Source organism: Lagopus muta, chromosome 32 (genome assembly GCF_023343835.1).
Source record: "Lagopus muta isolate bLagMut1 chromosome 32, bLagMut1 primary, whole genome shotgun sequence".
Taxonomy (NCBI): domain Eukaryota; kingdom Metazoa; phylum Chordata; class Aves; order Galliformes; family Phasianidae; genus Lagopus; species Lagopus muta.
Genome location: NC_064464.1, coordinates 1 through 65,228, shown reverse-complemented (window position 1 = coordinate 65,228; position 65,228 = coordinate 1). Strand labels below are relative to the sequence as shown.

The following is a 65,228-nucleotide window of genomic DNA, read 5'->3' as shown; positions in this document are numbered from 1 at the left end:
GTTCCAGCCCGTTCATGCCTCTCATTGGCCAGCTGCAGCTCCGTCCCGCCCCCGGACTCTCATCGGTCAGGGCCAGTTCCGGCCCGTTCGTGCCTCTCATTGGTCAGCGGCAGTTCCGCCGGCTCCGATTGGCTGAGGCGCAGCACGCGGGAACGGCCGTTGGCAGCCGGCTCTCCCCTCAGACGGTGCTGGTCACACAGCCGCTGTGCGCCGGAACTCCGGGCAGCACCGAGACGGAGCCGCGGCACGAAGGGAGCAGTGCTGAGGACAGCGGTGCCGATGGACGGAGAGCGGCACCGGGACAGAGAAGGAAGCGTGCGCGGCCATCAGCCACCTCCGTGTGGGGTGAGGGGCTGGGAGCGGGGCTGGGATGTGGGGATGTGGATGGAGACAGGATGGGGTGTGGGGAAGTGGGATATATATGGGACGGGCTGAGGATATGGGGTGGATGTGGGATCGGTATGGGGCTCCCGGGAGCTGTGGGAGAGATAGAGGGGGCTGATGGGGCAATAGAGGGGGCGAGGAAGCTGTGGGGAGCTGGGGAGGGCTGCGGGGGGCTGCAGAAGGCTGTTGGGGTGCAGGGAGGCACAGGGGGCTGGAGTGGGCTGTGGCAGGGGATTGGGGTATATGGGGTGCAGGGGTGGGTCTGGGGGATTTGGGGCAATAGAGGGCGGTGAGGGGGTTCTGTGGGGACACGGTGCTATAGGGAAACATTCCTGTCCTTGTGGCCCCAGTTCCCAGCTCCCCAGACTGAGATGTACGGCTGCAGCTCAGCACACGGCTTCTTTGGGGCGGCTCTTGGGGGGGTTTGTGGAAGGGCTCCAGGGGCTGGGGAGAGCTGTGGGGAGGGATGTAGGGGGCTGGGGGAGGATATAGGAGAACGTGGTTGTACAGATGTCTGTAAAAACAAAAGGAAAAAAGATAACGAGAAAAAGCCAAGTAAAAAGTGAAGAATAAGAGCTAAGAGAAGAATGGCTGGCAAGAAATACGGAGAGAGCAACGCACAGCATTGCAAAGGAAAGCCAGGCGAGAGTAGCAGCAAAAGGCAGGAGAATCCAGACGAATTCCGTGAAGAGCAAGAGAGGAAAGTTGGGCATAAGGCAAGGGGGAAGGGGAGGGGAAAGGGAGAAAAGAGGGGGGAGGGGAGGGCAGGGGAAGGACAAGAGGAAGGAGAAAATGGAAGGGAGGGGAGGGGAGGGGAGAGGGGGTGGGGTGAGGAGGCTTGAAGGGGAAATGTGGCTGAAGAAGCTTTAGTGTGAGATGCAGCAGGGATTTCCCAGTACGAAAGCCCTGATGGCTGTGTGCCCTTGCGAGCGGTCCCAGCGGCGCGTTGCACATGGCCTGCAGAGAGCATTTGGGAAGCTGCCCAGTGCCAGGCTCCAGGTCGCCCTGGCCGCTCTGCAGCCTTGTCGATCACGGCCCGAGTCTCCCATCGCTTTACCTGAGCCTTCCCCAGTCCGTAGGGGAAAAGGAGATCTCGACGTGCCATGGGAACGTGGCTCCCCTGTTCTTGATTCTAGATGAGGGCGCTGATGCTCCTTATCCAGAGGATTGGGTGGATGCTGCTTTTGTGCCTCGGGAAACCAGAGGTAAGTTGTGAGGGTCCTTGAAGGCAGGAAGAATTGGCGCTGTCGTAGTTTATGCAGGCACTTAAGAGCCTGCAAAGGTCTTTCAAGTCTCTTTGTGCCTTGAAGGCCCTGTTCTGTACACAGAGCAGTCCTGAGTGTTTCTTTCTGTGGGGAACTGTCCCATTTCAGTTGGAAAGCAGCCCTTGCCACTCTTTGGTTTGCCGTTTGGGCCATGTCTTTCCCCGACCTGCCGCCAGTCCTCGCAGGTCACTGCAGAAAGAGCAGGCGCCAAGGTGCAGCAGAAGCTGTCCTCACCTGTGTCTGATCACAGCTGTGCCTGCAGGTCCTCTCGGTGAAGCACCGAAGCAGAGTCCTGTTGCTGAGCCTGGGCTGGATGCCAGAGGTGAGTCGCCAGCCTTCATCTCATGCTCTCTGCTCGTATGTGGCTGCGGCTGCTGGGTTGTGCTGGGATGGTGATGGGATGTGCTGGGATGTGGCTGGGATGGGGCTTGGAGGTGCATGGATGGGGCTGGGACGTGATGTGATGTGGGTGTGATGTACTGGGATGGTGGTTGGATGGTATGGAATGGCGCTGGGATGGGGCTGGGATGTGGTGGGACGTACTGGGATGTTCTGGGATGGGGCTGGAGTTTGCTGGGATATGCTGGGATGGGGCTGGGATGTGCTGGGATGTGCTGGCATGGCGTGAGATGGTGTGGGATGGGGCTGGGACGTGATGTGGCTGTGATGTGCTGGGATGGTGCTGCGATGGTGCTGGGATTGTGAGGAATAGTTTGGGATGTCTGGGTTGTGCTGGGATGGTGCTCAGATGTGCTGGGATGAGCTGGGATGATGCTGGTTTGGTGCTGGGATTTGGTGGGATGTGCTGGGACGGTGCTTGGACTTGTTGGGATGTTGTGGGGTGGGGCTGGAATGTGCTGGGATGTCCTGGAATGGTGTGGGAATGTGCTGGGATGGGGCTGGGATGGTGTTGAATTGTGTGGGACGTGCTGGATTGTGCTGGGAAGGGGCTGGGATGGGCTGGGGTGTTGTGGGTTGGTGCTGGAATGTGCTGTGAAGTGGTGGGATGTTCTGGGATGCAGCAGCTGGGATAAGATGTGATGGGATGGTTCTGGGATGGGTAGGGATGTGCTGTGATGAGGCTGGGATGTGCTGGGATGGTTTTAGGATGGGCAGGGATGTGCTGCAATATACTGGGATGAGGCTAGGATGGGGCTGGGATTTGCTGGGACGTGCTGGGATGGTATGGAATTGTGTGGGACGTGCTGGGTTGTGCTGGGATGGGACTGGGACGGGCTGGGATGTCCTTGCATGGTGCTAGGATGTGCTGGGATGGTGAGGAGGGTGTGTGAAGGGGCTAGGAGGTGCTAGAATGGTGCTGGGATGGTGCTGGGATGGTGTGGAATAGTATGGGATGTCTGGGTTGTGCTGGGATGGTGCTCAGATGGGCTGGGATGTGCTGCGATGTGATGTCATGGAACTGGGATGTTCTGGCATGTGCTTGGATGGTGTGGGAATGTCTTGGGATGTGCTGGGATGGTGTGGGATTGTGATGGGATGGTGGTGGGATGTACTGGGACGTACTGGGATGGGGCTCAGATGTGCTGGGATGCACTGGGATGTTCTGTGATGGCGTGAGATGGTGTGGGATGGGGCTGGGACGTGATGTGCTCGGATGTGCTCGCATGTGCTAGGATGGGGCTGGGACGGTGCTGGGATGTACTGGGATGGTGCTGGGATGCACTGGGATGGTGCTGGGATGCACTGGGATGGTGCTGGGTTGTGCAGGGATGACGTGGGATGATGCTGGGATGTGGTGGGATGTGCTGGAATGAGCTGGGAAGGTGTCGGAAGGTTCTGGGTTGTGCTGGGATGGTGTGGGAAGGTGATGGGATGGGGCTGGGATGTGCTGGCATGGTACTGCAATGAGGCTGGGATGTGCTGGGTTGTTCTGGGATGGTGTGGGATGGTGTGTGATGGGGCTGGGAGGTGCTGGGAAAGTGAGGAATAGTATGGGATGTCTGGGTTGTGCTGGGATGTGCTGGGATCATCCTTGGACATGCTGGGATGTGGTGGGCTGGTGCTGGTGTGTGCTGAGATGGTGCTGGGATGTTCTGTCATGGTGTGGGATGTGCTGGAATGGTGCTTAGATGGTGCTGGGATGTTCTGTCGTGGTGTGGGATGTGCTGGAATGGTGCTGAGATGGTGCTGGGATGTTCTGTGATGGTGTGGGATGTGCTGGAATGGTGCTGAGATGGTGCTGGGATGCTCTGTCATGGTGTGGGATGTGCTGGAATGGTGCTGAGATGGTGCTGGGATGCTCTGTCATGGTGTGGGATGTGCTGGAATGGTGCTGAGATGGTGGTGGGATGCTGAGCGCCAGCCAGCTGCCCACCTGGCAGCTCTGCAACTTGCATAACTCTGCTCCGCAGCTGCGTAGATGGCAGCGTGTGATGGAAAGTTGTCCTCAGCCTTTGGGTGCAGAAGTGCCTGCAGGGAAGGCCGGGCCAAAATCCTTGGCTGCCTGCCGTGCTGGAGCCCCACAGGCGTCCCAGGGGTGGCTGTTGTCTGTATTGACTTCACCCAAAGTCCATTCAGTTCAGTCCTTTGTTTGTCTGCAATGTATTTTCGTGCTTTGTGTTCAGGTCCTGAGAGACGGAGAGAGGCATGGAGAATTGGAGAATATCCGCAGAGGCTCTGCCATGTCCTGAAGGAAATGGTGGAGGAGAAGGCAGCACACGGTGGGTGTCTTTGTGTCTGTTCACTGAAGGACTGGGGAAGCTGAGTTTCTAGATGGATACATGGGTGGGATACAGGTGCTGGGATGGGGCTGGGATGTGCTGGGATGTGCCTGGATGTGCAGGGAAGGTATGGAATAGTGCACGATGTGCTGGGATGGGGCTCAGATGTGCTAGGATTGGCCTGGGATGTTGCTGGGATGGGATGGGATGGGGCTGGGATGGTGTGGGATGTCCTGGGATGTACTGGGATGGGGCTGGGACATACTGGGATGTGCTGGCATGGAACTGGGATGTTCTGGCATGTGCTTGGATGGTGTGGGAATGTCTTGGGATGTGGTGGGATGGTGTGGGATTGTGATGGGATGGTGGTGGGATGTGCTGGGGCGTACTGGGATGGTCTGGGATGGGGCGTACTGGGATGGTCTGGGATGGGGCTTGGATGTGCTGGGTGTGCTGGGGTGGGGCTGGAATGTGCTGGGATGGTCTGGGATGTTCTGTGATGGCATGAGATGGTGTGGGATGGGGCTGGGACATGATGTGATGTGGCAGTGATGTGCTGGGATGGGGCTGGGACGTACTGGGATGGTGCTGGGATGTGCTTCAATGGTGCTGGAATGTACTGGGATGGTGCTGGGTTGTGCAGGGCTGGTGTGGGATGATGCTGGGATATGGTGGGATGTGCTGGAATGAGCTAGGAAGGTGTCAGAAGGTTCTGCGATGGTGCTGTTATGGGGCTGGGATGTGGTGGGCTGGTGCTGGGTTGTGCTGCGAAGTGTTGGGATGTTGTGGGATGCAGCGGCTGGGATGAGATGTGCTGGGATGTGCTGGGATCATCCTTGGACATGCTGGGGAGTTGTGGGATGGTGCTGATGTGTGCTGGGATGTGCTGGGATGTTCTGTGATGGTGTGGGATGGTGTGTGATGGGGCTGGGCGGTGCTGGGATCGTGAGGAATAGTATGGGATGTCTGGGTTGTGCTGGGATTTGCTGTGATGTGCTGGGATGTTGCTGGGATGTTCTGGGATGTGCTGGGATGGTGTGGGAATGCGCAAGGATGGGGCTGGAATGGTTCTGGGATGGTGCTGCCGTGTGCTGGGATCATGTGGGAATGTGTTGCGATGGGGCTGGGATGTGCTGCAGTGGTGCTGGGATGTGCTGGGATGTGATGGTATGTTCTGTAATGGTGTGGGATGTGCTGGGATGTGCTTGAATGGTGCTGGGTTGTGCTGTGACGGGTCTGGGATGAGCTGGGATGTTCTGGGATGGTTCTGGGAAGGTTTGGGATGGTTCTGGGATATGTTGGGATGCAGTGGGCTGGTGCTGGGATGTGCTGGGACGTGCTGGGTTGATATGGAATTGTGTGGAACGTGCTGGGTTGTGCTGGGATGGGGCTGGGACAGGCTGGCATGTTGTGGGATGGTGCTGCAATGTACTGGGATGGTGTGGGATGGGGCTGGGATGGTGCTGGTTTGTGGTGTGACGGTGTGGAGGATGTGTGATGGTGCTGGAATGGTGCTGGGATCGTGCTGGGATCGTGTGGAATAGTATGGGTTGTGCTGGGACAGTGCTGGCATGTGCTGGGATGGGGCTGGGATGTTCTGGAGTGGTGCTGGGTTGTGCAGGGATGACGTGAGATGAGCTGAGATGTGGTGGGATGTGCTGTAATGGTGCTCGGATGTGCTGGGAAGGTACTGCAATGAGGCTGTGATGTGCTGGGATGTTCTGGGATGGTGCTGGGAAGGTGTGTGATGGGGCTGGGAGGTGCTGGGGAAGTGAGGAATAGTATGGGATGTCTGGGTTGTGCTGGGATGAGCTGGGATCATCCTTGGACATGCTGGGATGTGGTGGGCTGGTGCTGGTGTGTGCTGAGATGGTGCTGGGATGTTCTGTGATGGTGTGGGATGTGCTGGAATGGTGCTTAGATGGTGCTGGGATGTTCTGTGATGGTGTGGGATGTGCTGGAATGGTGCTGAGATGGTGCTGGGATGCTCTGTCATGGTGTGGGATGTGCTTGAATGGTGCTGAGATGGTGGTGGGATGTTCTGTCATGGTGTGGGATGTGCTGGAATGGTGCTGAGATGGTGCTGGGATGTTCTGTCATGTTGTGGGATGTGCTGGAATGGTGCTGAGATGGTGCTGGGATGTTCTGTGATGGTGTGGGATGTGCTGGAATGGTGCTGAGATGGTGCTGGGATGTTCTGTGATGGTGTGGGATGTGCTGGAATGGTGCTGAGATGGTGCTGGGATGCTGAGCGCCAGCCAGCTGCCCACCTGGCAGCTCTGCAACTTGCATAACTCTGCTCCGCAGCTGCGTAGATGGCAGTGTGTGATGGAAAGTTGTCCTCAGCCTTTGGGTGCAGTAGTGCCTGCAGGGAAGGCCGGGCCAAAATCCTTGGCTGCCTGCGTTGCTGGAGCCCCACAGGCGTCCCAGGGGTGGCTGTTGTCTGTATTGACTTCACCCAAAGTCCATTCAGTTCAGTCCTTTGTTTGTCTGCAATGTATTTTCGTGCTTTGTGTTCAGGTCCTGAGAGACGGAGAGAGGCATGGAGAATTGGAGAATATCCGCAGAGGCTCTGCCATGTCCTGAAGGAAATGGTGGAGGAGAGGGCAGCGCACGGTGGGTGTCTTTGTGTCTGTTCACTGAAGGACTGGGGAAGCTGAGTTTCTGGATGGATACATGGGTGGGATACAGGTGCTGGGATGGGGCTGGGATGTGTTGGGATGTGCCTGGATGTGCAGGGAAGGTATGGAATAGTGCACGATGTGCTGGGATGGGACTCGGATGTGCTGGGATGTGCTAGGATTGGCCTGGGATGGGATGGGATGTTGCTGGGATGGGATGGGGCTGGGATGGTGTGGGATGAGCTGGGATGTACTGGGATGTGCTGGCATGGAACTGGGATGTTCTGGCATGTGCTTGGATGGCGTGGGAATGTCTTGGGATGTGCTGGGATGGTGTGGGATTGTGATGGGATGGTAGTGGGATGTGCTGGGGCGTACTGGGATAGTATGGGATTGTGATGGGATGGTAGTGGGATGTGCTGGGGCGTACTGGGATGGTCTGGGATGGGGTTTGGATGTGCTGGGATGGGGCTGGAATGTGCTGGGACGTGCTGGGATGGTATGGATTTGTGTGGGACGTGCTGGGTTGTGCTGGGATGGTCTGGGATGTTCTGTGATGGCGTGAGATGGTGTGGGATGGGGCTGGGATGTGATGTGATGTGGCTGGGATGAGCTAGGATGGGGCTGGGATGTTGCTGGGATGCACTGGGATGGTACTGGGATGGACCTGGGCTGTGCTGGGATGTGCTTCAGTGATGCTGGAATGTACTGGGATGATCCTGGGTTGTGCAGGGATGACGTGGGATGATGCTGGGATGTGGTGGGATGTGCTGGAATGAGCTGGGAAGGTGTTGGAAGGTTCTGGGTTGTGCTGGGATGGTGTGGGAAGGTGATGGGATGGGGCTGGGATGGTACTGCAATGAGGCTGGGATGTGCTGGGGTGTTCTGGGGTGTTCTGGGATGGTGCTGGGAAGGTGTGGGATGGTTCTGGGATTTGCTGTGAAGCGGTGGGCTGGTGCTGGGATGTCCTGTGATGGTGCTGGGATGGAGCTGGGATGTGGTAGGATGTTGTGGGATGCAGCGGCTGGGTTGAAATGTGCTGGGATGTGCTGGGATCGTCCTTGGGCATGCTGGGGAATTGTGGGATGGTGCTGGGATGTTCTGTGATGGTGTGGGATGGTGTGTGATGGGGCTGGGCGGTGCTGGGATCGTGAGGAATAGTATGGGATGTCTGGGTTGTGCTGGGATGGCGTGGGATGCAGCTGGGGTGGTGCTGGGTTGTGCAGGGATTGTGTGGGATGATGCTGGGATTTGCTGTGATGTGCTGGGACTGTGCTTGGACTTGCTGGGATGTTGTGGAGTGGTGCTGGGATGTGCTGGCATGTGATGGTATGTTCTGTAATGGTGTGGGATGTGCTGGGATGTGATGGTATGTTCTGTAATGGTCTGGGATGTGCTGGGATGAACTGGGATGGTGTGGGATTGTGCTGGTATGGGGCTGGGATGTGCTTGGATCGGGCTGGAATGTGCTGGGATGTTCTGGGATGGACCTAGGATGGACCTGGGCTATGCTGGGATGTGCTTGAATGTTGCTGGGATGTTGTGGGATGGTACTGGGATGTGCTGTGATGGTGCTGACATGTGCTGGGATGGTTCTGGGAATGTGTGGGATGGTTCTGGGGTATGGTGGGATGTTGTGGAATGAAGCTGGGGTGTCCTTGGATGGTGCTGGTATGGGGCTGGGATGTGCTGGGTTGTGCTGGGATGTTCTGTGATGGTGTGGGATGTGCTGGAATGGTGCTGAGATGGTGCTGGGATGTTCTGTGATGGTGTGGGATGTGCTGGAATGGTGCTGAGATGGTGCTGGGATGTTCTGTGATGGTGTGGGATGTGCTGGAATGGTGCTGAGATGGTGCTGGGATGTTCTGTCATGTTGTGGGATGTGCTGGAATGGTGCTGAGATGGTGCTGGGATGTTCTGTCATGTTGTGGGATGTGCTGGAATGGTGCTGAGATGGTGCTGGGATGTTCTGTCATGTTGTGGGATGTGCTGGAATGGTGCTGAGATGGTGCTGGGATGCTGAGCGCCAGCCAGCTGCCCACCTGGCAGCTCTGCAACTTGCATAACTCTGCTCCGCAGCTGCGTAGAGGGCAGCGTGTGATGGAAAGTTGTCCTCAGCCTTTGGGTGCAGAAGTGCCTGCAGGGAAGGCCGGGCCAAAATCCTTGGCTGCCTGCCGTGCTGGAGCCCCACAGGCGTCCCAGGGGTGGCTGTTGTCTGTATTGACTTCACCCAAAATCCATTCAGTTCAGTCCTTTGTTTGTCTGCAATGTATTTTCGTGCTTTGTGTTCAGGTCCTGAGAGACGGAGAGAGGCATGGAGAATTGGAGAATATCCGCAGAGGCTCTGCCATGTCCTGAAGGAAATGGTGGAGGAGAAGGCAGCACACGGTGGGTGTCTTTGTGTCTGTTCACTGAAGGACTGGGGAAGCTGAGTTTCTAGATGGATACATGGATGGGATGATGGGTCTGGGTTGTGCTGGGATGCCGCTGGGATGAGCTGGGTTGTACTGAGACGTGATGGGATGTGCTGGGTTGTACTTAGATGGGGCTGGGATGGTGCTGCGATGTGCAGGGATGGTGTGGGATGCAGCTGGGATGGTGCTGGGATGTGCTGTGATGGTGGTGTGGAGGGTGTGTGTTGGGGCTGGGAGGTGCTGGAATGGTGCTGGGGTCGTGTGGAATAGTATTGGATGTCTGGGTTGTTCTGGGATGGGGATGGAATGTGCTGGGATGGTGCTGGTATGTTCTGGAGTGGTGCTGGGTTGTGCTGGGATGGTGTGGGATGATGCTGGGATGTGCTGGAATGAGCTGGGAAGGCGTCGGAAGGTTCTGGGTTGCGCTGGGAAGGTGATGGGATGTGCTGGGACGTGCTGGGTTATGCTGGGATGGTGCTGGGATGTACTGGAATGGTGTGGGATGTGCTGGGATCGTACTGCGATGAGGCTGGGATGTGCTGGGATGGTGCTGGTAAGGTGTGGGATGGTTCTGGGATTTGCTGTGAAGCGGTGGGCTGGTGCTGGGATGTCCTGCGATGGGGCTGGGATGTGGTGGGCTGGTGCTGGGTTGTGCTGCGAAGTGTTGGGATGTTGTGGGATGCAGCGGCTGGGATGAGATGTGCTGGGATGTGCTGGGATCATCCTTGGACATGCTGGGGAGTTGTGGGATGGTGCTGATGTGTGCTGGGATGTGCTGGGATGTTCTGTGATGGTGTGGGATGGTGTGTGATGGGGCTGGGCGGTGCTGGGATCGTGAGGAATAGTATGGGATGTCTGGGTTGTGCTGGGATTTGCTGTGATGTGCTGGGATGTTGCTGGGATGTTCTGGGATGTGCTGGGATGGTGTGGGAATGTGCAAGGATGGGGCTGGAATGGTGCTGGGATGGTGCTGCCGTGTGCTGGGATCATGTGGGAATGTGTTGCGATGGGGCTGGGATGTGCTGCAGTGGTGCTGGGATGTGCTGGGATGTGATGGTATGTTCTGTAATGGTGTGGGATGTGCTGGGATGTGCTTGAATGGTGCTGGGTTGTGCTGTGACGGGTCTGGGATGAGCTGGGATGTTCTGGGATGGTTCTGGGAAGGTTTGGGATGGTTCTGGGATATGTTGGGATGCAGTGGGCTGGTGCTGGGATGTGCTGGGACGTGCTGGGTTGATATGGAATTGTGTGGAACGTGCTGGGTTGTGCTGGGATGGGGCTGGGACAGGCTGGCATGTTGTGGGATGGTGCTGCAATGTACTGGGATGGTGTGGGATGGGGCTGGGATGGTGCTGGTTTGTGGTGTGACGGTGTGGAGGATGTGTGATGGTGCTGGAATGGTGCTGGGATCGTGCTGGGATCGTGTGGAATAGTATGGGTTGTGCTGGGACAGTGCTGGCATGTGCTGGGATGGGGCTGGGATGTTCTGGAGTGGTGCTGGGTTGTGCAGGGATGACGTGAGATGAGCTGAGATGTGGTGGGATGTGCTGTAATGGTGCTCGGATGTGCTGGGAAGGTACTGCAATGAGGCTGTGATGTGCTGGGATGTTCTGGGATGGTGCTGGGAAGGTGTGTGATGGGGCTGGGAGGTGCTGGGGAAGTGAGGAATAGTATGGGATGTCTGGGTTGTGCTGGGATGAGCTGGGATCATCCTTGGACATGCTGGGATGTGGTGGGCTGGTGCTGGTGTGTGCTGAGATGGTGCTGGGATGTTCTGTGATGGTGTGGGATGTGCTGGAATGGTGCTTAGATGGTGCTGGGATGTTCTGTGATGGTGTGGGATGTGCTGGAATGGTGCTGAGATGGTGCTGGGATGCTCTGTCATGGTGTGGGATGTGCTTGAATGGTGCTGAGATGGTGGTGGGATGTTCTGTCATGGTGTGGGATGTGCTGGAATGGTGCTGAGATGGTGCTGGGATGTTCTGTCATGTTGTGGGATGTGCTGGAATGGTGCTGAGATGGTGCTGGGATGTTCTGTGATGGTGTGGGATGTGCTGGAATGGTGCTGAGATGGTGCTGGGATGTTCTGTGATGGTGTGGGATGTGCTGGAATGGTGCTGAGATGGTGCTGGGATGCTGAGCGCCAGCCAGCTGCCCACCTGGCAGCTCTGCAACTTGCATAACTCTGCTCCGCAGCTGCGTAGATGGCAGTGTGTGATGGAAAGTTGTCCTCAGCCTTTGGGTGCAGTAGTGCCTGCAGGGAAGGCCGGGCCAAAATCCTTGGCTGCCTGCGTTGCTGGAGCCCCACAGGCGTCCCAGGGGTGGCTGTTGTCTGTATTGACTTCACCCAAAGTCCATTCAGTTCAGTCCTTTGTTTGTCTGCAATGTATTTTCGTGCTTTGTGTTCAGGTCCTGAGAGACGGAGAGAGGCATGGAGAATTGGAGAATATCCGCAGAGGCTCTGCCATGTCCTGAAGGAAATGGTGGAGGAGAGGGCAGCGCACGGTGGGTGTCTTTGTGTCTGTTCACTGAAGGACTGGGGAAGCTGAGTTTCTGGATGGATACATGGGTGGGATACAGGTGCTGGGATGGGGCTGGGATGTGTTGGGATGTGCCTGGATGTGCAGGGAAGGTATGGAATAGTGCACGATGTGCTGGGATGGGACTCGGATGTGCTGGGATGTGCTAGGATTGGCCTGGGATGGGATGGGATGTTGCTGGGATGGGATGGGGCTGGGATGGTGTGGGATGAGCTGGGATGTACTGGGATGTGCTGGCATGGAACTGGGATGTTCTGGCATGTGCTTGGATGGCGTGGGAATGTCTTGGGATGTGCTGGGACGGTGTGGGATTGTGATGGGATGGTAGTGGGATGTGCTGGGGCGTACTGGGATAGTATGGGATTGTGATGGGATGGTAGTGGGATGTGCTGGGGCGTACTGGGATGGTCTGGGATGGGGTTTGGATGTGCTGGGATGGGGCTGGAATGTGCTGGGACGTGCTGGGATGGTATGGATTTGTGTGGGACGTGCTGGGTTGTGCTGGGATGGTCTGGGATGTTCTGTGATGGCGTGAGATGGTGTGGGATGGGGCTGGGATGTGATGTGATGTGGCTGGGATGAGCTAGGATGGGGCTGGGATGTTGCTGGGATGCACTGGGATGGTACTGGGATGGACCTGGGCTGTGCTGGGATGTGCTTCAGTGATGCTGGAATGTACTGGGATGATCCTGGGTTGTGCAGGGATGACGTGGGATGATGCTGGGATGTGGTGGGATGTGCTGGAATGAGCTGGGAAGGTGTTGGAAGGTTCTGGGTTGTGCTGGGATGGTGTGGGAAGGTGATGGGATGGGGCTGGGATGGTACTGCAATGAGGCTGGGATGTGCTGGGGTGTTCTGGGGTGTTCTGGGATGGTGCTGGGAAGGTGTGGGATGGTTCTGGGATTTGCTGTGAAGCGGTGGGCTGGTGCTGGGATGTCCTGTGATGGTGCTGGGATGGAGCTGGGATGTGGTAGGATGTTGTGGGATGCAGCGGCTGGGTTGAAATGTGCTGGGATGTGCTGGGATCGTCCTTGGGCATGCTGGGGAATTGTGGGATGGTGCTGGGATGTTCTGTGATGGTGTGGGATGGTGTGTGATGGGGCTGGGCGGTGCTGGGATCGTGAGGAATAGTATGGGATGTCTGGGTTGTGCTGGGATGGCGTGGGATGCAGCTGGGGTGGTGCTGGGTTGTGCAGGGATTGTGTGGGATGATGCTGGGATTTGCTGTGATGTGCTGGGACTGTGCTTGGACTTGCTGGGATGTTGTGGAGTGGTGCTGGGATGTGCTGGCATGTGATGGTATGTTCTGTAATGGTGTGGGATGTGCTGGGATGTGATGGTATGTTCTGTAATGGTCTGGGATGTGCTGGGATGAACTGGGATGGTGTGGGATTGTGCTGGTATGGGGCTGGGATGTGCTTGGATCGGGCTGGAATGTGCTGGGATGTTCTGGGATGGACCTAGGATGGACCTGGGCTATGCTGGGATGTGCTTGAATGTTGCTGGGATGTTGTGGGATGGTACTGGGATGTGCTGTGATGGTGCTGACATGTGCTGGGATGGTTCTGGGAATGTGTGGGATGGTTCTGGGGTATGGTGGGATGTTGTGGAATGAAGCTGGGGTGTCCTTGGATGGTGCTGGTATGGGGCTGGGATGTGCTGGGTTGTGCTGGGATGTTCTGTGATGGTGTGGGATGTGCTGGAATGGTGCTGAGATGGTGCTGGGATGTTCTGTGATGGTGTGGGATGTGCTGGAATGGTGCTGAGATGGTGCTGGGATGTTCTGTGATGGTGTGGGATGTGCTGGAATGGTGCTGAGATGGTGCTGGGATGTTCTGTCATGGTGTGGGATGTGCTGGAATGGTGCTGAGATGGTGCTGGGATGTTCAGTGATTGTGTGGGATGTGCTGGAATGGTGCTGAGATGGTGCTGGGATGTTCTGTCATGTTGTGGGATGTGCTGGAATGGTGCTGAGATGGTGCTGGAATGGTGCTGAGATGGTGCTGGGATGTTCTGTCATGGTGTGGGATGTGCTGGAATGGTGCTGAGATGGTGCTGGGATGCTGAGCGCCAGCCAGCTGCCCACCTGGCAGCTCTGCAACTTGCATAACTCTGCTCCGCAGCTGCGTAGAGGGCAGCGTGTGATGGAAAGTTGTCCTCAGCCTTTGGGTGCAGAAGTGCCTGCAGGGAAGGCCGGGCCAAAATCCTTGGCTGCCTGCCGTGCTGGAGCCCCACAGGCGTCCCAGGGGTGGCTGTTGTCTGTATTGACTTCACCCAAAATCCATTCAGTTCAGTCCTTTGTTTGTCTGCAATGTATTTTCGTGCTTTGTGTTCAGGTCCTGAGAGACGGAGAGAGGCATGGAGAATTGGAGAATATCCGCAGAGGCTCTGCCATGTCCTGAAGGAAATGGTGGAGGAGAAGGCAGCACACGGTGGGTGTCTTTGTGTCTGTTCACTGAAGGACTGGGGAAGCTGAGTTTCTAGATGGATACATGGATGGGATGATGGGTCTGGGTTGTGCTGGGATGCCGCTGGGATGAGCTGGGTTGTACTGAGACGTGATGGGATGTGCTGGGTTGTACTTAGATGGGGCTGGGATGGTGCTGCGATGTGCAGGGATGGTGTGGGATGCAGCTGGGATGGTGCTGGGATGTGCTGTGATGGTGGTGTGGAGGGTGTGTGTTGGGGCTGGGAGGTGCTGGAATGGTGCTGGGGTCGTGTGGAATAGTATTGGATGTCTGGGTTGTTCTGGGATGGGGATGGAATGTGCTGGGATGGTGCTGGTATGTTCTGGAGTGGTGCTGGGTTGTGCTGGGATGGTGTGGGATGATGCTGGGATGTGCTGGAATGAGCTGGGAAGGCGTCGGAAGGTTCTGGGTTGCGCTGGGAAGGTGATGGGATGTGCTGGGACGTGCTGGGTTATGCTGGGATGGTGCTGGGATGTACTGGAATGGTGTGGGATGTGCTGGGATCGTACTGCGATGAGGCTGGGATGTGCTGGGATGGTGCTGGTAAGGTGTGGGATGGTTCTGGGATTTGCTGTGAAGCGGTGGGCTGGTGCTGGGATGTCCTGCGATGGGGCTGGGATGTGGTGGGCTGGTGCTGGGTTGTGCTGCGAAGTGTTGGGATGTTGTGGGATGCAGCGGCTGGGATGAGATGTGCTGGGATGTGCTGGGATCATCCTTGGACATGCTGGGGAGTTGTGGGATGGTGCTGATGTGTGCTGGGATGTGCTGGGATGTTCTGTGATGGTGTGGGATGGTGTGTGATGGGGCTGGGCGGTGCTGGGATCGTGAGGAATAGTATGGGATGTCTGGGTTGTGCTGGGATTTGCTGTGATGTGCTGGGATGTTGCTGGGATGTTCTGGGATGTGCTGGGATGGTGTGGGAATGTGCAAGGATGGGGCTGGAATGGTGCTGGGATGGTGCTGCCGTGTGCTGGGATCATGTGGGAATGTGTTGCGATGGGGCTGGGATGTGCTGCAGTGGTGCTGGGATGTGATGGTATGTTCTGTAATGGTGTGGGATGTGCTGGGATGTGCTTGAATGGTGCTGGGTTGTGCTGTGACGGGTCTGGGATGAGCTGGGATGTTCTGGGATGGTTCTGGGAAGGTTTGGGATGGTTCTGGGATATGTTGGTGTATAACCAAGATGTTATAATTGCAATATAATCAAAAGAGTAAGGCAAAGTGTATAACCAAGATGTTATAATTGCAATATAATCAAAAGAGTAAGGCACAGCAAACAGGGATCACAAAAGAGAATAAGTAGAAGAGCTTACCCTTGGGTTGAGCTCACTAGAAGATATCAAAGAGGAGGATCTCCAGAAGAGATCCTTCCCCTCTGGTAGTCAGCTCTTAAATAGGTCCAGGAGGGGTGGAGCCTGGCTCCACCCCTTCCGGCAGCACAGGTGAATTGCCTTCACCTGTGCTCCTCTGGCTGACTCATGGCTCACCTCAGGTGATCAATCAGAGGTTCAGGCCGTGACTCAGCAGTTCCCATACACTCCACCCCTTCACGGTGTGAACCAATGATCAGGTTAACAAAAGGGTAAGCTTTCCCTAATACAGAGATCCGGTATATCGCGACGCTTATACAATTTTATCGCGACGTATGTTGGTACAGTTCAAGACAAGTGATGATTAGTGGATGTCCGTACTCTTCTATGGGCCAGTGCTCGATGATGTGCCTGGAGGTATGAAGTCCTGAGGTGCAAGTCCATTCTATGTTCCATCAGTCCCATGCAGACCATCACCGGGTGTTGTACGTGATCTGACAGTAACACTGGAATGCTTGATGGCATTTTGTTCCTTCCGGTGGTCCTGAAGGCTCACAGACTCACGGGGAGTAATACAGATGTTTTACAGGTACCAGGAGGGGAAGGTCTGCTCTCCAGGGCAAGATACAGGCCGTATTTCTGTCTTGGGTCAACACTTCCGCTTGTACTGGGGCACGTCCTGGCCGCCTGTACCACACCTTTTTGCCGGATATCTGCGGCTGCATAACGATATCAGGCACCAAAGGAGGTGTCCTGATCTGCCATAGGGACATGATGGGGGTCCCTTTAGCAATAAAGATCGGAGTGTTGACCATAATATCAGTAGGCCATGTACCTATTACTGGAGGGACTACTGAGCCTCCCACCTCCAATAGTCTCCCCCAAGGTGCAAGTAGGCCACACCACTTGGGTCCTACCTGCACCTTCCAGGGCCATTTTATTTTATGGGTACCTGGCTCTAAGTTTTCAGGGGCAGGGAGCAGAAGATTATTTTCATTACCAATTTGGGGTCTTACCTGATGATCAGTGCCCGTAATTTGGATCCTAAGCGGGGTGGCCCATGTCGTCTGCAACATTCTCAGGGCACTGGGTCTGCCATCTCGAGGTCTTTCATTCAGGTCCCGCAGGGTTTCATACAGTCTTTTTGTCCACCCCTGCAAGGACTGGGAGTCTGTCTTCAGGGCAGCCTTAAGAATACCATTATAACGTTCGATGAGGCCTGCCCCTGTTGGATTATATGGCAGGTGGAATCGCCATTCGATGTTATTTTCTTCTGCCCAGCGCTGTATCGTTGCACCAGTAAAATGAGTCCCTTGGTCGCTCTCAATGACTTGAGGTGTCCCGTAGGCAGACATCAGTTTAGTGAGTGCCTTGATGGTATATGCCTGGTTTGCTTTCGGTACTGGATAGGCCTGCAGTAGCCCACTTGCAGTGTCAACACAGGTCAGGGCATATCTTGCCCCTTCGGAACGAGGAAGGGGCCCGATGTAATCGACCTGCCATCGCTGGAGAGGATTGTGTCCCCTAGCAAGATGGGCTGTTGTTTCGGGCAACGATCTCGGTCTCATCTTGGAGCAAGCGTCGCAATCCTGGCATGCCTGGACGATATCAGATAGTTGTATGGGCAGTCCCCATGCTTTAGCAGCTGCCCACATTGTCTTTTGTCCAGCATGCCGTAGCTTCTGATGTAGCCAGCGGGCGATGTTCTCAGATGGTGAATTCTCAATCCATCGAACTCAGGCCAATGTGTCGGCTTCATCGTTTCCCGGTGACTGTAGGGGCTGATGACCAGAAACATGGTAGACACGTACAGTCCTGTGTTTGACCGTATTCCATATATCTAACCACATGTCTTTGCCCCAGATCGGTCGGGCGTGGATAGTCCATTCCTGGGTGGCCCACTGTGCAATCCAGAGAGTGAGCCCCCGGTACACAGCCCAACTATCTGTGCAGATGTTCAGGATACCATCACCGGGTTCCTTGGTTATAACCATCCACACAGCTCGCAGTTCTGCCCATTGGCTGCTCTGACCATCCCCCTCATCGAACCAGATTGTCTCGGTGGAAGGATGGTATGCTATTGCTCTCCACTTGCTCGGGTTGCCCTTGCTGGACCCATCTGTGTACCAGGCATCTTCAGGGATAGGATATTTTCCCTCGTGAACGGGACTCTTCTCTGGTGGAGCGACCAGTATTTCTTTTGGTGCATCACTGTGATATGTAACTGGGCCTAGGATCTTCTGAAGTTCTTCTTTCAAGGGGGATGAAGACAGACTGCTCCTTTGGCTGAGATAGGCGACCCATCGTGCCACTGTTTGTGCTTGGGCCACCCCTGTCTTAGGAAGGTGGGTCAGATCCTTCACCCACCCCTGAATTGGCAGAGTGGTCTTGACTATAACTGCAGCTGTCTGAGTTATTGGCTCTACTGCCTGTAATGCCGAATAGGCAGCCAATAACTGTTTTTCAATCATACTGTATCTTTCTTCTGCTCCGTGCCAAACCTGAGACCAGAAACCAATGGGGGTCCGAACAGAACTCTGGCGCTGCCACAGGCCCCAACCGAAGCCGTCTTGAGTAACATGAACGTCCAACTCGGCTGGGAGGGTAGGATCGAATATACCCAATGCCTGAGCTTGTTTAACTGCCAGTTTTGCTTGTTGGAAAGCATCCTGTTCGGTTTTCCCCCAGTCCCATAGCTGCCCCTTTTTTGTGAGTCTGTATAGTGGCCTTAGCAGCTGCGCTAGGTGAGGTATAAAGGAACGCCAATAACCCAATATACCTAGAAACTCTTGCAGCTGCTTTGATGTTGTAGGGACTGGGAATGCCTGAACCTTATCTATAACAGCACTGGGTAGCACTTTGGTCTTTCCTGACCAAACCACCCCCAGGAATTTTACGGACAGGCCTGGACCTTGCACCTTTTGGGGATGTATAGCCCATCCCCTTTGTTGCAAATAGGCAGTTAATGAATCAGCTGCCTGTCCTACTACCTCCAGTGAGTCGGATGTCAACAGGAGATCATCAATATAATGATATAGGTTAACATCATCAGGTTTTCTCCAGTCAGCCAGGTCACGCGCCACTAGATTGTGACAATACGTTGGTGAATGCACGTACCCCTGTGGCAGGACCTGAAAGGTCCACTGCCTGCCTCCCCACGTAAACGCAAACTGATCTTGCGATTCCTCAGCAATTGGGATACTGAAGAATGCATTTGCTTGATCTAGGACACAATGGTAGGTTTTTATCTCCCTACTCAATGTGTCCATTAGGGAAGCAATATTGGGTACGGCCGCATGAATAGGCGGCGTGACCTTATTTAATTCTCTGTAATCTACTGTCATCCTCCATGTGCCATCCGACTTTCGCACCGGCCATATGGGGGAGTTATACGGGCTGTGTGCAGGTCTTATAATGCCCACTTTTTCTAATTCCTGCACCGTTCTCGATATTTCATCTTGCCCACCCGGGAGTCTATACTGTCTAACGTTAGTAATCCGGCGCGGTTTCGGCAGGCAAACAGGCTCATGTTTCGCATGGCCTCTTAATATTGCCTGCACCGCCCGGATACTGATACATCTTTGTCGAAGTCTGAACTCTCCCACAGTTGTTTGGAGAGCCAGACCCCATAGAATGTCTATGCCCAGGATGTATTCTTGGACTGGGGCAATAGACACCTTGTACTCCCGGGGTGGGAGACGCCCAACCCCCAATTTTAACCATGTTTGGGTGACAGGAATAGTCTGTCCCCCAAAACCACCAATCATCACTCTGTCGCCATGAAATTTTTCCGGATCTCCATAGATAATTGATGTTTCTGCTCCAGTATCTACTAGTGCCATCACTCTCTGAATATTTTTTCGGGACCAATAAATCGTTAATTCTACATAGGGCCTCCGGTCCCGTCTGGAGGCCCTACGGGGACTAACACCCCTTGTCACTGCATGAATTGTGCTAGGGCCAGTTCTTTTGCTTCTGATGGCTCAGGCATTGTGGCCCGAGACACCTGAGGTGGCTTCTTTTTCCTGTTTGGAACAATAAAATCTTCTAGGTTCCATGTTGTTGTTGGAACCCTTTCTATAGCTCTTACCCTGGATTTCTTAGGGTAGCTCTGGAATTTTTGATTGTCCTTTAGTTGTCTCCAGAGCTGGAGAAGGACGTGATTGGGCTGGCGGTCAATCTTAGCAAATTGGACCCCAGCCCGAATTAAATCATTAAACATTTGTTTTCGGGATACCCTTATGGGTCCCGATCGAGGAGCTCGAGTAGCCGGCATTCTGGTTTTATTTACCGGCAGGACCTCTGCTTCCTCCAAAAACCGAATATTGCACCTAGTCCGCAGGCGTTCTGTTTCTCCCAAATCGGCAACTAACTGGGCAACCTGCTGGACTACGGCTTCTGATGCTACAAGGGGATTTAATATTGAAACTAAGGTACCGTACAGATGGGAGGGAGCTTGTTGTAGAATTAAATCTCTCATCCCTGCTGAAAATTTAACCATATCAGGGCCATCAAATGTATCTTCATAGATGGCCTCTCTTACACCCAGTTCACGGATATAGTTCTGAAGGTCCTCCATGGAGGACCACATACCTGTATGTAACGGTATGTCTGATTTATTCGGCCATACCATACGGCAGGCCGCCATTAACCATTCTAATATGGAATGGTTTTCATCACGATATTGATTGCCCACGTATAACCTTTGCCTAAGAGCAGGATGGACAGTCATGGTGGCCAACTTAGATATTTCTGGGCCATTCACCACGACACTTTCTGCCCCAGAATCCCACAGTCTCAATAACCAAGCCGGCACACTTTCTCTGGGCTTCTGCCGAAATCGTTGTACTAAGTCCATTAATTCTGTCGCCGTGTATGGCCGAGCTGTCACATGTAAATGAGTCTGGGCAGGGGGCCATTGATCAGGTGGCACCCCTGCCGGTCTGTCCTGTACTTTTTTTGTTTTTTGGGTTATCACAGGACGGACCTCCAATGGATCAGTTTGAATTGGACATTCAAGGTCTGATTTGGATTTCTTGTTGTCCTGATCAACGAAGTCTGTTGATTCAGGAGCCTGGTCATCATTTATTGAAATATTACGAATTTGGCTTACAGGAAGATGTAGAATTGGCTTCTTCCCCGTTAAAACGCCAAGTTCGTGCTCTAACTTTTCAATGCGATCTTTCAAAAGTTGATTTTCGGTTTCTAAAGTATTATTTCTTGAGTCCGCATGATTTAAAGCGGTTAATAGTGGCCATGCCACCATGGAGGCAGCCAATTGTCTTTCTTTGGTGATGAGAATGTCCTTGCCAAGTCCTTGAAAATAGTCTGCCATGCGATATGGGGAGAGATTGCCCATAACACGTAAGGGACCCCATTTTTCAATGATGGCAGCTAACTCGTAATAGGGCGATCCCTCAAACCCTGGGATCTGCCCTGGAATCATTTTCTCTAGGGGAGTATTGTTCTCCCCCTTGACCCATTTATAGAAATTCCACAGGAAAGACATGTTAATTTTAGTATATTCAGCCTGCCTGGCTCGCCAAGTGTATAACCAAGATGTTATAATTGCAATATAATCAAAAGAGTAAGGCAAAGTGTATAACCAAGATGTTATAATTGCAATATAATCAAAAGAGTAAGGCACAGCAAACAGGGATCACAAAAGAGAATAAGTAGAAGAGCTTACCCTTGGGTTGAGCTCACTAGAAGATATCAAAGAGGAGGATCTCCAGAAGAGATCCTTCCCCTCTGGTAGCCAGCTCTTAAATAGGTCCAGGAGGGGTGGAGCCAGGCTCCACCCCTTCCAGCAGCACAGGTGAATTGCCTTCACCTGTGCTCCTCTGGCTGACTCATGGCTCACCTCAGGTGATCAATCAGAGGTTCAGGCCGTGACTCAGCAGTTCCCATACAGTTGGGATGCAGTGGGCTGGTGCTGGGATGTGCTGGGACGTGATGGGTTGATATGGAATTGTGTGGAACGTGCTGGGTTGTGCTGGGATGGGGCTGGGACAGGCTGGCATGTTGTGGGATGGTGCTGCAATGTACTGGGATGGTGTGGGATGGGGCTGGGATGGTGCTGGTTTGTGGTGTGACAGTGTGGAGGATGTGTGATGGTGCTGGAATGGTGCTGGGATCGTGCTGGGATCGTGTGGAATAGTATGGGTTGTGCTGGGACAGTGCTGGCATGTGCTGGGATGGGGCTGGGATGTTCTGGAGTGGTGCTGGGTTGTGCAGGGATGACGTGAGATGAGCTGAGATGTGGTGGGATGTGCTGTAATGGTGCTCGGATGTGCTGGGAAGGTACTGCAATGAGGCTGTGATGTGCTGGGATGTTCTGGGATGGTGCTGGGAAGGTGTGTGATGGGGCTGGGAGGTGCTGGGGAAGTGAGGAATAGTATGGGATGTCTGGGTTGTGCTGGGATGTGCTGGGATCATCCTTGGACATGCTGGGATGTGGTGGGCTGGTGCTGGTGTGTGCTGAGATGGTGCTGGGATGTTCTGTGATGGTGTGGGATGTGCTGGAATGGTGCTGAGATGGTGCTGGGATGTTCTGTCATGTTGTGGGATGTGCTGGAATGGTGCTGAGATGGTGCTGGGATGTTCTGTCATGTTGTGGGATGTGCTGGAATGGTGCTGAGATGGTGCTGGGATGTTCTGTCATGTTGTGGGATGTGCTGGAATGGTGCTGAGATGGTGCTGGGATGCTGAGCGCCAGCCAGCTGCCCACCTGGCAGCTCTGCAACTTGCATAACTCTGCTCCGCAGCTGCGTAGAGGGCAGCGTGTGATGGAAAGTTGTCCTCAGCCTTTGGGTGCAGAAGTGCCTGCAGGGAAGGCCGGGCCAAAATCCTTGGCTGCCTGCCGTGCTGGAGCCCCACAGGCGTCCCAGGGGTGGCTGTTGTCTGTATTGACTTCACCCAAAATCCATTCAGTTCAGTCCTTTGTTTGTCTGCAATGTATTTTCGTGCTTTGTGTTCAGGTCCTGAGAGACGGAGAGAGGCATGGAGAATTGGAGAATATCCGCAGAGGCTCTGCCATGTCCTGAAGGAAATGGTGGAGGAGAAGGCAGCACACGGTGGGTGTCTTTGTGTCTGTTCACTGAAGGACTGGGGAAGCTGAGTTTCTAGATGGATACATGGATGGGATGATGGGTCTGGGTTGTGCTGGGATGCCGCTGGGATGAGCTGGGTTGTACTGAGACGTGATGGGATGTGCTGGGTTGTACTTAGATGGGGCTGGGATGGTGCTGCGATGTGCAGGGATGGTGTGGGATGCAGCTGGGATGGTGCTGGGATGTGCTGTGATGGTGGTGTGGAGGGTGTGTGTTGGGGCTGGGAGGTGCTGGAATGGTGCTGGGGTCGTGTGGAATAGTATTGGATGTCTGGGTTGTTCTGGGATGGGGATGGAATGTGCTGGGATGGTGCTGGTATGTTCTGGAGTGGTGCTGGGTTGTGCTGGGATGGTGTGGGATGATGCTGGGATGTGCTGGAATGAGCTGGGAAGGCGTCGGAAGGTTCTGGGTTGCGCTGGGAAGGTGATGGGATGTGCTGGGACGTGCTGGGTTATGCTGGGATGGTGCTGGGATGTACTGGAATGGTGTGGGATGTGCTGGGATCGTACTGCGATGAGGCTGGGATGTGCTGGGATGGTGCTGGTAAGGTGTGGGATGGTTCTGGGATTTGCTGTGAAGCGGTGGGCTGGTGCTGGGATGTCCTGCGATGGGGCTGGGATGTGGTGGGCTGGTGCTGGGTTGTGCTGCGAAGTGTTGGGATGTTGTGGGATGCAGCGGCTGGGATGAGATGTGCTGGGATGTGCTGGGATCATCCTTGGACATGCTGGGGTGTTGTGGGAAGGGGTTGGGATGTGCTGGGATGGTGTGGGATGGTGTGTGATGGGGCTGGGAGGTGCTGGGATCGTGAGGAATAGTATGGGATGTCTGGGTTGTGCTGGGATGTGCTGGGATTTGCTGTGATGTGCTGGGACTGTGCTTGGACTTGCTGGGATGTTGTGGAGTGGTGCTGGGATGTGCTGGGATGTGCTGGAGTGGTGTGGGAATGAGCAAGGATGGGGCTGGAATGTGCTGGAATGGTGTGGGATGTGCTGGGATGTGATGGTATGTTCTGTAATGGTGTGTGATATGCTGGGATGTGCTTGAATGGTGCTGGGTTGTGCTGGGATGGAGTGGGATGAACTGGGATGGTGTGGGATTGTGCTGGTATGGGGCTGGGATGTGCTTGGATCGGGCTGGAATGTGCTGGGATGTTCTGGGATGGACCTGGGCTATGCTGGGATGTGCTTGAATGTTGCTGGGATGTGCTGGGATGGTTCTGGAAATGTGTGGGATAGTTCTGGGGTATGCTGGGATGTTGTGGAATGGTGCTGGGGTGTCCTTGGATGGTGCTGGTATGGGGCTGGGATGTGCTGGGTTGTGCTGGGATGTTCTGTGATGGTGTGGGATGTGCTGGAATGGTGCTGAGATGGTGCTGGGATGTTCTGTCATGGTGTGGGATGTGCTGGAATGGTGCTGAGATGGTGCTGGGATGCTGAGCGTCAGCCAGCTGCCCACCTGGCAGCTCTGCAACTTGCATAACTCTGCTCCGCAGCTGCGTAGATGGCAGCGTGTGATGGAAAGTTGTCCTCAGCCTTTGGGTGCAGAAGTGCCTGCAGGGAAGGCCGGGCCAAAATCCTTGGCTGCCTGCCGTGCTGGAGCCCCACAGGCGTCCCAGGGGTGGCTGTTGTCTGTATTGACTTCTCCCAAAGTCCATTCAGTTCAGTCCTTTGTTTGTCTGCAATGTATTTTCGTGCTTTGTGTTCAGGTCCTGAGAGACGGAGAGAGGCATGGAGAATTGGCGATTATCTGCAGAGGCTCTGCCATGTCCTGAAGGAAATGGTGGAGGAGAAGGCAGCACACGGTGGGTGTCTTTGTGTCTGTTCACTGAAGGACTGGGGAAGCTGAGTTTCTAGATGGATACATGGATGGGATACAGGTGCTGGGATGGGGCTGGATGTGCAGGGAAGGTATGGAATAGTGCACGATGTGCTGGAATGGGGCTGGGATGTGCTGGGATGTGCTAGGACTGGCCTGGGATGTTGCTGGGATGGGATGCGGCTGGGTTGTTGTGGGATGACCTGGGTTGTACTGGGACATACTGGGATGTGCTGGCATGGAACTGAGATGTTCTGGCATGTGCTTGGATGGTGTGGGAATGTCTTGGGATGTGCTGGGATGGTGTGGGATTGTGATGGGATGGTGGTGGGATGTGCTGGGACGTACTGGGATGGGGCTCGGATGTGCTGGGATGCACTGGGATGTTCTGTGATGGTGTGGGATGATATGTGATGTGGATGGCAGGTGCTGGAATGGTGCTGGGATCGTGTTGAGTAGTATTGGATGTCTGGGTTGTGCTGGAATGGTGCTCAGATGTGATGGGATGAGCTGCGATGATGCAGTTTTGGTGCTGGGATTTGGTGGGATGTCCTCGGATGGGGCTGGGATGGGGCTGGGACGTGCTGGGATGGTATGTAGTTGTGTGGAACGTGCTGGGTTGTGCTGGGATGGGGCTGGGACAGGCTGGCATGTTGTGGGATGGTGCTGCAATGTACTGGGATGGTGTGGGATGCCGCTGGGATGGTGCTGGTTTGTGCTGTGATGGAGGTGTGGAGGATGTGTGATGGGGCTGGGAGGTGCTGGAATGGTGCTGGGATGGTGTGGAATAGTATGGGATGTCTGGGTTGTGCTGGGATGTGCTGGGATTTGCTGTGATGTGCTGGGACTGTGCTTGGACTTGCTGGGATGTTGTGGAGTGGTGCTGGGATGTGCTGGGATGTGCTGGAGTGGTGTGGGAATGAGCAAGGATGGGGCTGGAATGTGCTGGAATGGTGTGGGATGTGCTGGGATGTGATGGTATGTTCTGTAATGGTGTGTGATGTGCTGGGATGTGCTTGAATGGTGCTGGGTTGTGCTGGGATGGAGTGGGATGAACTGGGATGGTGTGGGATTGTGCTGGTATGGGGCTGGGATGTGCTTGGATCGGGCTGGAATGTGCTGGGATGTTCTGGGATGGACCTGGGCTATGCTGGGATGTGCTTGAATGTTGCTGGGATGTGCTGGGATGGTTCTGGAAATGTGTGGGATGGTTCTGGGGTATGCTGGGATGTTGTGGAATGGTGCTGGGGTGTCCTTGGATGGTGCTGGTATGGGGCTGGGATGTGCTGGGTTGTGCTGGGATGTTCTGCCATGGTGTGGGATGTGCTGGAATGGTGCTGAGATGGTGCTGGGATGTTCTGTCATGGTGTGGGATGTGCTGGAATGGTGCTGGAATGGTGCTGAGATGGTGCTGGGATGTTCTGTGATGGTGTGGGATGTGCTGGAATGGTGCTGAGATGGTGCTGGGATGCTGAGTGTCAGCCAGCTGCCCACCTGGCAGCTCTGCAACTTGCATAACTCTGCTCCGCAGCTGCGTAGATGGCAGCGTGTGATGGAAAGTTGTCCTCAGCCTTTGGGTGCAGAAGTGCCTGCAGGGAAGGCCGGGCCAAAATCCTTGGCTGCCTGCCGTGCTGGAGCCCCACAGGCGTCCCAGGGGTGGCTGTTGTCTGTATTGACTTCTCCCAAAGTCCATTCAGTTCAGTCCTTTGTTTGTCTGCAATGTATTTTCGTGCTTTGTGTTCAGGTCCTGAGAGACGGAGAGAGGCATGGAGAATTGGAGAATATCCGCAGAGGCTCTGCCATGTCCTGAAGGAAATGGTGGAGGAGAAGGCAGCACACGGTGGGTGTCTTTGTGTCTGTTCACTGAAGGACTGGGGAAGCTGAGTTTCTAGATGGATACATGGATGGGATACAGGTGCTGGGATGGGGCTGGATGTGCAGGGAAGGTATGGAATAGTGCACGATGTGCTGGAATGGGGCTGGGATGTGCTGGGATGTGCTAGGACTGGCCTGGGATGTTGCTGGGATGGGATGGGGCTGGGATGTTGTGGGATGACCTGGGTTGTACTGGGACATACTGGGATGTGCTGACATGGAACTGGGATGTTCTGGCATGTGCTTGGATGGTGTGGGAATGTCTTGGGATGTGCTGGGATGGTGTGGGATTGTGATGGGATGGTGGTGGGATGTGCTGGGACGTACTGGGATGGGGCTCGGATGTGCTGGGATGCACTGGGATGTTCTGTGATGGTGTGGGATGATATGTGATGTGGATGGCAGGTGCTGGAATGGTGCTGGGATCGTGTTGAGTAGTATTGGATGTCTGGGTTGTGCTGGAATGGTGCTCAGATGTGATGGGATGAGCTGCGATGATGCAGTTTTGGTGCTGGGATTTGGTGGGATGTCCTCGGATGGGGCTGGGATGGGGCTGGGACGTGCTGGGATGGTATGTAGTTGTGTGGAACGTGCTGGGTTGTGCTGGGATGGGGCTGGGACAGGCTGGCATGTTGTGGGATGGTGCTGCAATGTACTGGGATGGTGTGGGATGCCGCTGGGATGGTGCTGGTTTGTGCTGTGATGGAGGTGTGGAGGATGTGTGATGGGGCTGGGAGGTGCTGGAATGGTGCTGGGATGGTGTGGAATAGTATGGGATGTCTGGGTTGTGCAGGGATGTGCTGGCATGTTCTGGAGTGATGCTGGGTTGTGCAGGGATGACGTGGGATGGTGCTGGGATGTGCTGGAATGAGCTGGTATGTGTTCGGATGTGCTGGGATGGTACTGCAATGAGGCTGGGATGTGCTGGGAAGGTGTGGGATGGTGGTGTGGAGGGTGTGTGATGGGGCTGGGAGGTGCTGGAATGGTGCTGGGGTCGTGTGGAATAGTATAGGATGTCTGGGTTGTGCTGGGATGGTGCTGGCATGTTCTGGAGTGATGCTGGGTTGTGCTGGGATGGTGTGGGATGATGCTGGGATGTGCTGGAATGAGCTGGGAAGGTGTCGGAAGGTTCTGGGTTGTGCTGGGAAGGTGATGGGATGTGCTGGGATGATACTGCAATGAGGCTGGGATGTTCTGTGATGTGCTGGGATGTTCTGGGATGGTGCTGGGAAGGTGTGGGATGGTTCTGGGATTTGCTGTGAAGCGGTGGGCTGGTGCTGGGATGTCCTGCGATGGGGCTGGTATGGGGCTGGGATGTGGTGGGCTGGTGCTGGGTTGTGCTGCGAAGTGTTGGGATGTTGTGGGATGCAGCGGCTGGGATGAGATGTGCTGGGATGTGCTGGGATCATCCTTGGACATGCTGGGGTGTTGTGGGAAGGGGTTGGGATGTGCTGGGATGTTGTGGGATGGTGTGTGATGGGGCTGGGAGGTGCTGGGATCGTGAGGAATAGTATGGGATGTCTGGGTTGTGCTGTGATGTGCTGGGACTGTGCTTGGACTTGCTGGGATGTTGTGGAGTGGTGCTGGGATGTGCTGGGATGTTGTGGGATGGTGTGTGATGGGGCTGGGAGGTGCTGGGATCGTGAGGAATAGTATGGGATGTCTGGGTTGTGCTGTGATGTGCTGGGACTGTGCTTGGACTTGCTGGGATGTTGTGGAGTGGTGCTGGGTTGTGCTGGGATAGAGTGGGATGAGCTGGGATGGTGCTGGGATGAGCTGGGATGTTCTGGGAAGGTTTGGGATGGTTCTAGGATATTCTGGGATGCAGTGGGCTGGTGCTGGGATGTGCTGGGATGTTCTGGGATGGTTCTGGGAAGGTTTGGGATGGTGCTGGGATATGTTGGGATGCAGTGGGCTGGTGCTGGGATGTGCTGGGATGGGGCTGGGACAGGCTGGCATGTTGTGGGATGGTGCTGCAATGTACTGGGATGGTGTGGGATGCAGCTGGGATGGTGCTGGGTTGTGCTGTGATGGCGTGGAGGATGTGTGATGGGGCTGGAATGGTGCTGGGATCGTGCTAGGATCGTGTGGAATAGTATGGGTTGTGCTGGGACGGTGCTGGCATGTGCTGGGATGGGGCTGGGATGTTCTGGAGTGGTGCTGGGTTGTGCAGGGATGACGTGGGATGAGCTGGGATGTGCTGGGATGTGCTGGAATGGTACTTGGATGTGCTGGGATGGTACTGCAATGAGGCTGGGATGTGCTGTGATGTGCTGGGATGGTTCCTGGAAGGTGTGTGATGGGGCTGGGAGGTGCTGGGAAAGTGAGGAATAGTGTGGGATGTCTGGGTTGTGCTGGAATGTGCTGGGATCATCCTTGGACATGCTGGGATGTGGTGGGCTGGTGCTGGTGTGTGCTGAGATGGTGCTGGGATGTTCTGTGATGGTGTGGGATGGTGTGTGGTGGGGCTGAGATGGTGCTGGGATGTTCTGTCATGGTGTGGGATGTGCTGGGATGTGCTTGAATGGTGCTGGGTTCTGCTGGGATGGAGTGGGATGAACTGGGATGGTGTGGGATTGTGCTGGTATGGGGCTGGGATGTGCTTGGATCGGGCTGGAATGTGCTGGGATGTTCTGGGATGGACCTGGGCTATGCTGGGATGTGCTTGAATGTTGCTGGGATGTGCTGGGATGGTACTGGGATGTGCTGTGATGATGCTGACATGTGCTGGGATCATGTGGGAATGTGTTGCGATGGTGCTGGGATGTGCTGGGATGGTTCTGGGAATGTGTGTGATGGTTCTGGGGTATGCTGGGATGTTGTGGAATGGTGCTGGGGTGTCCTTGGATGGTGCTGGTATGGGGCTGGGATGTGCTGGGTTGTGCTGGGAAGTTCTGCCATGGTGTGGGATGTGCTGGAATGGTGCTTAGATGGTGCTGGGATGTTCTGCCATGGTGTGGGATGTGCTGGAATGGTGCTGAGATGGTGCTGGAATGGTGCTGAGATGGTGCTGGAATGTTCTGTCATGGTGTGGGATGTGCTGGAATGGTGCTGAGATGGTGCTGGGATGTTCTGTGATGGTGTGGGATGTGCTGGAATGGTGCTGAGATGGTGCTGGGATGCTGAGCGCCAGCCAGCTGCCCACCTGGCAGCTCTGCAACTTGCATAACTCTGCTCCACAGCTGCGTAGATGGCAGCGTGTGATGGAAAGTTGTCCTCAGCCTTTGGGTGCAGAAGTGCCTGCAGGGAAGGCCGGGCCAAAATCCTTGGCTGCCTGCCGTGCTGGAGCCCCACAGGCATCCCAGGGGTGGCTGTTGTCTGTATTGACTTCACCCAAAGTCCATTCAGTTCAGTCCTTTGTTTGTCTGCAATGTATTTTCGTGCTTTGTGTTCAGGTCCTGAGAGACGGAGAGAGGCATGGAGAATTGGAGAATATCCGCAGAGGCTCTGCCATGTCCTGAAGGAAATGGTGGAGGAGAAGGCAGCACACGGTGGGTGTCTTTGTGTCTGTTCACTGAAGGACTGGGGAAGCTGAGTTTCTGGATGGATACATGGGTGGGATACAGTTGCTGGCATGGGGCTGGGATGTGTTGGGATGTGCTGGGAAGGTATGGAATAGTGCACGATGTGCTGGGATGGAGCTCAGATGTGCTGGGATGTGCTAGGAATGGCCTGGGATGTTGCTGGGATGTGATGGGATGGGGCTGGGATGGTGTGGGATGACCTGGGATGTACTGGGATGTGCTGTCATGGAACTGGGATGTTCTGGCATGTGCTTGGATGGTGTGGGAATGTCTTGGGATGTGCTGGGATGGTGTGGGATTGTGATGGGATGGTGGTGGGATGTGCTGGGACTTACTGGGATGGGGCTGGTATGGGTCTCGGATGTGCTGGGATGTTCTGTGATGGCGTGAGATGGTGTGGGATGGGGCTGTAATGTGGCAGTGATGTGCTGGGATGGGGCTGGGATGTTGCTGGGATGCACTGGGATGGTACTGGGATTCACTGGAATATGCTGGGATGTACTGGGATGGTGCGGGGATGGACCTGGGCTGTCCTGGGATGTGCTTCATGGTGCTGGAATGTACTGGGATGGTGCTGGGTTGTGCAGGGATGGCGTGGGATGATGCTGGGATGTGGTGGGATGTGCTGGAATGAGCTGGGAAGGTGTCAGAAGGTCCTGGGTTGTGCTGGGATGGTGTGGGAAGGTGATGGGATGGGGCTTTGATGTGCTGGGATGTGCTGGGGTGTTCTGGGATGGTGCTGGGAAGCGGTGGGATGGTTCTGGGATATGCTGGGATGTTGTGGGCTGGTGCTGGGATGTGCTGGGAAGGTGCTGGGATGGTGTGGAATTGTGTGGGACGTGCTGGGTTGTGCCTGGATGGGGCTGGGACCGGCTGCGATGTTGTGGGATGGTGCTGGAATGTGCTGGGAAGGTGTGGGATGCAGCTGGGATGGTGCTGGGTTGTGCTGTGATGTGCTGGGATGTTGTAGGATGCAGCAGCTGGGATGAGATGTGCTGGGATCGTCCTTGGACATGCTGGGGTGTTGTGGGATGGTGCTGGGATGTTCTGGGATGTGCTGGAATGTGCTGGGATGGTGTGGGAATGTGCAAGGATGAGGTGGGGATGTGCTGGAACGGTGCTGGGATGTGCTGGGATGTGATGGTATGTTCTTTAATGGTGTGGGATGTGCTGGGATGTGCTTGAATGGTGCTGGGTTGTGCTGGGATGAAGTGGGAATGTGCTGGGATGTTTCTGAGATGAGCTGGGATGTGTTGGGATGGTTCTGGGAAGGTGTAGGCTGGTTCTGGGATATGTTGGGATGCAGTGGGCTGGTGCTGGGATGTGCTGGGATGGGGCTGGGACGTGCTGGGATGGTATGGAATTGTGTGGAACGTGCTGGGTTGTGCTGGGATGGGGCTGGGACTGGCTGGCATGTTGTGGGATGGTGCTGCAATGTACTGGGATGGTGTGTAATGGGGCTGGGATGGTGCTGGGTTGTGCAGGGATTGTGTGGGATGTGGCTGGGATTTGCTGGGATGTTGTGGGGTGGTGCTGGCATGTGCTGGAATGTGCTGGGATGGTGTGGGAATGTGCAAGGATGGGGCTGGAATGTGCTGGAATGGTGCTGCGATGTGCTGGGATGTGATGGTATGTTCTGTAATGGTGTGGGATGTGCTGGGATGTGCTTGAATGGTGCTGGAATGTGCTGGGATGGTGTGGGATGAACTGGGGTGGTGTGGGATTGTGCTGGGATGGGGATGGGACGGGCTGGCATGTTGTGGGATGGTGCTGCAATGTACTGGGAATGTGTGGGATGCAGCTGGGATGGTGCTGTGATGGTGTGGAATAGTATGGGATGTCTGGGTTGTGCTGGGATGAGCTGGGATGGTGCTGGGATGGTGCTGGGTTGTTCAGGGATGGTGTGGGATGACGCTGGGATTTGCTGTGATCTGCTGGGATGTGCTGGGATCTGCTGGGATGTTCTGGGAAGGTGTGGGATGGTTTTGGGATATGCTGGGATGCGGTGGGCTGGTGCTGGAATGTCCTGGGCTGGTGCTGGTTTGGGGCTGGGAGGGTGTGGGAGGGTGTGGGAAGGTGCTGGGATGGGGCTGGGATGGTGCTGGGTTGTACTGGGATTTGCTGGGATGTTGTGGGATGGTGCTGGGATGTTCTGTAATGGTGTGGGATGTACTTAAATGGTCTTGGCCACAAGGGCACACTGCTGGCTCATGGCCGACCTGTCGTCCACCAGGACACCCAGGTTCCTCTCTGCAGAGCTCCCCTCCAGCAGCTCATCCCCCAACCTGTACCGCTGCATGGAATTATTCCTCCCCAGATGCAAGACTCTACACTTGCTGTTGTTAAACCTCATCCCGTTTTTTGTGCCCAGCTCTCAGCCTGTCCAGGTCTTGCTGAATGGCAGCACGGCCTTCAGCCAATCCTCCCAACTTCGTATCATCAGCAAACTTGCTGAGGGTGGCCATTATCCCCTCATCAAGGTCATTGATGAAGATGTTGAACAAGACCGGACCCAGCACAGACCCCTGAGGAACACCGCTAGTTACAGGCCTCCAACCGGATTCTGCACCACCAACAACAACCCTCTGTGCTCTGCCAGTCAGCCAGTTCTCAACCCACCTCACTGTCCACTCATCTATCCCACACTTCCTCAGCTTTGTTATAAGGATGTCGTGGGGGACAGCATCAAATGCCTTGCTGAAATCAAGGTAGACTACATCCACTGCTCTGCCCCCATCCACCCAGCCAGAGACAACATCATAGAAGCCTACCAGGTTGGTTAAGCACAACCTCCCCTTTGTGAACCCGTGCTGACTACTCCTGATAACCTTTTCTTCCATTGTCAGGAGATGGCATCCAGCACAGCTGTTCCATCACCTTTCCAGGGACAGAGGTGAGGCTGGCTGGCCCATCATTGCCTGGCTCTTCCTTCTTGCCCTTTTTGAACACCGCGGTGACATTGCCTCTCCTCCAGTCTTCAGGCTCCATTCCCCTCTCCTCCTCTCTCCTCCCTTCCCTTTTCTTTCTCTCCACGCTCTCTATCCAGCTCTGAAGTGGAGATGCCTCGATGGCAGCACTTGATGGCCTGGTTCGGCCCGGTTCCATGAGCAGCAGGGCGGAAAAGGGAAACAGGGGATCCCAAAATGATTGAAAACAGTGGCAACGATCTGAGGTGCAACAAACTGATTTACTAAATATGGTATCAGCAAAATAGAATGAGAGCGAGCGAGAGAGAGAATGTGTCTGAAAGGTGGATAGGCCTCACCACAGCGCTGAGCTGAGAACTGCAGTCCAGTTGAGCCCAGGAAGAAAAGCAGGCGGAGAAGCGCAGGCGAAGACGAGAACATCAGGGGACTTGGCCAGGAGCTGTGTGTCCTTGCTGAGCGCAAAGCCCCATGGGGAAACGTGGTTCTTCTCCTCCAGACAGGCACCCGCAACTTGAGCATCAGCAGCCAAACCCCCAGTGCATGACATGATGAGATGGTGTGCAATGCTGAGAACCCAAAGCGTAGCACCAGGACGTTCCCCCCCCTTATCCTACATCATGCTTAACAGATACAAACAAAATAGGAGTCGTCCCCGGACTCGTGAAGGGAAAGGGTGACAGAGAACAAAGGGGAAACTGGGTACCAATGTGACAGCTGTGTACGGGGGGAGGGGAAGTTTGGTGGGAGAGAAAACAGCGGTGAATTCTGTTTCTCTCCACCTCTGTAAGGCTTTCCTCACTCTCTCTCACAACAGGCAAGTGGACGACATACCAGCTAAAAAAGAAAGCTACGAGGTGGGCACAAAACCACCCCAAGGGCCAGGCAGAGAGGGCTGCGAGAACTGGCAAAAGCTCAGCTGGAAGCCAGTTGATAGAAAGGGGCCTTGGCCTCCACCCAGCACCAGCAGCGTTCCACCCCTCCATCAGGGCCCTGGCAGCACAGTCTGCAGATGATGCAGAGGTACGAGGAGCAGTTGAAACAGCACATCATCGTGCAGTAATTCAAATGCAGGAACTGCAAGGAGCGACAGGAAAACACTGGGCAAAGCAGTCGCCTCTCATGGCGAAAATGCCAGATTTAAGGGGAAAAACTGGGATTTCATAGCAGGAAAAGCCATATTTAAGATGAAAACCCCCCAATTTCAGTGGAAAAACAGGGATTTCTGGGAGAATACCCCAGATTTAAGGGGGAAAACAGGGATTTGTGGGAGAAAACCCGAATTTAAGGGGGAAAATGGGATTTCTGGGAGAAAACCCCAGATTTAAGGGCAAAAGCAGGAATTTCTGGGTGAAAAATCCAGATTTAAGTGGAAAAACAGGGATTTCTGGGAGAAAACCCCAGATTTAAGGGGGAAAACTGGGATTTCATAGGTGGAAAAGCCATATTTAAGAGGAAAAACCCCCAATTTAAGGGGAAAAACGGAGATTTCTGGGAGAAAACCCCAGATTTAAGGAGAAAAAATGGGATTTCTGGGAGAAAAACCCGGATTTAGGGGGAAAATGGATTTCTGGGAGAAAAATCCAGATTTAAGGGGGAAAACTAGGATTTGTGGGAGATAAAAGCCAGATTTAAGTGGAAAAACTGGGATTTCAGGGAGAAAAGCCCAGATTTAAGGGGAAAAACAGGGATTTCAGGGAGAAAAGCCCAGATTTAAGGGGAAAAACAGGGCTTTCTGGGAGAAAACCCGAGATTTTGGGGGAAAAACCGGGATTAAAGGGTTTTCTGCCAGCAATCCCAGGCGTTCCCTTGAAATCTGGGATTTTCTGCCACAAAAACACCGCGAGCCCCTCCACCATTGCAGCTCCACGCCGCCTCCGGCCACTCATCGGTCAGGGCCAGTTCCGGCCCGTTCGTGCCTCTCATTGGCCAGCGGCAGCTCCGTCCCGCCCCCGGACTCTCATCGGTCAGGGCCAGTTCCGGCCCATTCGTGCCTCTCATTGGCCAGCTGCAGCTCCGTCCCGCCCCTGGACTCAGCAAAGCGCCCTGGCACAACACGCGGCGCTGCCGTACCGCACTTGAGCAGCGCAGCGCGGCTCCGTGTCGCCCAGCCTCGAGGCTGAGCTCTGCTCCGAGGCACGTTCCCCTGCCGCCCACCCGCTGCCCTCTCCTCCTCCCCGCTCCCAGCGCTGCTCTTCACACCATCCCCCCCACACCTCCACTCCTCGTGCCCCAATGCCAGGCTGATGTGCAGCCCAAGGCTGCCCGCGTGCAGCTGGGCTTCCCGGGGCAAAAAGCAACCCTCAGCACAGCGCAGGGCTGAAAAAGCCACCAGGAAGAGAGGCAAGCTCCAGGGGCTGAGTGCAGGGACACCTTTCTTCCTCCCGGGCTGCTTCCCCTCCTTCGTGCTTTTGCTGGCGGTCCTTGGAGAGCAAGGGCAGGCTCACAGCCTGTGGGCAGCAGCTACAGGTGGGCTGAATGGCCACCCGTTGGGAAGACCAACAAGGAAATGGGGGAAAACCAGCAGAATTTCAGGGCAGAGCTGACTGGTTCACGGCCCTGTGATGCCAGCCCAAGCACGGCACCTTTTGACCAGCTATGGAAAGAGGCAGCACCGTGTGGAAAAAGTTGGTTTTGCTTTTATTCAATACAAAAGGCTCTGGGTTGTATTTATATCAACACAGCCCAAAATGAAACCCCAGCGCCCAGGGTTTCTGCTTAGCAATGAGTCAATCAGCCTCCAGCCAGACACAAGGAGAAGCCTGACCCTGTGGCTACGTCAGCTCCTCTCCCTCCAGGCCTGGCTAGCCATACTTGAATCTCACACTAGACCGGCCCTGGCCCTGAAGAGACGCAGCCTGAAGGAACACAGCCTCTCCACCTCTTGCCATAGCTGAAGACCTGGCTCTGGCAAGCCCTCCTTGCTGGGAACACAGCACAAGCCCTTCCCTTCCAGGTGCCTCAGTTCCGCTGCACTGTCCATGACAGAGAAAGCACAGCCATGCCACAAAACTGGACTCAGTCCGCTGCCTTTGGTGCCACCTCCGAGGAAGCATTCCAGCTGATCCCAGTGTCCTGTGGGCCTTCTCGCTCAAGCCCTGCTCGGTTCTTTTTGCTCTCCTTCTGGGCTTCCTTCCTCAGCAGAGCAGCACTTGCCTTGGCTTTCTTCACTGCCTCGCCAGACTGAGTCCCAAGACTGTGCCAGTCCTACAAGAATCAAGGCACAAACGGTCAGGGAACCTTCACAGCTAACAAGTGGCTGACAGCTCGCGTGGGGAGCTCAAGGCACCGCCCGGGCAGCTTTGGCTGCCAGCACTGCAAACTGCCTTCCTGCCATCAGGGCACACCAGAAACTTCACCTCTGTCTCCTGCCCAAAAGTCCCACATAAACCAGAACCCAAAGCCATCTCCTGCAGGGTAGCGCCTGCACAGGGCTGGGACACTGCCTGGCAGCACACACAGCACAGCACAGCACAGCAGATGAGCAGCACCCCAAGGCTCCTGGCGTGCATCAGGAACACGCGCAATGGAAGGAAGGGCAGGACAAACGATGGCACTCTCAGCAGTGCCACGCACAGCACCGTAGGCCACAGCTGCAGATTGTTCCCTCCCTGCCCATTGCCCGTGCCTTTCTATCAGCCTCAGAGAGCACGACTTACTGGCTTATGGCACCTGGAAACCGGCACGATTACAGCCAGGGCACAGAGCAGCTGCAAAGCGGCCCTGCAGAAGAGGTGGTGGTGCAGCATGTTCTCCACCAGTGTGGGCTCAGGGATCTCAGCTGGGAGAAATGCCCTGCAGTGTCGTCTTTTACCGCCTGCCAAGGAAACGATTCCTCAAACCTGATCATTGCTCCACTTGCAGGCGAGGGAAGCAGGAGCTGAAAAGGACAGGAGGACACAAAAGAAGGGCAAAGCTTAACAGCAAGCAGACCTGCTGCAGAAAGTGCCACCAGCTGTGTTTGAACAGCAGTGCCGCAGCGCACAGTAAGGCACACCTACCTTGCAAGGGGCGCTCAGGAAGGTTGTGACACAGGCACCCATTGCTCCCCTGAGCCCCAACTCCATTTCGTGCCTCGACGGTCTGCAACACAAAAGTCACAAGCTGCAAATTCAATCCATCCAAGATGCCATCGGGCCTCCGTGCTCACGGCACTCGCACTCATGTCTTCGCACGATCAATCAGCTGTGTGCTTACCGAGTGAGCGCTGCTCACTTCCACCTGACACCAGCAATCGACCCCTAACTGTCAAGTATGAACAGGAACCTATGCCTAACACTAAAAGACTACAACTAACCTATGCCTAACTCGAACAGAAGAACAGGAACCTATGCCTAACACTAAAAGACTACAACAAACCTATGCCTAACTCAAGTACAGGAACCTATGCCTAACACTAAAAGACTACGAGTAACCTATGCCTAACTCTAAAACATGAACAATAACCTACTCCTAACACTAACACTAAACTTAACACTAAAATCAACAAGAAAAACAGGGACGGGGACATAACAGGGTGAAGATGGAGCTGGGGGCCCGCAGAATTGGCTCCAGAGGAGGAGCTGATGGAAACTAATGCCACCCAGCTAATGCTGGGGGCGGGGGCCGCGCAGCGGGTAGGGAGCCGAGCGCCTGGACCAGCGGCGGTGGGACGGCGCCGATGCGGGGCCTGGCACGGTGGTGTGGTGCCAGGCCAGCTGTGCCGCAGGCGGATCCACCTCCATGGGCTCATCCGGAGGCGGATCCACCTCCATGGGCTCATCCGGAGGTGGATCCACCTCCATGGGCTCCACGGAGGTGGTCACAGCGCTGGTCCAGGCGCGATGGAAACGCACTCTCTTTTCCTTCCTCCTCCGCTTGATCTTAAAGGCGGCCCCCCTCCTCCTCTTCGCTTCTGGGGCCCCCAGCTCTCCCTTCCTATTGGAAATTGGGCAAGCTTCGCCCCTCGCTCTCTTTGCTCCTGACATGGCTGCCAGAGCTCTCAGAGGCGAGTGCGTTGGCCGGGGCAGCGGTGACCAAGGTGACGGCTGTGATGCGGCGAAGGTTCTAAAATGGCAGCCGCACTACTGGCCATGGCGTTCCACATAGCATGAGGAGGGGACTGCAGGACAGGGCACGGGACGGCAGCTAGAAGGCACCCCCTGTGCCCAGCGGGCAGCCCTTCTCTGCTTCTTCTGCCCTTCTCTGGGATGTCCTGCGATGGTGCTGGGATGGGGCTGGGATGTGGTGGGCTGGTGCTGGGTTGTGCTGCGAAGTGGTGGGATGTTGTGGGATGCAGCGGCTGGGATGAGATGTGCTGGGATGTGGTGGGATCATCCTTGGACATGCTGGGGAGTTGTGGGATGGTGCTGATGTGTGCTGGGAAGGTGCTGGGATGTTCTGGGATGGTGTGGGATGGTGTGTGATGGGGCTGGGAGGTGCTGGGAAAGTGAGAAATAGTATGGGCTGTCTGGGTTGTGCTGGGATGGGCCTGAGATGTGCTGGGATCATCCTTCGACATGCTGGGATGTTGTGGGATTGTGCTGGTGTGTGCTGAGATGGTGCTGGGATGTTCTGTCATGGTGTGGGATGTGCTGGAATGGTGCTTAGATGGTGCTGGGATGCTCTGTGATGGTGTGGGATGTGCTGGAATGGTGCTGAGATGGTGCTGGGATGTTCTGTGATGGTGAGGGATGTGCTGGAATGGTGCTGAGATGGTGCTGGGATGTTCTGTGATGGTGTGGGATGTGCTGGAATGGTGCTTAGATGGTGCTGGGATGTTCTGTGATGGTGTGGGATGTGCTGGAATGGTGCTGAGATGGTGCTGGGATGCTGAGCGCCAGCTAGCTGCCCACCTGGCAGCTCTGCAAGTTGCATAACTCTGCTCCGCAGCTGCGTAGATGGCAGCGTGTGATGGAAAGTTGTCCTCAGCCTTTGGGTGCAGAAGTGCCTGCAGGGAAGGCCGGGCCAAAATCCTTGGCTGCCTGCCGTGCTGGAGCCCCACAGGCATCCCAGGGGTGGCTGTTGTCTGTATTGACTTCACCCAAAGTCCATTCAGTTCAGTCCTTTGTTTGTCTGCAATGTATTTTCGTGCTTTGTGTTCAGGTCCTGAGAGACGGAGAGAGGCATGGAGAATTGGAGAATATCCGCAGAGGCTCTGCCATGTCCTGAAGGAAATGGTGGAGGAGAAGGCAGCACACGGTGGGTGTCTTTGTGTCTGTTCACTGAAGGACTGGGGAAGCTGAGCTTCTAGATGGATACCTGGGTGGGATACAGGTGCTGGGATGGGGCTGGGATGTGTTGGCATGTGCTGGGATGTGCAGGGAAGGTATGGAATAGTGCACGATGTGCTGGGATGGGGCTGGGATGTGCTGGGATGTGCTAGGATTGGCCTGGGATGGGATGGGATGGGGCTGGGATGGTGTGGGATGAGCTGGGATGTACTGGGATTTGCTGGCATGGAACTGGGATGTTCTGGCATGTGCTTGGATGGTGTGGGAATGTCTTGGGATGTGCTGGGATGGTGTGGGAAGTGCTGGGACGTACTGGGATGGGGCTCGGATGTGCTGGGATGCACTGTGATGTTCTGTGATGGTGTGGGATGGGGCTGTGATGTGCTGGAATGGTGCTAGGATGGGGCTGGGATGTTGCTGGGTTGCACTGGGACGGTGCTGGGATTCACTGGAATATGCTGGGATGTACTGTTATGGTGCTGGGATGTGCTGGGATGGGGCTGGGATGTTGCTGAGATGTACTGGGATGATGCTGGGATGGTCTGGGATGGTGCTGAGAAGTTGTGGGATGGTTCTGGGATTTGCAGTGAAGCGGTGGGCTGGTGCTGGGCTGTGCTGCGATGGTGCTGGGATGGGGCTGGGATGTGGTGGGCTGGTGCTGGGTTGTGCTGCGAAGTGGTGGGATGTTGTGGGATGCAGCGGCTGGGATGAGATGTGCTGGGATGTGGTGGGATCATCCTTGGACATGCTGGGGAGTTGTGGGATGGTGCTGATGTGTGCTGGGAAGGTGCTGGGATGTTCTGGGATGGTGTGGGATGGTGTGTGATGGGGCTGGGAGGTGCTGGGAAAGTGAGAAATAGTATGGGCTGTCTGGGTTGTGCTGGGATGGGCCTGAGATGTGCTGGGATCATCCTTCGACATGCTGCGATGTTGTGGGATTGTGCTGGTGTGTGCTGAGATGGTGCTGGGATGTTCTGTCATGGTGTGGGATGTGCTGGAATGGTGCTTAGATGGTGCTGGGATGCTCTGTCATGGTGTGGGATGTGCTGGAATGGTGCTGAGATGGTGCTGGGATGCTGAGCGCCAGCCAGCTGCCCTCCTGGCAGCTCTGCAACTTGTATAACTCTGCTCCGCAGCTGCGTAGATGGCAGCGTGTGATGGAAAGTTGTCCTCAGCCTTTGGGTGCAGAAGTGCCTGCAGGGAAGGCCGGGCCAAAATCCTTGTCTGCCTGCCGTGCTGGAGCCCCACAGGCGTCCCAGGGGTGGCTGTTGTCTGTATTGACTTCACCCAAAGTCCATTCAGTTCAGTCCTTTGTTTGTCTGCAATGTATTTTCGTGCTTTGTGTTCAGGTCCTGAGAGACGGAGAGAGGCATGGAGAATTGGAGAATATCCGCAGAGGCTCTGCCATGTCCTGAAGGAAATGGTGGAGGAGAAGGCAGCGCACGGTGGGTGTCTTTGTGTCTGTTCACTGACAGACTGGGGAAGCTGAGTTTCTAGATGGATACCTGGGTGGGATACAGGTGCTGGGATGGGGCTGGGATGTGTTCGGATGTGCAGGGAAGGTATGGAATAGTGCACGATGTGCTGGGATGGGGCTGGGATGTGCTGGGATGTGCTAGGAATGGCCTGGGATGTTGCTGGGATGGGATGGGATGGGATAGGGCTGGGATGGTGTGGGATGAGCTGGGATGTACTGGGATTTGCTGGCATGGAACTGGGATGTTCTGGCATGTGCTTGGATGGTGTGGGAATGTCTTGGGATGTGCTGGGATGGTGTGGGATTGTGATGGGATGGTGGTGGGATGTGCTGGGACGTACTGGGATGGGGCTGGTATGGGTCTGGGATGTGCTGGGATGTTCTGTGATGGCGTGAGATGGTGTGGGATGGGGCTGTGATGTGGCAGTGATGTGCTGGGATGTGCTGGGATGTTGCTGGGATGCAGTGGGATGGTACTGGGATTCACTGGAATAGGCTGGGATGTACTGGGATGGTGCGGGGATGGACCTGGGCTGTGCTGGGATGTGCTTCATGGTGCTGGAATGTACTTGGATGGTGCTGGGTTGTGCAGGGATGGCATGGGATGATGCTGGGATGTGCTGGGATGTGCTGGAATGAGCTGGGAAGGTGTCAGAAGGTCCTGGGTTGTGCTGGGATGGTGTGGAAAGGTGATGGGATGTGGCTGGGATGTGCTGGGATGTGCTGGTGTGTTCTGGGATGGTGCTGGGAAGGTGTGGGATGGTTCTGGGATATGCTTGGATGTTGTGGGCTGGTGCTGGGATGTGCTGGGAAGGTGCTGGGATGGTGTGGAATTGTGCGGGACGTGCTGGGTTGTGCCTGGATGGGGCTGGGACCAGCTGCGATGTTGTGGGATGGTGCTGGAATGTCCTGGGAAGGTGTGGGATACAGCTGGGATGGTGCTGGGTTGTGCTGTGATGTGCTGGGATGTTGTAGGATGCAGCAGCTGAGATGAGATGTGCTGGGATCGTCCTTGGACATGCCTGGGTGTTGTGGGATGGTGCTGGGATGTTCTGGGATGTGCTGGAATGTGCTGGGATGGTGTGGGAATGTGCAAGGATGAGGTGGGGATGTGCTGGAACGGTGCTGGGATGTGTTGGGATGTGATGGTATGTTCTGTAATGGTGTGGGATGTGCTGGGATGTGCTTGAATGGTGCTGGGTTGTGCTGGGACGAAGTGGGAATGTGCTGGGATGGTTCTGAGATGAGCTGGGATGTGCTGGAATGGTTCTGGGAAGGTTTGGGATGTTTCTGGGATATGCTGTGATGCAGTGGGCTGGTGCTGGGATGTGCTGGGATGGGGCTGGGATTGGGCTGGGACGTGCTGGGATGGTATGGAATTGTGTGGAACGTGCTGGGTTGTGCTGGGATGGGGCAGGGACAGGCTGGCATGTTGTGGGATGGTGCTGCAATGTACTGGGATGGTGTGGGATGTAGCTGGGATGGTGCTGGGTTGTGCAGGGATTGTGTGGGATGTGGCTGGGATTTGCTGGGATGTTGTGGGGTGGTGCTGGCATGTGCTGCAATGTGCTGGGATGGTGTGGGAATGTGCAAGGATGGGGCTGGAATGTGCTGGAATGGTGCTGCGATGTGCTGGGATGTGATGGTATGTTCTGTAATGGTGTGGGATGTGCTGGGATGTGCTTAAATGGTGCTGGAATGTGCTGGGATGGTGTAAGATGAACTGGGGTGGTGTGGGATTGTGCTGGGATGGGGATGGGACGGGCTGGCATGTTGTGGGATGGTGCTGCAATGTACTGGGATATTGTGGGATGCAGCTGGGATGGTGCTGGGAAGGTGCTGTGATGTTGTGGAATAGTATGGGATGTCTGGGTTGTGCTGGGATGTTGTGGGATGTTGCTGGGATGGTGCTGGGTTGTTCAGGGATGGTGTGGGATGACGCTGGGATTTGCTGTGATCTGCTGGGATGTGCTGGGATCTGCTGGGATGTTCTGGGAAGGTGTGTGATGGTTTTGGGATATGCTGGGATGCGGTGGGCTGGTGCTGGAATGTCCTGGGCTGGTGCTGGTTTGGGGCTGGGATGGTGTGGGAAGGTGCTGGGATGGGGCTGGGATGGTGCTGGGTTGTACTGGGATTTGCTGGGATGTTGTGGGATGGTGCTGGGATATTCTGTAATGGTGTGGGATGTACTTAAATGGTCTTGGCCACAAGGGCACACTGCTGGCTCATGGCCGACCTGTCGTCCACCAGGACACCCAGGTTCCTCTCTGCAGAGCTCCCCTCCAGCAGCTCATCCCCCAACCTGTACTGCTGCATGGAATTATTCCTCCCCAGATGCAGGACTCTACACTTGCTGTTGTTAAACCTCATCCCGTTTTTTGTGCCCAGCTCTCAGCCTGTGCAGGTCTTGCTGAATGGCAGCACGGCCTTCAGCCAATCCTCCCAACTTCGTATCATCAGCAAACTTGCTGAGGGTGGCCATTATCCCCTCATCAAGGTCATTGATGAAGATGTTGAACAAGACCGGACCCAGCACAGACCCCTGAGGAACACCGCTAGTTACAGGCCTCCAACCGGATTCTGCACCACCAACAACGACCCTCTGTGCTCTGCCAGTCAGCCAGTTCTCAGCCCACCTCACTGTCCACTCATCTATCCCACACTTCCTCAGCTTTGTTATAAGGATGTCGTGGGGGACAGTATCAAATGCCTTGCTGAAATCAAGATAGACTACATCCACTGCTCTGCCCCCATCCACCCAGCCAGAGACAACATCATAGAAGGCTACCAGGTTGGTTAAGCACAACCTCCCCTTTGTGAACCCGTGCTGACTACTCCTGATAACCTTTTCTTCCATTGTCAGGAGATGGCATCCAGCACAGCTGTTCCATCACCTTTCCAGGGACAGAGGTGAGGCTGGCTGGCCCATCATTGCCTGGCTCTTCCTTCTTGCCCTTTTTGAACACCGCGGTGACATTGCCTCTCCTCCAGGCTTCAGGCTCCATTCCCCTCTCCTCCTCTCCCCTCCCTTCCCCTTTCTTTCTCTCCCCGCTCTCTATCCAGCTCTGAAGTGGAGATGCCTCGATGGCAGCACTTGATGGCCTGGTTTGGCCCGGTTCCATGAGCAGCAGGGCGGAAAAGGGAAACAGGGGATCCCAAAATGATTGAAAACAGTGGCAACGATCTGAGGTGCAACAAACTGATTTACTAAATATGGTATCAGCAAAATAGAATGAGAGCGAGCGAGAGAGAGAGTGTGTCTGAAAGGTGGATAGGCCTCACCACAGCGCTGAGCTGAGAACTGCGGTCCAGTTGAGCCCAGGAAGAAAAGCAGGCGGAGAAGCGCAGGCGAAGACGAGAACATCAGGGGACTTGGCCAGGAGCTGTGTGTCCTTGCTGACCGCAAAGCCCCCTGGGGAAACGTGGTTCTTCTCCTCCAGACAGGCACCCGCAACTTGAGCATCAGCAGCCAAACCCCCAGTGCATGACATGATGAGATGGTGTGCAATGCTGAGAACCCAAAGCGTAGCACCAGGACGTTCCCCCCCCTTATTCTACATCATGCTTAACAGATACAAACAAAATAGGAGTCGTCCCCAGACTCGTGAAGGGAAAGGGTGACAGAGAACAAAGGGGAAACTGGGTACCAATGTGACAGCTGTGTACGGGGGGAGGGGAAGTTTGGTGGGAGAGAAAACAGCGGTGAATTCTGTTTCTCTCCACCTCTGTAAGGCTTTCCTCACTCTCTCTCACAACAGGCAAGTGGACGACATACCAGCTAAAAAAGGGGGCTACGAGGTGGGCACAAAACCACCCCAAGGGCCAGGCAGAGAGGGCTGCGAGCACTGGCAAAAGCTCAGCTGGAAGCCAGTTGATAGAAAGGGGCCTTGGCCTCCACCCAGCACCAGCAGCGTTCCACCCCTCCATCAGGGCCCTGGCAGCACAGTCTGCAGATGATGCAGAGGTACGAGGAGCAGTTGAAACAGCACATCATCGTGCAGTAATTCAAATGCAGGAACTGCAAGGAGCGACAGGAAAACACTGGGCAAAGCAGTCGCCTCTCATGGCGAAAATGCCAGATTTAAGGGGAAAAACTGGGATTTCATAGCAGGAAAAGCCATATTTAAGAGGAATACCCCCCAATTTCAGTGGAAAAACAGGGATTTCTGGGAGAATACCCCAGATTTAAGGGGGAAAACAGGGATTTGTGGGAGAAAACCCAAATTTAAGGGGGAAAATGGGATTTCTGGGAGAAAACCCCAGATTTAAGGGCAAAAGCAGGAATTTCTGGGTGAAAAATCCAGATTTAAGTGGAAAAACAGGGATTTCTGGGAGAAAACCCCAGATTTAAGGGGGAAAACTGGGATTTCATAGGTGGAAAAGCCATATTTAAGAGGAAAAACCCCCAATTTAAGGGGAAAAAACGGAGATTTCTGGGAGAAAACCCCAGATTTAAGGAGAAAAAATGGGATTTCTGGGAGAAAAACCCGGATTTAGGGGGAAAATGGATTTCTGGGAGAAAAATCCAGATTTAAGGGGGAAAACTAGGATTTGTGGGAGATAAAAGCCAGATTTAAGTGGAAAAACTGGGATTTCAGGGAGAAAAGCCCAGATTTAAGGGGAAAAAACAGGGATTTCTGGGAGAAAAAGACACATTTATTGGGAAAAACAGGGATTTCTGGGAGTGAAAAGCCAGATTTAAGGGGAAAAACAGGGATTTCTGGGAGAAAACCCCAGATTTAAGGGGAAAAACAGGGATTAAAGGGTTTTCTGCCAACAATCCCAGGCGTTCCCTTGAAATCTGGGATTTTCTGCCACAAAAACACCACGAGCCCCTCCACCATCGCAGCTCCACGCCGCCTCCGGCCACTCATCGGTCAGGGCCAGTTCCGGCCCATTCGTGCCTCTCATTGGCCAGCTGCAGCTCCGTCCCGCCCCTGGACTCAGCAAAGCGCCCTGGCACAACACGCGGCGCTGCCGTACCGCACTTGAGCAGCGCAGCACGGCTCCGTGTCGCCCAGCCTCGAGGCTGAGCTCTGCTCCGAGGCACGTTCCCCTGCCGCCCACCCGCTGCCCTCTCCTCCTCCCCGCTCCCAGCGCTGCTCTTCACACCATCCCCCCCACACCTCCACTCCTCGTGCCCCAATGCCAGGCTGATGTGCAGCCCAAGGCTGCCCGCGTGCAGCTGGGCTTCCCGGGGCAAAAAGCAACCCTCAGCACAGCGCAGGGCTGAAAAAGCCACCAGGAAGAGAGGCAAGCTCCAGGGGCTGAGTGCAGGGACACCTTTCTTCCTCCCGGGCTGCTTCCCCTCCTTCGTGCTTTTGCTGGCGGTCCTTGGAGAGCAAGGGCAGGCTCACAGCCTGTGGGCAGCAGCTACAGGTGGGCTGAAAGGCCACCCATTGGGAAGACCAACAAGGAAATGGGGGAAAACCAGCAGAATTTCAGGGCAGAGCTGACTGGTTCACGGCCCTGTGATGCCAGCCCAAGCACGGCACCTTTTGACCAGCTATGGAAAGAGGCAGCACCGTGTGGAAAAAGTTGGTTTTGCTTTTATTCAATACAAAAGGCTCTGGGTTGTATTTATATCAACACAGCCCAAAATGAAACCCCAGCGCCCAGGGTTTCTGCTTAGCAATGAGTCAATCAGCCTCCAGCCAGACACAAGGAGAAGCCTGACCCTGTGGCTATGTCAGCTCCTCTCCCTCCAGGCCCGGCTAGCCATACTTGAATCTCACACTAGACCGGCCCTGGCCCTGAAGAGACGCAGCCTGAAGGAACACAGCCTCTCCACCTCTTGCCATAGCTGAAGACCTGGCTCTGGCAATCCCTCCTTGCTGGGAACGCAGCACAAGCCCTTCCCTTCCAGGTGCCTCAGTTCCGCTGCACTGTCCATGACAGAGAAAGCACAGTCATGCCACAAAACTGGACTCAGTCCGCTGCCTTTGGTGCCACCTCCGAGGAAGCATTCCAGCTGATCCCAGTGTCCTGTGGGCCTTCTTGCTCAAGCCCTGCTCGGTTCTTTTTGCTCTCCTTCTGGGCTTTCTTCCTCAGCAGAGCAGCACTTGCCTTGGCTTTCTTCACTGCCTCGCCAGACTGAGTCCCAAGACTGTGCCAGTCCTACAAGAATCAAGGCACAAACGGTCAGGGAACCTTCACAGCTAACAAGTGGCTGACAGCTCGTGTGGGGAGCTCAAGGCACCGCCCGGGCAGCTTTGGCTGCCAGCACTGCAAACGGCCTTCCTGCTATCAGGGCACACCAGAAACTTCACCTCTGTCTCCTGCCCAAAAGTCCCACATAAACCAGAACCCAAAGCCATCTCCTGCAGGGCAGCGCCTGCACAGGGCTTGGACACTGCCTGGCAGCACACACAGCACAGCACAGCAGATGAGCAGCACCCCAAGGCTCCTGGCGTGCATCAGGAACACGCGCAATGGAAGGAAGGGCAGGACAAATGACGGCACTCTCAGCAGTGCCGGGCACAGCACCGTAGGCCACAGCTGCAGATTGTTCCCTCCCTGCCCATTGCCCATGCCTTTCTATCAGCCTCAGAGAGCACGACTTACTGGCTTATGGCACCTGGAAACCGGCACGATTACAGCCAGCGCACAGAGCAGCTGCAAAGCGGCCCTGCAGAAGAGATGGTGGTGCAGCACGTTCTCCGCCAGTGTGGGCTCAGGGATCTCAGCTGGGAGAAATGCCCTTCAGCACCACACAGCAGCTGCTCTCCTGCTCTCAAGGAGGCTGCTTTCTACAAGAGGGGAGAAGGAGTCGTTATTCTCTCGCGCACGCTGCTGTTCCAGGCTGACTTAGAGCTGTTCTGAGCATCTCCTTGCTCTACTGACCCAATGACAAACAAGGACACGAAACTTGCAGCCGCGTCGTCTTTTACCGCCTGCCAAGGAAACGATTCCTCAAACCTGAGCATTGCTCCACTTGCAGGCGAGGGGAGCAGGAGCTGAAAAGGACAGGAGGACACAAAAGAAGGGCAAAGCTTAACAGCAAGCAGACCTGCTGCAGAAAGTGCCACCAGCTGTGTTTGAACAGCAGTGCCGCAGCGCAGAGTAAGGCACACCTACCTTGCAAGGGGAGCTCAGGAAGGTTGTGACACAGGCACCCATTGCTCCCCTGAGCCCGTACTCCATTTCGTGCCTCGACGGTCTGCAACACAAAAGTCACAAGCTGCAAATTCAATCCATCCAAGATGCCATCGGGCCTCTGTGCTCACGGCACTCGCACTCATGTCTTCGCACGATCAATCAGCCGTGTGCTTACCGAGTGAGCGCTGCTCACTTCCACCTGACACCAGCAATCGACCCCTAACTGTCAAGTATGAACAGGAACCTATGCCTAACACTAAAAGACTACAACTAACCTATGCCTAACTCAAGAACAGGAACCTATGCCTAACACTAAAAGACTACGAGTAACCTATGCCTAACTCTAAAACATGAACAATAACCTACTCCTAACACTAACACTAAACTTAACACTAAAATCAACAAGAAAAACAGGGACGGGGACATAACAGGGTGAAGATGGAGCTGGGGGCCCGCAGAATTGGCTCCAGAGGAGGAGCTGATGGAAACTAATGCCACCCAGCTAATGCTGGGGGCGGGGGCCGCGCAGCGGATAGGGAGCCGAGCGCCTGGACCAGCGGCGGTGGGACGGCGCCGATGCGGGGCCTGGCACGGTGGTGTGGTGCCAGGCCAGCTGTGCCGCAGGCGGATCCACCTCCATGGGCTCATCCGGAGGTGGATCCACCTCCATGGGCTCATCCGGAGGTGGATCCACCTCCATGGGCTCCACGGAGGTGGTCACAGCGCTGGTCCAGGCGCGATGGAAACGCACTCTCTTTTCCTTCCTCCTCCGCTTGATCTTAAAGGCGGCCCCCCTCCTCCTCTTCGCTTCTGGGGCCCCCAGCTCTCCCTTCCTATTGGAAATTGGGCAAGCTTCGCCCCTCGCTCTCTTTGCTCCTGACATGGCTGCCAGAGCTCTCAGAGGCGAGTGCGTTGGCCGGGGCAGCGGTGACCAAGGTGACGGCTGTGATGCGGCGAAGGTTCTAAAATGGCAGCCGCACTGCTGGCCATGGCGTTCCACATAGCATGAGGAGGGGGCTGCAGGACAGGGCACGGGACGGCAGCTAGAAGGCACCCCCTGTGCCCAGCGGGCAGCCCTTCTCTCCGGCAAGCAAGAGGCCACAGAGGAGCCGGCCCCGAGAAAAGGGCCCTCGGCCTCCTTCATCCTCTCCCTTCTTCCACACGGGAATCTCTTGGGGCTGGCACACGCAGCACACAGCGCCATGTTCAGGGGCCTCCCGAGCCCAGCGCCAACAACAGCACGCTCCAAAGCGCACCTCACCACGCCTGCCTCCTGGCACACACAAGCTCCGCTTTCCACCTTAGCATCCAGCGCCTCTTCTTGCGCCTCACGGCTGGGGATTCAACCATTCCCTACCAGAAATACCGCCAGCTGCATTGTCATTACAATCACTCTGACTCCATTCCAAACCCGCGCACAATGCTGGCACACACACACGGGGCCACCCTGGCTCAGCCATGCTTCGCGGGGACCCACACAACAGCATGAGCAAAGCACGCAGAAACGTGCCGTGCTCCTGACTGATGCCAGTCTGAAAATCTCCCTCTCCCTCCCCCCCAGCCTACTAAGGCAGCACTTCTCCCAAGCAACAAACACAATCACACACAACTGCAGCCCTGCCTCGTCCCGACAACGGACGTCCACAGGAAGCACATCTTCACAAACCTTCTTCCAGCTCCGCGCCCTCCGGCCAACACAGCACCCGGGCGCCTTGCTCCACTGCCCGCCCGGGCTTTGTGGCCACAACTAGGCCCTACGGGGCCTCCTCCTTCACACGCCCGAAACACCAACAAAGCTCCGCACTCGCACGGCCTTCCCTGAGAGGAAGCTGCCCCCCGACCCCGCACCACTCGCCGGCGCCGCACGCATCGCCTCTGCGTGCCGGCAGCACCGCCAGCTCCTCCCCCGAGCGCCCCTCCATGCCCCCGCACCGAGGCCCGACCCCGCTCCCAGCACACAGCCCGCTCCTCCCGGCGCCGCCATGCCGCGCTGCCCCGGAAGTGCTCTCCGCCGCCACGAAGCACTTCCTGCCCCGGCCCTACCAACCGCCTGCGGCCTCACGTTGCTAAGGCCGGCCTGGGGGCGGCCCGGGGCCTGCAGGAGGGGGAGCGGCAGCTGCGGGGGTCCGCTGCCGGATTCCCCTCGGCTGGCGCCGGCGGCATGCAACTTGTCTTCTTCTCCTTCTCTGCCTTTTCCCTTTGCCCCCTTTTGCTTTCCTTTGCCTTTCTTTTCTTTGCCTTGCTTCTCTTTTCTCTTCCTTTCCTTCTCTCTTTCTCTCTTCCCCTTCACATTTCCCTTTCTCTTTCCTTTCATTTCTTACTTTCTTCCCCTCCTCTCCCCTCCCTTCCCTTTGCTTTCTGTCCACACTCAGTCTGCACATCTCCAATGGACATGCCTGGAGAAGATCACCTACGCAGGCAATAAATGGCTTGTGCTCTGCTTCACTGCTTTGTGCTCTTGAAAGACACTCATTTGTTTTGCCCTTTCCTAACCCCCAAGTATCAGGAGGGCCCGGCTGCCTTTGCTGCGGAGCCTTATCACCCCACAGTCTGAAGACTTGGGGGAAAAGCTCAGCAGCTACGTAGCTGCCAAGGCAAGATTTCATGCCCTGGCCTTCATACAGCCCGGCTCTCCCCGCTCTGCTCTGCGCTCCTGCCATCCCCTGCAGCCCCTGTGCTGCCACAAACACGAGCGCGGCTCGGGCCCAACGCCCTCCCTGCTGCACGCCCTCTCACGACCCCATGTGCTGCACCCACACCACTGCCCCAGCCCCGCAGCCCTCCTGCCCACAGCGCAGCCCCACGCACCGGGCTCGGCCCCAGCCCCCAGCAGCTGATGGAGGTGACTCAGCCCCCGCTGCATCCACACCCAAACCTAACACGCACTAACCGCTCCTCAATACTCCATTTCCCTCCTTGGCAGCCAGCTCCTTGGCTGCACGCAGCCCGACAATCCGCTCTTTCCCCTTCAGCAGGGCAGTAGGCAGGCAGGCGGGCAGGCAGGCAGGCAGCAGAAGGCAGTGCCGTGTAGCACGCTGGACCCAGTGCACCGTGCAGGCTCCTTCGTGGAAGGAGGAAGACGCCGACGCGCCAAGCCAAAATGGCAGGCAGACACTCTTGACGTGCAGCCTCTCCTCTCCTCTCCTCTCCTCTCCTCTCCTCTCCTCTCCTCTCCTCTCCTCTCCTCTCCTCTCCTCTCCTCTCCTCTCCTCTCCTCTCCTCTCCTCTCCTCTCCTCTCCTCTCCTCTCTCCTCTCCTCTCCTCTCTCGGGCTCCGGCTCAGCAAGGTGCCCGCGCAGCACCCAGACGCTCAACACGCGGCGCTGCCCATGACGCGCTCAAAGCCATTGCAGCTGAAGCAGCGCAGCACGGCTCGCTGCCCTCCCGGCTCACGCCTGAGCTCTGGGCCCGAGGCGCGCTCACCTGCAGCCCTCCCGCTGCCCTCTCCTCCTGCCCCACTCCCAGCGCTGCTCTTCACACCAGCCCACCCGCACTTGAACTCCTTGCGGCTCAACAGGAGCCTGACGTGCAGGCCACGGCTGCCCGCAGCTGCAGCTGGCCTTCCCAGGGCAAGCAGGAACAGTCAGTGCTACACAAGGCTGAAAAAGCCACCAGGCAAGCTGGAGAGACAAGCTCAAGGGGCTGAGTGCAGGGACACCTTGCTTCCTCGCGCGCTGCTTCCTCTCCTTTTGTTGCTCTCAGGCCTCACAGAGCAAGCTGATGCTCACACGCTTCGCTAGCACTTACGCGTTGGCTGAAAGGCCACCACTTGGCAAGACCAACATGGAAACGCGGGAAAAGCAGCTCCATCTCCACGGAGGGACGTGAAGCCGGCCGGTTCATCGCCCTGCCACTGCCAGCCCAAGCCAGGCATGTTTGGACCAGCTACTGAAAGAGGCAGCACCAGGTGTAAAAGGTTGCTTTCCCTTTTATTTTAAACAAAGGGATTTGGGTTGCCTTTTGTAGATATGTCAACAGAAAATAAAATAGCCTGGATACCGCTCATGACCAACCACATGCGGTAAGTTCACCTCATCATCAACATTCTGAAACAGCTATCGAGCTGAAGGACCCTGAAGGAATGCAGCGTCCCCAGCTCTTGCCACACATGAGATCCCGCACAGGCAAAGTCCGATTTGTTTGTCACGCATCAGAAGCCCTTCCAGCTTCCTCAGTTCCTCTCCAATGTCCGGGCAAGGGAAAGCACGGCCACGCCACAAAACCAGACGTACAGTGCGCTGCCTTTGGAGCACCTCTCAGCAAGCATTCCCGCTGCTTCCTTTGGCCTTTGAGGCTTAGCGCTCAAGCCCTCACCGTTTCTTTTTGCTTTCCTTCTTGGCTTTCTTGCTTAGCTGTGCAGCACTTGCCTTTGGTTTCTTCACCGTCTCCCAAGTCTTAGACTCCAAGCCGTCCCAGTCCTACAGGAATCAATTCACAAACAGTCAGGGAACTTTCTGACAATTGCCTGACAGCTCGCTTTGGGAGCTCAAGACACCTGACTGGGCAGCTTTGGGTGCCACTGCTGCACACTGCCTTCCTGACATCAGGGCACAACAGAAACTCCACCTCTCTCTTGTTCCCCAAACTCCCACGGAAGCTACAGTCTACAGGCCTTGCCTGCAAGGCAGTCCCTGCACAGGGGGACGCCCTGCCTGCCACTCACAGCCCACACAAGCAGCAGCACCAGCAGCACCAGCAGCAGCACCACGATAAGATGAGCTTGCACCTCCAGGCTCCTTGCGTGCCACCAGGAACAGCACGCACGCCCAAGGAAGGACAGAACAAACTGCCGCACTCTCAGCAATGCCGCGGCGCGCTACCGTAGGCCACGGCTCCAGCTGCTTCCCTCCCAGCCCATTTCCTCAGCATTTCTATCAACCTCTATCAAACAGAGCGCTACTTACTGTCTCTGGGCACTTGGGAACTGGCAGGGTTATGGCCAGCACGCACACAAGCTGGAAAACGGCTCCAAAGAAGAGGCCGGAGCGCAGCACGTTCTCCATCAGCGTGGGCTCAGGGATCTCACGGGGCGAGAAATGCAGTTCAGCGGCCATAGCGCAGACAGCCTGCTGCTCTGCTGCTCTCCAGGAGGCTGCTTTCTACAAGGGGGAAACGAGAGCCATCATTCCATTCGTGCGCTCCGACGCTGTGACTTCCTGCTAGCAAAAACTCCCAGCCTGACTCACAGACGTGCTCTGAACATATCCTTGGTCTTCCGACCCAACCACAAGCAGGGATGCCAAACTTGCATTTCAGCAACAGCTGAACACGCAAGAATCAACTTCTTCCTGAGCTTGATCACACACGCACGACCACTGTCTCATGAACACTAACAACAAGAGTATTCATACCATCACTTGCACATTTGCATCTACCTGGCTACGTACGTGTTCACGGCCTTGCTGCTGCTGTGCCGGACGGCACCAAGCACAGCAATAAAGCACGCAGAAAGCCCATCTGCTCAGGACAGGGGGATGAGCTGGGCTCACGCCTAAGCACTGCTTACTGCAAAGGAAGGCACACCTACCTGGCAACGGCCACGCAGGATGCTCGAGACACAGTCACACACTGTTCTCCTGAGGCCCAACACAAGGTCGCAGCCACTCACACTCTGCTCCTCGACGGTCTGCAACACAAAAGTCACAAGCTGCAAATTCAATCCATCCAAGATGCCACTGGGCCTCCGTGCTCACGGCACTCGCACTCATGTCTTCGCACGATCAATCAGCCGTGTGCTTACCGAGTGAGCGCTGCTCACTTCCACCTGACACCAGCAATCGACCCCTAACTGTCAAGTATGAACAGGAACCTATGCCTAACACTAAAAGACTACAACTAACCTATGCCTAACTCAAGAACAGGAACCTATGCCTAACACTAAAAGACTACGAGTAACCTATGCCTAACTCTAAAACATGAACAATAACCTACTCCTAACACTAACACTAAACTTAACACTAAAATCAACAAGAAAAACAGGGACGGGGACATAACAGGGTGAAGATGGAGCTGGGGGCCCGCAGAATTGGCTCCAGAGGAGGAGCTGATGGAAACTAATGCCACCCAGCTAATGCTGGGGGCGGGGGGCCGCGCAGCGGATAGGGAGCCGAGCGCCTGGACCAGCGGCGGTGGGACGGCGCCGATGCGGGGCCTGGCACGGTGGTGTGGTGCCAGGCCAGCTGTGCCGCAGGCGGATCCACCTCCATGGGCTCATCCGGAGGTGGATCCACCTCCATGGGCTCATCCGGAGGTGGATCCACCTCCATGGGCTCATCCGGAGGTGGATCCACCTCCATGGGCTCCACGGAGGTGGTCACAGCGCTGGTCCAGGCGCGATGGAAACGCACTCTCTTTTCCTTCCTCCTCCGCTTGATCTTAAAGGCGGCCCCCCTCCTCCTCTTCGCTTCTGGGGCCCCCAGCTCTCCCTTCCTATTGGAAATTGGGCAAGCTTCGCCCCTCGCTCTCTTTGCTCCTGACATGGCTGCCAGAGCTCTCAGAGGCGAGTGCGTTGGCCGGGGCAGCGGTGACCAAGGTGACGGCTGTGATGCGGCGAAGGTTCTAAAATGGCAGCCGCACTGCTGGCCATGGCGTTCCACATAGCATGAGGAGGGGGCTGCAGGACAGGGCACGGGACGGCAGCTAGAAGGCACCCCCTGTGCCCAGCGGGCAGCCCTTCTCTCCGGCAAGCAAGAGGCCACAGAGGAGCCGGCCCCGAGAAAAGGGCCCTCGGCCTCCTTCATCCTCTCCCTTCTTCCACACGGGAATCTCTTGGGGCTGGCACACGCAGCACACAGCGCCATGTTCAGGGGCCTCCCGAGCCCAGCGCCAACAACAGCACGCTCCAAAGCGCACCTCACCACGCCTGCCTCCTGGCACACACAAGCTCCGCTTTCCACCTTAGCATCCAGCGCCTCTTCTTGCGCCTCACGGCTGGGGATTCAACCATTCCCTACCAGAAATACCGCCAGCTGCATTGTCATTACAATCACTCTGACTCCATTCCAAACCCGCGCACAATGCTGGCACACACACACGGGGCCACCCTGGCTCAGCCATGCTTCGCGGGGACCCACACAACAGCATGAGCAAAGCACGCAGAAACGTGCCGCGCTCCTGACTGATGCCAGTCTGAAAATCTCCCTCTCCCTCCCCCCCAGCCTACTAAGGCAGCACTTCTCCCAAGCAACAAACACAATCACACACAACTGCAGCCCTGCCTCGTCCCGACAACGGACGTCCACAGGAAGCACATCTTCACAAACCTTCTTCCAGCTCCGCGCCCTCCGGCCAACACAGCACCCGGGCGCCTTGCTCCACTGCCCGCCCGGGCTTTGTGGCCACAACTAGGCCCTACGGGGCCTCCTCCTTCACACGCCCGAAACACCAACAAAGCTCCGCACTCGCACGGCCTTCCCTGAGAGGAAGCTGCCCCCCGACCCCGCACCACTCGCCGGCGCCGCACGCATCGCCTCTGCGTGCCGGCAGCACCGCCAGCTCCTCCCCCGAGCGCCCCTCCATGCCCCCGCACCGAGGCCCGACCCCGCTCCCAGCACACAGCCCGCTCCTCCCGGCCCCGCTCACCGGCCCGGCGCCGCCATGCCGCGCTGCCCCGGAAGTGCTCTCCGCCGCCACGAAGCACTTCCTGCCCCGGCCCTACCAACCGCCTGCGGCCTCACGTTGCTAAGGCCGGCCTGGGGGCGGCCCGGGGCCTGCAGGAGGGGGAGCGGCAGCTGCGGGGGTCCGCTGCCGGATTCCCCTCGGCTGGCGCCGGCGGCATGCAACTTGTCTTCTTCTCCTTCTCTGCCTTTTCCCTTTGCCCCCTTTTGCTTTCCTTTGCCTTTCTTTTCTTTGCCTTGCTTCTCTTTTCTCTTCCTTTCCTTCTCTCTTTCTCTCTTCCCCTTCACATTTCCCTTTCTCTTTCCTTTCATTTCTTACTTTCTTCCCCTCCTCTCCCCTCCCTTCCCTTTGCTTTCTGTCCACACTCAGTCTGCACATCTCCAATGGACATGCCTGGAGAAGATCACCTACGCAGGCAATAAATGGCTTGTGCTCTGCTTCACTGCTTTGTGCTCTTGAAAGACACTCATTTGTTTTGCCCTTTCCTAACCCCCAAGTATCAGGAGGGCCCGGCTGCCTTTGCTGCGGAGCCTTATCACCCCACAGTCTGAAGACTTGGGGGAAAAGCTCAGCAGCTACGTAGCTGCCAAGGCAAGATTTCATGCCCTGGCCTTCATACAGCCCGGCTCTCCCCGCTCTGCTCTGCGCTCCTGCCATCCCCTGCAGCCCCTGTGCTGCCACAAACACGAGCGCGGCTCGGGCCCAATGCCCTCCCTGCTGCACGCCCTCTCACGGCCCCATGTGCTGCACCCACACCACTGCCCCAGCCCCGCAGCCCTCCTGCCCACAGCGCAGCCCCACGCACCGGGCTCGGCCCCAGCCCCCAGCAGCTGATGGAGGTGACTCAGCCCCCGCTGCATCCACACCCAAACCTAACACGCACTAACCGCTCCTCAATACTCCGTTTCCCTCCTTGGCAGCCAGCTCCTTGGCTGCACGCAGCCCGACAATCCGCTCTTTCCCCTTCAGCAGGGCAGTAGGCAGGCAGGCGGGCAGGCAGGCAGGCAGCAGAAGGCAGTGCCGTGTAGCACGCTGGACCCAGTGCACCGTGCAGGCTCCTTCGTGGAAGGAGGAACACGCCGACGCGCCAAGCCAAAATGGCAGGCAGACACTCTTGACGTGCAGCCTCTCCTCTGCTCTCCTCTCCTCTCCTCTCCTCTCTCGGGCTCCGGCTCAGCAAGGTGCCCGCGCAGCACTCAGACGCTCAACACGCGGCGCTGCCCATGACGCGCTCAAAGCCATTGCAGCTGAAGCAGCGCAGCACGGCTCGCTGCCCTCCCGGCTCACGCCTGAGCTCTGGGCCCGAGGCGCGCTCACCTGCAGCCCTCCCGCTGCCCTCTCCTCCTGCCCCACTCCCAGTGCTGCTCTTCACACCAGCCCACCCGCACTTGAACTCCTTGCGGCTCAACAGGAGCCTGACTTGCAGGCCACGGCTGCCCGCAGCTGCAGCTGGCCTTCCCAGGGCAAGCAGGAACAGTCAGTGCTACACAAGGCTGAAAAAGCCACCAGGCAAGCTGGAGAGACAAGCTCAAGGGGCTGAGTGCAGGGACACCTTGCTTCCTCGCGCGCTGCTTCCTCTCCTTTTGTTGCTCTCAGGCCTCACAGAGCAAGCTGATGCTCACACGCTTCGCTAGCACTTACGCTTTGGCTGAAAGGCCACCACTTGGCAAGACCAACATGGAAACGCGGGAAAAGCAGCTCCATCTCCACGGAGGGACGTGAAGCCGGCCGGTTCATCGCCCTGCCACTGCCAGCCCAAGCCAGGCATGTTTGGACCAGCTACTGAAAGAGGCAGCACCAGGTGTAAAAGGTTGCTTTCCCTTTTATTTTAAACAAAGGGATTTGGGTTGCCTTTTGTAGATATGTCAACAGAAAATAAAATAGCCTGGATACCGCTCATGACCAACCACATGCGGTAAGTTCACCTCATCATCAACATTCTGAAACAGCTATCGAGCTGAAGGACCCTGAAGGAATGCAGCGTCCCCAGCTCTTGCCACACATGAGATCCCGCACAGGCAAAGTCCGATTTGTTTGTCACGCATCAGAAGCCCTTCCAGCTTCCTCAGTTCCTCTCCAATGTCCGGGCAAGGGAAAGCACGGCCACGCCACAAAACCAGACGTACAGTGCGCTGCCTTTGGAGCACCTCTCAGCAAGCATTCCCGCTGCTTCCTTTGGCCTTTGAGGCTTAGCGCTCAAGCCCTCACCGTTTCTTTTTGCTTTCCTTCTTGGCTTTCTTGCTTAGCTGTGCAGCACTTGCCTTTGGTTTCTTCACCGTCTCCCAAGTCTTAGACTCCAAGCCGTCCCAGTCCTACAGGAATCAATTCACAAACAGTCAGGGAACTTTCTGACAATTGCCTGACAGCTCGCTTTGGGAGCTCAAGACACCTGACTGGGCAGCTTTGGGTGCCACTGCTGCACACTGCCTTCCTGACATCAGGGCACAACAGAAACTCCACCTCTCTCTTGTTCCCCAAACTCCCACGGAAGCTACAGTCTACAGGCCTTGCCTGCAAGGCAGTCCCTGCACAGGGGGACGCCCTGCCTGCCACTCACAGCCCACACAAGCAGCAGCACCAGCAGCACCAGCAGCAGCACCACGATAAGATGAGCTTGCACCTCCAGGCTCCTTGCGTGCCACCAGGAACAGCACGCACGCCCAAGGAAGGACAGAACAAACTGCCGCACTCTCAGCAATGCCGCGGCGCGCTACCGTAGGCCACGGCTCCAGCTGCTTCCCTCCCAGCCCATTTCCTCAGCATTTCTATCAACCTCTATCAAACAGAGCGCTACTTACTGTCTCTGGGCACTTGGGAACTGGCAGGGTTATGGCCAGCACGCACACAAGCTGGAAAACGGCTCCAAAGAAGAGGCCGGAGCGCAGCACGTTCTCCATCAGCGTGGGCTCAGGGATCTCACGGGGCGAGAAATGCAGTTCAGCGGCCATAGCGCAGACAGCCTGCTGCTCTGCTGCTCTCCAGGAGGCTGCTTTCTACAAGGGGGAAACGAGAGCCATCATTCCATTCGTGCGCTCCGACGCTGTGACTTCCTGCTAGCAAAAACTCCCAGCCTGACTCACAGACGTGCTCTGAACATATCCTTGGTCTTCCGACCCAACCACAAGCAGGGATGCCAAACTTGCATTTCAGCAACAGCTGAACACGCAAGAATCAACTTCTTCCTGAGCTTGATCACACACGCACGACCACTGTCTCATGAACACTAACAACAAGAGTATTCATACCATCACTTGCACATTTGCATCTACCTGGCTACGTACGTGTTCACGGCCTTGCTGCTGCTGTGCCGGACGGCACCAAGCACAGCAATAAAGCACGCAGAAAGCCCATCTGCTCAGGACAGGGGGATGAGCTGGGCTCACGCCTAAGCACTGCTTACTGCAAAGGAAGGCACACCTACCTGGCAACGGCCACGCAGGATGCTCGAGACACAGTCACACACTGTTCTCCTGAGGCCCAACACAAGGTCGCAGCCACTCACACTCTGCTCCTCGACGGTCTGCAACACAAAAGTCACAAGCTGCAAATTCAATCCATCCAAGATGCCACTGGGCCTCCGTGCTCACGGCACTCGCACTCATGTCTTCGCACGATCAATCAGCCGTGTGCTTACCGAGTGAGCGCTGCTCACTTCCACCTGACACCAGCAATCGACCCCTAACTGTCAAGTATGAACAGGAACCTATGCCTAACACTAAAAGACTACAACTAACCTATGCCTAACTCAAGAACAGGAACCTATGCCTAACACTAAAAGACTACGAGTAACCTATGCCTAACTCTAAAACATGAACAATAACCTACTCCTAACACTAACACTAAACTTAACACTAAAATCAACAAGAAAAACAGGGACAGGGACATAACAGGTTGAAGATGGAGCTGGGGGCCCGCAGAATTGGCTCCAGAGGAGGAGCTGATGGAAACTAATGCCACCCAGCTAATGCTGGGGGCGGGGGCCGCGCAGCGGATAGGGAGCCGAGCGCCTGGACCAGCGGCGGTGGGACGGCGCCGATGCGGGGCCTGGCACGGTGGTGTGGTGCCAGGCCAGCTGTGCCGCAGGCGGATCCACCTCCATGGGCTCATCCGGAGGTGGATCCACCTCCATGGGCTCATCCGGAGGTGGATCCACCTCCATGGGCTCATCCAGAGGTGGATCCACCTCCATGGGCTCCACGGAGGTGGTCACAGCGCTGGTCCAGGCGCGATGGAAACGCACTCTCTTTTCCTTCCTCCTCCGCTTGATCTTAAAGGCGGCCCCCCTCCTCCTCTTCGCTTCTGGGGCCCCCAGCTCTCCCTTCCTATTGGAAATTGGGCAAGCTTCGCCCCTCGCTCTCTTTGCTCCTGACATGGCTGCCAGAGCTCTCAGAGGCGAGTGCGTTGGCCGGGGCAGCGGTGACCAAGGTGACGGCTGTGATGCGGCGAAGGTTCTAAAATGGCAGCCGCACTGCTGGCCATGGCGTTCCACATAGCATGAGGAGGGGGCTGCAGGACAGGGCACGGGACGGCAGCTAGAAGGCACCCCCTGTGCCCAGCGGGCAGCCCTTCTCTCCGGCAAGCAAGAGGCCACAGAGGAGCCGGCCCCGAGAAAAGGGCCCTCGGCCTCCTTCATCCTCTCCCTTCTTCCACACGGGAATCTCTTGGGGCTGGCACACGCAGCACACAGCGCCATGTTCAGGGGCCTCCCGAGCCCAGCGCCAACAACAGCACGCTCCAAAGCGCACCTCACCACGCCTGCCTCCTGGCACACACAAGCTCCGCTTTCCACCTTAGCATCCAGCGCCTCTTCTTGCGCCTCACGGCTGGGGATTCAACCATTCCCTACCAGAAATACCGCCAGCTGCATTGTCATTACAATCACTCTGACTCCATTCCAAACCCGCGCACAATGCTGGCACACACACACGGGGCCACCCTGGCTCAGCCATGCTTCGCGGGGACCCACACAACAGCATGAGCAAAGCACGCAGAAACGTGCCGCGCTCCTGACTGATGCCAGTCTGAAAATCTCCCTCTCCCTCCCCCCCAGCCTACTAAGGCAGCACTTCTCCCAAGCAACAAACACAATCACACACAACTGCAGCCCTGCCTCGTCCCGACAACGGACGTCCACAGGAAGCACATCTTCACAAACCTTCTTCCAGCTCCGCGCCCTCCGGCCAACACAGCACCCGGGCGCCTTGCTCCACTGCCCGCCCGGGCTTTGTGGCCACAACTAGGCCCTACGGGGCCTCCTCCTTCACACGCCCGAAACACCAACAAAGCTCCGCACTCGCACGGCCTTCCCTGAGAGGAAGCTGCCCCCCGACCCCGCACCACTCGCCGGCGCCGCACGCATCGCCTCTGCGTGCCGGCAGCACCGCCAGCTCCTCCCCCGAGCGCCCCTCCATGCCCCCGCACCGAGGCCCGACCCCGCTCCCAGCACACAGCCCGCTCCTCCCGGCCCCGCTCACCGGCCCGGCGCCGCCATGCCGCGCTGCCCCGGAAGTGCTCTCCGCCGCCACGAAGCACTTCCTGCCCCGGCCCTACCAACCGCCTGCGGCCTCACGTTGCTAAGGCCGGCCTGGGGGCGGCCCGGGGCCTGCAGGAGGGGGAGCGGCAGCTGCGGGGGTCCGCTGCCGGATTCCCCTCGGCTGGCGCCGGCGGCATGCAACTTGTCTTCTTCTCCTTCTCTGCCTTTTCCCTTTGCCCCCTTTTGCTTTCCTTTGCCTTTCTTTTCTTTGCCTTGCTTCTCTTTTCTCTTCCTTTCCTTCTCTCTTTCTCTCTTCCCCTTCACATTTCCCTTTCTCTTTCCTTTCATTTCTTACTTTCTTCCCCTCCTCTCCCCTCCCTTCCCTTTGCTTTCTGTCCACACTCAGTCTGCACATCTCCAATGGACATGCCTGGAGAAGATCACCTACGCAGGCAATAAATGGCTTGTGCTCTGCTTCACTGCTTTGTGCTCTTGAAAGACACTCATTTGTTTTGCCCTTTCCTAACCCCCAAGTATCAGGAGGGCCCGGCTGCCTTTGCTGCGGAGCCTTATCACCCCACAGTCTGAAGACTTGGGGGAAAAGCTCAGCAGCTACGTAGCTGCCAAGGCAAGATTTCATGCCCTGGCCTTCATACAGCCCGGCTCTCCCCGCTCTGCTCTGCGCTCCTGCCATCCCCTGCAGCCCCTGTGCTGCCACAAACATGAGCGCGGCTCGGGCCCAACGCCCTCCCTGCTGCACGCCCTCTCACGGCCCCATGTGCTGCACCCACACCACTGCCCCAGCCCCGCAGCCCTCCTGCCCACAGCGCAGCCCCACGCACCGGGCTCGGCCCCAGCCCCCAGCAGCTGATGGAGGTGACTCAGCCCCCGCTGCATCCACACCCAAACCTAACACGCACTAACCGCTCCTCAATACTCCGTTTCCCTCCTTGGCAGCCAGCTCCTTGGCTGCACGCAGCCCGACAATCCGCTCTTTCCCCTTCAGCAGGGCAGTAGGCAGGCAGGCGGGCAGGCAGGCAGGCAGCAGAAGGCAGTGCCGTGTAGCACGCTGGACCCAGTGCACCGTGCAGGCTCCTTCGTGGAAGGAGGAACACGCCGACGCGCCAAGCCAAAATGGCAGGCAGACACTCTTGACGTGCAGCCTCTCCTCTGCTCTCCTCTCCTCTCCTCTCCTCTCTCGGGCTCCGGCTCAGCAAGGTGCCCGCGCAGCACTCAGACGCTCAACACGCGGCGCTGCCCATGACGCGCTCAAAGCCATTGCAGCTGAAGCAGCGCAGCACGGCTCGCTGCCCTCCCGGCTCACGCCTGAGCTCTGGGCCCGAGGCGCGCTCACCTGCAGCCCTCCCGCTGCCCTCTCCTCCTGCCCCACTCCCAGCGCTGCTCTTCACACCAGCCCACCCGCACTTGAACTCCTTGCGGCTCAACAGGAGCCTGACGTGCAGGCCACGGCTGCCCGCAGCTGCAGCTGGCCTTCCCAGGGCAAGCAGGAACAGTCAGTGCTACACAAGGCTGAAAAAGCCACCAGGCAAGCTGGAGAGACAAGCTCAAGGGGCTGAGTGCAGGGACACCTTGCTTCCTCGCGCGCTGCTTCCTCTCCTTTTGTTGCTCTCAGGCCTCACAGAGCAAGCTGATGCTCACACGCTTCGCTAGCACTTACGCTTTGGCTGAAAGGCCACCACTTGGCAAGACCAACATGGAAACGCGGGAAAAGCAGCTCCATCTCCACGGAGGGACGTGAAGCCGGCCGGTTCATCGCCCTGCCACTGCCAGCCCAAGCCAGGCATGTTTGGACCAGCTACTGAAAGAGGCAGCACCAGGTGTAAAAGGTTGCTTTCCCTTTTATTTTAAACAAAGGGATTTGGGTTGCCTTTTGTAGATATGTCAACAGAAAATAAAATAGCCTGGATACCGCTCATGACCAACCACATGCGGTAAGTTCACCTCATCATCAACATTCTGAAACAGCTATCGAGCTGAAGGACCCTGAAGGAATGCAGCGTCCCCAGCTCTTGCCACACATGAGATCCCGCACAGGCAAAGTCCGATTTGTTTGTCACGCATCAGAAGCCCTTCCAGCTTCCTCAGTTCCTCTCCAATGTCCGGGCAAGGGAAAGCACGGCCACGCCACAAAACCAGACGTACAGTGCGCTGCCTTTGGAGCACCTCTCAGCAAGCATTCCCGCTGCTTCCTTTGGCCTTTGAGGCTTAGCGCTCAAGCCCTCACCGTTTCTTTTTGCTTTCCTTCTTGGCTTTCTTGCTTAGCTGTGCAGCACTTGCCTTTGGTTTCTTCACCGTCTCCCAAGTCTTAGACTCCAAGCCGTCCCAGTCCTACAGGAATCAATTCACAAACAGTCAGGGAACTTTCTGACAATTGCCTGACAGCTCGCTTTGGGAGCTCAAGACACCTGACTGGGCAGCTTTGGGTGCCACTGCTGCACACTGCCTTCCTGACATCAGGGCACAACAGAAACTCCACCTCTCTCTTGTTCCCCAAACTCCCACGGAAGCTACAGTCTACAGGCCTTGCCTGCAAGGCAGTCCCTGCACAGGGGGACGCCCTGCCTGCCACTCACAGCCCACAGAAGCAGCAGCACCAGCAGCACCAGCACCAGCACCACGATAAGATGAGCTTGCACCTCCAGGCTCCTTGCGTGCCACCAGGAACAGCACGCACGCCCAAGGAAGGACAGAACAAACTGCCGCACTCTCAGCAATGCCGCGGCGCGCTACCGTAGGCCACGGCTCCAGCTGCTTCCCTCCCAGCCCATTTCCTCTGCATTTCTATCAACCTCTATCAAACAGAGCGCTACTTACTGTCTCTGGGCGCTTGGGAACTGGCAGGGTTATGGCCAGCACGCACACAAGCTGCAAAACGGCTCCAAAGAAGAGGCCGGAGCGCAGCACGTTCTCCATCAGCGTGGGCTCAGGGATCTCACGGGGCGAGAAATGCAGTTCAGCGGCCATAGCGCAGACAGCCTGCTGCTCTGCTGCTCTCCAGGAGGCTGCTTTCTACAAGGGGGAAACGAGAGCCATCATTCCATTCGTGCGCTCCGACGCTGTGACTTCCTGCTAGCAAAAACTCCCAGCCTGACTCACAGACGTGCTCTGAACATATCCTTGGTCTTCCGACCCAACCACAAGCAGGGATGCCAAACTTGCATTTCAGCAACAGCTGAACACGCAAGAATCAACTTCTTCCTGAGCTTGATCACACACGCACGACCACTGTCTCATGAACACTAACAACAAGAGTATTCATACCATCACTTGCACATTTGCATCTACCTGGCTACGTACGTGTTCACGGCCTTGCTGCTGCTGTGCCGGACGGCACCAAGCACAGCAATAAAGCACGCAGAAAGCCCATCTGCTCAGGACAGGGGGATGAGCTGGGCTCACGCCTAAGCACTGCTTACTGCAAAGGAAGGCACACCTACCTGGCAACGGCCACGCAGGATGCTCGAGACACAGTCACACACTGTTCTCCTGAGGCCCAACACAAGGTTGCAGCCACTCACACTCTGCTCCTCGACGGTCTGCAACACAAAAGTCACAAGCTGCAAATTCAATCCATCCAAGATGCCACTGGGCCTCCGTGCTCACGGCACTCGCACTCATGTCTTCGCACCATCAATCAGCCGTGTGCTTACCGAGTGAGCGCTGCTCACCTCCACCTGACACCAGCAATCGACCCCTAACTGTCAAGTATGAACAGGAACCTATGCCTAACACTAAAAGACTACAACTAACCTATGCCTAACTCAAGAACAGGAACCTATGCCTAACACTAAAAGACTACGAGTAACCTATGCCTAACTCTAAAACATGAACAATAACCTACTCCTAACACTAACACTAAACTTAACACTAAAATCAACAAGAAAAACAGGGACGGGGACATAACAGGTTGAAGATGGAGCTGGGGGCCCGCAGAATTGGCTCCAGAGGAGGAGCTGATGGAAACTAATGCCACCCAGCTAATGCTGGGGGCGGGGGCCGCGCAGCGGATAGGGAGCCGAGCGCCTGGACCAGCGGCGGTGGGACGGCGCCGATGCGGGGCCTGGCACGGTGGTGTGGTGCCAGGCCAGCTGTGCCGCAGGCGGATCCACCTCCATGGGCTCATCCGGAGGTGGATCCACCTCCATGGGCTCCACGGAGGTGGTCACAGCGCTGGTCCAGGCGCGATGGAAACGCACTCTCTTTTCCTTCCTCCTCCGCTTGATCTTAAAGGCGGCCCCCCTCCTCCTCTTCGCTTCTGGGGCCCCCAGCTCTCCCTTCCTATTGGAAATTGGGCAAGCTTCGCCCCTCGCTCTCTTTGCTCCTGACATGGCTGCCAGAGCTCTCAGAGGCGAGTGCGTTGGCCGGGGCAGCGGTGACCAAGGTGACGGCTGTGATGCG

The 65,228-nt window shown here is 56.3% G+C and overlaps 3 protein-coding genes across 22 annotated transcripts; 1 reads left to right on the top strand and 2 right to left on the bottom strand.

The window, feature by feature from the left end:
- Positions 1-7,317: 7,317 nt before the first annotated feature.
- On the bottom strand, positions 7,318-24,405 carry LOC125686179 (splicing factor 3A subunit 2-like). 2 transcript variants are annotated; one of them, XM_048929898.1, is made up of 2 exons: positions 24,251-24,405; positions 7,318-8,993 (listed from the first exon to the last, which is right to left on the bottom strand). In XM_048929898.1, the coding sequence occupies exon 2, from the start codon at positions 8,873-8,875 to the stop codon at positions 7,565-7,567; it is 1,311 nt and encodes a 436-aa protein (XP_048785855.1). In that variant the 5' UTR covers positions 8,876-8,993; positions 24,251-24,405; the 3' UTR covers positions 7,318-7,564. The 2 variants fall into 2 exon arrangements, with proteins under 2 accessions (XP_048785855.1, XP_048785856.1); XM_048929899.1 differs by lacking the exon at positions 24,251-24,405 and adding an exon at positions 13,453-13,867 and having other exon boundaries at positions 7,318-8,517.
- A 7,781-nt stretch (positions 24,406-32,186) lies between these two features.
- LOC125686180 (uncharacterized) lies at positions 32,187-33,175 on the top strand. The gene is made up of 3 exons (XM_048929901.1): positions 32,187-32,783; positions 32,856-32,902; positions 33,056-33,175. Exons 1-3 carry the CDS (start codon positions 32,187-32,189, stop codon positions 33,114-33,116), a joined length of 705 nt encoding a protein of 234 aa, XP_048785858.1. The 3' UTR covers positions 33,117-33,175.
- LOC125686181 (uncharacterized) lies at positions 32,302-65,185 on the bottom strand. Of its 19 annotated transcripts, XR_007373691.1 has the most exons (7): positions 63,645-65,185; positions 63,055-63,158; positions 47,700-47,781; positions 47,466-47,578; positions 47,187-47,371; positions 42,988-46,739; positions 32,302-32,357 (listed from the first exon to the last, which is right to left on the bottom strand). XR_007373691.1 is itself a non-coding variant. In XM_048929905.1 (4 exons), exons 1-4 carry the CDS (start codon positions 63,792-63,794, stop codon positions 35,952-35,954), a joined length of 525 nt encoding a protein of 174 aa, XP_048785862.1. In that variant the 5' UTR covers positions 63,795-65,176; the 3' UTR covers positions 34,617-35,951. The 19 variants fall into 19 exon arrangements, 4 of the variants coding, with proteins under 4 accessions (XP_048785862.1, XP_048785861.1, XP_048785859.1 ...); XR_007373690.1 differs by lacking the exons at positions 47,187-47,371; positions 47,466-47,578 and having other exon boundaries at positions 63,645-65,183; XM_048929905.1 differs by lacking the exons at positions 32,302-32,357; positions 42,988-46,739; positions 47,187-47,371; positions 47,466-47,578 and adding an exon at positions 34,617-36,140 and having other exon boundaries at positions 63,645-65,176.
- Positions 65,186-65,228: the final 43 nt, after the last annotated feature.

Excerpts from the sequence above, each read along its gene's own strand:
- LOC125686179 (XM_048929898.1), bottom strand. The coding sequence starts at position 8,875 with ATGACAGAACATCCCAGCACCATCTCAGCACCATTCCAGCACATCCCA.
- LOC125686180 (XM_048929901.1), top strand. The coding sequence starts at position 32,187 with ATGGTCTTGGCCACAAGGGCACACTGCTGGCTCATGGCCGACCTGTCG. Across the intron at positions 32,784-32,855 it reads ACATCATAGAAGCCTACCAG|GAGATGGCATCCAGCACAGC; the intron begins GTTGGTTAAGCA and ends TTCCATTGTCAG. Across the intron at positions 32,903-33,055 it reads TCACCTTTCCAGGGACAGAG|CTCTGAAGTGGAGATGCCTC; the intron begins GTGAGGCTGGCT and ends CTCTCTATCCAG.
- LOC125686181 (XM_048929905.1), bottom strand. The coding sequence starts at position 63,794 with ATGGCCGCTGAACTGCATTTCTCGCCCCGTGAGATCCCTGAGCCCACG. Across the intron at positions 47,782-63,054 it reads AAGGAAAGCAAAAAGAAACG|ACCGTCGAGGCACGAAATGG; the intron begins GTGAGGGCTTGA and ends TTTGTGTTGCAG. Across the intron at positions 36,141-47,699 it reads TCCTGAGCTCCCCTTGCAAG|GACTGGCACAGTCTTGGGAC; the intron begins GTAGGTGTGCCT and ends TGATTCTTGTAG.